This window comes from Rhinopithecus bieti, unplaced genomic scaffold (genome assembly GCF_001698545.2).
Source record: "Rhinopithecus bieti isolate Rb0 unplaced genomic scaffold, ASM169854v2 scaffold_51905, whole genome shotgun sequence".
Taxonomy (NCBI): domain Eukaryota; kingdom Metazoa; phylum Chordata; class Mammalia; order Primates; family Cercopithecidae; genus Rhinopithecus; species Rhinopithecus bieti.
The window spans coordinates 1-58,205 of NW_016821253.1; the positions used below are offsets into that span (position 1 = coordinate 1).

Consider the following 58,205-nt stretch of genomic DNA (forward strand, 5'->3'; position numbering starts at 1 on the left):
GATAAAAAAACCCTTATTTTTTTTCTTTTTTTCGGACCAAGAGAAAAAAATCACATTTCAAACTGTCTCGTGCTAGTCACTGGAAAATTAGAAGTGAACACACTCCCCTCCCAGCCCAATCACAGCTACTAAATAACCAAGATCTCCTGCAGGTGCCTTGGCTATGTGAGCCTGGAGTTGCTGGCTGGTACTGGGCAGCAGGCAGCAGAGCTGGTCCCATTTCTACATGCTTTCCCCATGCTGTGGGGGACACAGGCACATTGAATAACTTGGGTCCTGGCCTGGTGCTGGCTGGGAAGCTATTTGATGTCAGGCTCATAGTGGACTTCTGAGTTGAAAAGAGAGTGTGGGTCACCCAGCCCCACTTACTCATTTTACAAAGAATGAAAATGGGGCTCTATTCCAGACATGAGAGTACACATTGTAAAGCTGTGCAAGCTTGCTGCACTTGTATCCGCTCAGCACACACTTACTGAGTGCCGAGTGTCTCCAGCATGAGAGGGGCTCTAGTCCCCGGGGTCCCACCCTCCACAAATGACAGCAGCACCTCGAGGGACAGAGGTGCAAAGAGCAAGGTGGTGGCCCTTTTGTTGGAGAGGTGGCTTGGGAGGGTCCTTAGAAGAAGTGACAGCTGAGCTGTTCTCTGAAGGGTGAAGCTGAATTACTTGAAGTTTAGGACAAAGGGGTGTCTGGGGAAGTGGAGCCTATGAGCCAAAAGCATAATGACTTGCCCAGAGAAGTGTAACAAGTTCCATATTGTTTCTATGCCAAATCTGAACAGGAATCAACAAAGGAAAGAGCAGGATCCTGGAGCCAGGGCCTTGGATTTCACCCGCTGGCAAAGGGAATGTTCACTGGGAATTTTGGGGGTCAAAACATGAAAGTGTTTTCTCTTAGCTCCAATTCTCTCTGTCTCTCTGTCTCTTTCTGTCCCTCTCTCTCTCCCTTATCTTTAATTTTTGTATTATCCTAAGAAAACACACGTGTCAGACGTGGGGATTAGCAGCCGGCTTCTGGATGACTTCAGGGGAGCACTTTGGCCTCTGTGAGCTTATTTACAATAATTCAAGAATATTGCAAAAAAAAAAAAAAGTCATGATAGCAGAGGTTAGAAAATCCCTAGTGTTTCTTCTGATACTTTGAATTTATGATTAATATGTTTAATCTTCATCTTCTGAAAAGTCATCAGTTGCACAGTGAGACCACAAAGGGATTCTGTTTCTGTGGTTTGTGTCTTCAATAGTCGGTAGTTTTGCAGCAACAGCATTGCATGTGGGTTTTAGGCTGATGATGCTCAACAGTGGACAATTCTCTTCACCTGCCTGGGCCCCACTGCCCACCCTTCCATACAGTGCAGGGTCACAGCTGAGCTCTCCGAGACACCTTGCAGGATGTCCATTTCTGAACTGTCAAGTGTCTTCTAGGTGAAGGCTTAGTCTCATAGCCTTTGTGGCTTCCTCCAGGTAACACTTGGTTTTTTGACCTAACCCTGGTATTTCTGTGACACACATGTGAATGTGCTCCCTGTGGCAGCGCTGAGGAAGGATTCAGTCATCACAGATGCCGAAAGGCAAACGCAGTGTGCTTTTTTCCGACATCTCCAGTCTTGTATTATTTTTACCCGTCAGCCCATTTGAAAAAGAAAACAAAAAAGCCTCCTGTTAGAATTAAATCCCTTCTGGAGATAATGGGTATATTTTAAATCTTTAATTTTGTTTATAGTCACATTTGCTCCCGGTGCCTGCCAGCATCCACTAGAGGGCAGACACACCCGAGTGCATTTGTGTGGCTCTTGCTGAGTGGTAATAAGAACAGTGCCTGCCAGCATCCACTAGGGGGCAGACACACCCGTGTGTATTTGAGTGGCACTTGCCCAGTGGTTATAAAAACAGACACCCTGCCCTACCAGTGCGGGCCAGCCATGCCACTAGAAGGGCAGACACACCCCACCGTGTATTTGTGTGGGCCTCTTGCTGAGTGGAACTAAGAACAAGTGTCTGCCAAGTTTCTAACTAAGAGGGCAGACACCCACCCGGCGGTGTAATTTTTGTGCCGGGGCTTGTTGATGTAATAAGAAGAGTGAATGGCCAGGCATCCACCTAGAGGAGCAGGACACACGCCGCGTGTGTTTGTGGGGCCCATGCTGAGTGGTAATAAGAACAGTAACCCGCCCAGCATCCACTAGTGGGGGAGACACAGCCCGCGCGTGTGTTTGGCGCTTGGCTGGAGTGGTAATAAGAAGCAGTGGCTTTCCAGCATCCCAGCTAGAGCAGACACACCGCTTGTGTATTGTGTGACACTTGTTGAGTAGTAAATAAAAACAGACACCCTGCCCTCCCAGAACCAACCTCCAGTGCCAGGGCCAGCGGCAGCAAGTAAGAAAACCTCTGTTTCCATACCTGCATCAGCTATACAGTGCTCGCACACAGGAGGCATCAGCCAGTCTTCTCAGTTAAAGAGACAGAAACAAAATGTGTCTTCACTACTTTTTGAATTTATCATGTTATCTCATTTTTTAACTTAATTGAATGAATAAATTCTGTATGCATCTGGACACATGCATGGAATATTCACAAACATTTCAAAACAAAATTGAGTATTTTGCCAAAAGATAATTTCTTTGATATGTGAATTTCACTTTTTTCTATCTTTTAGCGATTTTGATGTAATAAAATTGAGAAGTCTGTGCTTCTAAATGACTTTTTAAAGAGCACGGTATTTCTCCACTTTGAAAAAAAACTGGCAAAATATTGTCTACTGTAGATAGAAGTTAATTGGCTGAGAGTAATAAACAGAAGATTAAAAAACGACCTTTATCCCCTGCTATTCTGTCAAGGGCTACAGTGACTTACACACCCTGGCTTGAGTTTGCTCGCCACGTGCTGGAAGCCAGCAGGCCATGCTCTCCCACACTTTGAAAAAAAGCCCATGAGAAAGAGATCCATCAAGTTCACACGCAATGACCTCCAGCAAGACCTGGAAAATGCCCAGTTCCACAAAATACCTGTGTCCAAATACTTTCAGCGCACAGCTCTGGCATCAGGTTCCTGTGAGGACAGACCCTGAGATGAATTTCTGGATGGAGGCTGCTGCTGGAGGAGACAATGTCACTGCAGATGGCTCCGCTGCTCCTCCCGCCTGCCGTGCCATTGGGGAACTGCGGAGATTCACCCCAGCTGGGTGGATTCTGCTGTGTTCCCTGTCAAGAAGCTCCTTGACTTAAGTTGGTTTTTCGTTTTTAAAACTCTCTGGTGTTTTCCTCTCTAGTGGGGGCTGCATGTCACCTCAGAAGAAAAGATTTTCCAACTAGGGGCTGTCTTGGTAGCTGGTCCAGAGGAAGGTCTCCTCTCTCTGGAGTGAGGTCCAGCCAAGTAACTCCAACCACAACTCTCACTGAGTGGGGCTGAATCTGCCCTGTTCTCCTCCCATCCTCGTGTGGATTGTGGAAACCCATCCATGCCCTATGCAAAGTCCTGCATCTCAGACTGTAAAATGGCAAAAGCTGAATTTAAAATAGATGATTATATTGACTCTATGAGGAAAAGAAAGTTCTGAGGTAGACAATTGGTAAGCAAGCAATTATGTGTAACTTGTTAAAACACTAGGGTGTAGTTTATCTGTCTCACTGATTATTTTCTGTTTAACAGGTTTGCTAAGAACCAGAAAGAAAGAAAGTTGGCTGGGAATTGAGAGGCATGAGGTCACCTCAGTCCCAACATTTCCATGTAAACGATGATGCAAGGTGGGCTGGTGGCAGGAGTCCCTGGAAATCCTCACAATCTCAGCTTTTAACTTCTGTAAAATATTATGTAATTTATGATCTCTTTAACAAATAACTTTTTTTCTAATTAAAAAAGTGTATAATCTCTTTGGAGGATCTTTGGTAAATATAAAATGAGTTATAAGAGAAATAAAATTATTCATAATTTTATCACTCAAATTTTGATAATTATATTCCTGCATTTTTAATGAAATGCAGAAAATTTAGATTATACTGTACATAAAATGTTGTTTCTGTTTTTTCATCCAATGTCAGATCATAAACATTTTACATGGCATAAACTATATATGTAAATCAGCTATTTCCACACCTGGATGCTTGATTTAACCCTCCTTATACTGTTAGCCATTTAAATGATTTCTACTTTATCCTATGAATAACACTTCAACCAGTCATTATTCTCATATATAGCTCATTCAGTCACTCATAGTCTTGCTGAGCATTTATTTATAATTTAATTGCATATTACCTGAATGGACTGTGGTTATATGTTTATATGCTTATTCCAAATATAGTGCGAAGATTAGCATTAGAGACAGGAAAATATTCACAGGTTTTGAAACTAGAAGGAGCCAAACACAAATCCATGATCCAACTCTACACACTCTCATCCAGCCTTAGTTTTCTGACGCAGAAAGTGAAGACAATGTGATTTGCCTTGTGGCATCGCTATGAAGTTAAAGGAGACACCGATTGTACATGCAGCAGTGCATGGATAGCAGGAGGCTGGGCCCCTACAAGCTTTAAGGACAATCACCATCGGATGCCCCATGGTCCTACTCTCAGGGTGCTTGTATGCCATATGCCATGTGAGTGTCACTTACTCAGTGAACATATATTTGTTGATTATAAATTACTCCCATGCTCTTTTCTTTGTTTTACATGTTCACAAATCTGTTAAAAAAAAAAAAAAAAAAAAAAGGTACAACTATGAAATTAAGAGTTAACTAAAGGGGGATGTTTTCATTATCTCTGAAATTTAACCCCCCAAATCCAGATTATAAAGCAAGGAAATGTGTTACAGCGCAACACTTGCCATCAATACTTTTTCAATGTTAGTGAGCAGGGGAGGGTATGGAAGTGAAGGAATCAGAGCTCTGATGGGTACACATTGTCTTCCCTGCAAATCCATTTCTTGTCCAGCCTTCCTTCCTCATTGGGGCTGCTGTATTCTTTTCTGCACATTTGAACTGCTCCCCTGTGGGCCATTCTCATTTGCTTTACTTCCTAGTCTGAATTCCATGGGACCTGCATTTAAGAGGAGAAGGGAACCACTTTGGGACTGGAGGAAGTTCACCTTATGAGTTATGCCTGCCTCCTTCCTCTACAGTGAACAGTCTCTGGTGTCCCTGGGTGTTCAGTTTCTTTCCACTCATGTGTTACTGACTGTTCAGGTGGCAAATGGCCCATGACCTTTATGGTACCTAAGGGAAAAGAATTATAAGCTGTGTTTCTTTTATAGTTAACTTTTATTTTAGGTTTGGGGGTACATGGGAGGGTTTGTTATATAGATAAAGGCGTCTCACAGGGGTTTGTCGTACATGTTATTTCATCATCCAGGTGTTAAGCCCAGTACCCAATAGTTATCTTTTCTGCTCCTTGCCCTCCTCCCACCCTCCCCCCTCAAGTAGACTCCAGTGTCTGTTGTTTCCTTCTTTGTGTTCACAAGTTCTTATCATTTAGCTCCCACTTATAAGTGAGACTGTGCGGTATTTGGTTTTCTGTTCCTGCATTAGTTTGCTAAGGATAATACCCTTCAGCTTCGTTCATACTAATGCAAAAGACATAATCTCGTTCTTTTTTATGGCTGCATAGTATTCCATGGTGTATATGTAGCACATTTTCTTTATCCAGTCAGTGATTGATGGGCATTTGGGTTGATTCTATGGCTTTGCTATTGTGCATAGTGCTGCAATGAACATTTGCATGCATGTATCTTCATGGTAGAAGGATTTATATTCCTCTGGGTATATACCCAGTAATGGGATTGCTAGGTCAAATGGTAGTTCTGCTTTTAGCTCTTTGAGGAATCACCATACTGTTTCCACCATGGTTGAACTAACTTACACTCCCACCAACATTGTAGAAGTGTTCACTTTTCCCTGTAACCCTGCCAGCATCTGTTATTTTTTAACTTTTTAGTAATAGCCATTCTGACTGGTGTGAGATGGTGCCTCACTGTGGTTTTGATGAGCATTTCTCTAGTGATCAGTGATCTAGAGCTTTTTTCCATATTCTTGTTTACCATGTTTGTCTTCTTTTGAGAAGTATCTCTTCATGTCCTTGGCCCACTTTTTAATGGGATTTTCTCTTGTAAATTTGTTTAAGTTCCTTATAGATGCTGGATATTAGACCTTTATCAGATGCATAGTTTGTAAATATTTTCTCCCATTCTGTAAGTTGCCTGTTTACTTTGTTGATAGTTTCTTTTGCTGTGCAGAAGCTCTTTAGTTTAATTAGATCCCACTTGTCAATTTTTGCTTTCATTGCAATTGTTTTTGGTGTCTTTGTCATGAAATCTTTGCCTGTTCCTATGTCTAGGATGGTATTGGCTAGGTTGTCTTCCAGGGTTTTTATAGTTTAGGGTTTTACACCAAAACTTTTAGTTTTGGTCTTTAATCCATCCTGAGTTGATTTTTGTGCATGGTGTAAGAAAAAGGTCCGGCTTCAACCTTCAGCACATGGCTAGTCAGCTATCCCAGCACCATTTATTGAATAGGGAATCTTTTCCCCATTGCTTGTTTTTGTCAGAAAAGCTGTGTTTCTAAGTCTTCACCCAACACAGTTGTTGTTGTTGTTGTTGTTGTTGTTGTTGTTGTTGTTGTTGTTTTTGAGACGGAGCCTCGCTCTTTCGCCCAGACTGGAGTGCAGTGGCGCAATCTCGGTTCATTGCAAGCTCCGCCTTCCGGGTTCATGCCATTCTCCTGCCTCAGCCTCCCGAGTAGCTGGGACTACAGGCACCCACCACCACGCCCGGCTGATTTTTTTGTATTTTTTAGTAGAGATGGTGTTTCACCGTGTTAGCCAGGATGGTCTCGATCTCCTGACCTTGCAATTCGCCCGCCTCGGCCTCCCAAAGTGCCAATATACCTTTAACTTTTGACCAGATCTCTCCTCCAGCCAATAGGCTCCAGGAAATGGGACAGGATTCTGGGAAATAAAGAGCTGACCCTGAGACAACGCAGGTGAACACAGACTAGCTGCTGTATCATAAGTAAACAAAATGAGTGTCTTTCATTAAATATTAAACAATGATAGACTGAGCATGTAAGCATGTTACCATCATAAGTATGGAAGTGACTAACTGTGACTTAAATTGTAGAGCCTCAGATTTTAGATCTGGAAGAGCCATGCGTTTTAATCCATGCTTTGAGAGGCTCAAGCTTACTCTGGAGAAACACGTAGTTTGAGGAGGCTGGAGACTGAGGGGCAGGCTCCCATTCCCCAGCTGCTTCAATGAGTCTGATCTATTTTATAAATCAGTTATTGGAAAATGATTTGAACAACTAAACCCAATTCCCTATTATTTGGTCAAAGCCATCAGCACTCAGGCTTCTTGCCGCTGCAGCTGTGGGCTCCCACCCCCCACCTGCTCTCCTGCCCAGGTTGGGGCGACCAAAGTCCTTCTCCTGCTGAGGAGAGAGGTTAGGGAGGGACCCTTTTTTTTTTTATTATTTGAGGGTGTGGTTCAGTTGCAAACAGTGTACGTTTTAGAATTTGTGTTATTGTGATGGCAATGATCAAATGCTAAATATTTCCCACTTGCCTTGTAATAACAAGAGCATATATTTTACACAGTTGACGTTTTTGAATTCTACTTATTTACTTTATTAAGAATAGTGAAATTTGAGCAGAGAAGAGTTCTAATTTTGCATCAGAGTCAAAAGTGAAAATGAAAGGAATGGACCCATGAAGGAACAGGTGTGACCTGTTTACTTCATTCCTTCCAGTCCTGGTTGATGTTGAGCTCTGGCCCTGCATCACACTTTCAAATGTGGTGGATGCCTCACCTAGGAAAGGCCCTCGCAACGCTGGCGCCCTCTGCTCACCCAACTGTACTTACTTCTCTTAATCCCCTATGAACACTGTTTTCTGGGTTGGGTGTGTTTTCTGTAATAAAAAAACTATCGTTGCACCGCTTACTGAGGACTTTTTGGATGCCATGCTAAGCATTTCATAGTCACAAGCTCATTGTACAAACGACTCTTTGTAACACTCTGATGAATTTATATTCCCATATGAATTGGCCTGAGGAAGTGGCGTGCTGGAGAGATTAAGCAATTAAATGACAGCATACAGTTAATTACTGAGGGGATTTGGGTTTGGACCTGGATCTGTGATTGTAACACTCATGTCTATAACCACAAGTGTTGCCATATCATTTGCATCAGGATTTAGAATCCCTGCTGGCAGGCCTGGGAAGGTGCATTGTAACCAGATAAGAGGTAATTACCACATTTACTGAGTTGTGAGAACCACTGCACTGCCTCTCGTAGAATGCCAGGCGCTCCTGTGTTGTCTCAGTGTCTCCAGCTTGAATTGCTTCACCCCTGGCTCTCAGCAATGCTGCTTCTCTCTCCTGCATGGATCACCTGTTCCTGGAATTCATTTCTCCCATTTCTTAGGTTGCCACTTTACTGTAGCTTCCTGATCTAAGGTAAAGCTTTGATGCTGTGCATGTCCCAAAATGCCTGAGCATTATTCTCACGCTGGGTTGGCAGTTTAGTTGGGTTTAAAATATATATATTTCTCTCAGAATGTGAAGGCCAAATTTTGTTTTCTTATTATATCTAGAATTTCGGTGAAAAACCACTGCCATTTTGGTTCTTGATTCTTTGTAGGTGATCATTTTCTTTCACCTCTCTGGAAGCTTTTCAGATCTTTATCTCTGATGTTACCAAATTTCACAATACTGTGCTTTATTGTGGAATAACTTTGAAATTCATTTTGAGGGGAACTCAATAGATCTTTTAAATCTGAAAATTCATAAACTTTATTTCTGGAAAATGTTCTTGATTTTTAAGTTGAGATATAATTCACACACTGCATTTTACTCATGTAAAGTGTACAATTTAGCACTTTCTGGAAGTAGCACAGACTTCATCCCTATTTAACTTTAACACTTTTTCAGCACCCCAGAAAGAAACACTGTGTTTCCCATTTTCCCCTCCTCCAACCCCTCGCAACCATTCCTTTTTCAGGCTGAATAATATTCCATTGTGTGGAAATGCTTCATATTATTTATCCGCTTATCAGTTGGTGGACGTTTGAGTTGTTTCTATTTTTTGGCTATTATGGATAATGCTGCTATGGACATCTGTGTATCAGTTTTTGTGTGGACATATGTTTTTAATTCTCTTCAGTGTGAAGACTTCAGTAGAATTGATGGGTCACAGAGTAATTCTGTATCTTACTTTTTGAGGAACTGCCAGACTGTTTTCCAAAGCAGCTGTACCATTTAATTCCCATTGATTTCTTTTCTGACATTTTTATTCCTTCTGCTTTCATGTTTTTCTTTCTGTGAAATTCCATTTTAAACTCTAAAGATGAATCAGGAAGATCAACGCAGCTTCTTCAACAAATAAATTACAAGAAAATGATATGTAGGAGATATAGGGGAAATGTATCAATTCTATAGGCTTAAAGACACATCAGCTAATCACAATGGATGAATTTTATTTGGGAATGTAGACGGAACAGAATTGCCCATGTGTTTCTCGTTGTTCTGAAGGGTTACAGATATATAGGAGTTTGTTATAGTCATTGTTTATTTATATATATGTTTAAACTTCTCCATATAAGGGTTTTAAAAACTTCACTGGAAGTCTTATATTTTAAAATGTACCCAGAATTTGTTTTAATCAGAGATGTTAAGACCTGCAGACATGGAAGTGACTGTCCCGTTCATACTCACAGATCCCTGGAAATAGGAGGCACAGGGAAGCCCCAGGCAGAGGCAGAAGGAGAGAGAGGAAGGCATGGGCAGGAGCCTCTGCTGTGGTCTCTGTGGGACAGCAAGGGCAGGCAGGGCAGGCAGGCTTAGGCTGGTCAGCGTGAATAACTTCAGCAGGCTCTGGGGCATGGAGCCATCTCTAGTTGCCTAGTACCTGGCCCTGGGTGATTAGGGAAACAGTATCAGAGCCATATAAAGTAGGTGGTTAGGAGTATGGGTTCTGAATTGGTAGTTTAATTGACTGGCCCTGGGAAAGGCAGTCTTTTCCCAGTAAACACCAGATGCTGGAGCATCAAGAAAACAGAAAATAAGAAAATATAATTAATGCATTCCGTGTGCACAGATGGAGTCTTCCTTTGCTTCCCCAGAGGAAGAGTCCACAGGAGCCTGGCACTCCTGGACCTGAAGAAACCCTGAAACTGTTGGTATCTGCAGATCCTCTCCAAAAAGAGGTCGCCGATCTCCTAAGACTGCAAGCCTGACCCCAGCCTTCTGGGAGCCAAGAGGGAGAGAGAGTCTGTGGATCTCCCTGCTCAGTAAATGGGCTTTCACTAAATACTGTCTTTGCATAAGCAGCATTACCCAGTGTCCTGGAGCTTAAAAAAGTTCTATTTCCATCTGAAGAAAATAAATTGTTTCTTTTTCCGATGTCAGGGAGGAGCATTTGACCACCAGTGTGGACTGAGGGATCTTGGGATCACACTCTTTCCAATGTGCCTTGAACTGACCCTCTGTGTCTGCCTCACCATCTCCTCTGCTTACCTAGACACTTGGGAACCCTAATCCAAGCCCTTCTAGGAGTCTGTGGTGCGGCTCAGCTTTCTCTGTAGGCATCTCTTGGGATTAAACATTTTCCACTCTGCTAAGTCAGTGCCATCTATTCTTCTGCTTCATCTTCAAAAGACACTGAGCCCCTCCCCACCCTCCACAACAAGTCCGTGGCAGCCTTGAGACCACAGGGTTGCTGCCATAAGATTTTTGTATTGAGTGCTCTCTTTCAAAGCAACTCTAAGAGATTTCTATGGGCAAGGCCTCCGGGTTCCTGTCAAATTAAATTGTAGTTGAGTGTTGGGTGCTATTCAAGAAGCATCTCCCTTTCTCCTTCCTAACAGAGCCCTGAATTATTCACTCACATGGTTTGAAACATGGGGTGGGTGCTGGTTGACTTAACCTAACCAGCACTGTCTCACCCTATGTCACAGTTACTGGTTCCAAGGTGGTTGCCTAACTGCGGCTCACGCCAGGTGCCACACAGCATTCCCATGGCCCCCTAATGGACTTGAGGATGGGCAAGGGCCTGAGTTGTTCCAATTAGAGTCAAATACAAGTTGTACTAGGGTTGTTAGGAACAAGAGTGTGCTTGTTCATGTTCCCTCTTTGATGAAGAATACAGCCTCAGAAATTGTTCCTGGAGATTTTGCCACACTCAGAATGATTCTGACTTCACTGAAGGCAGAACAGAAAATTGAGAAGAGACTGAGTCCTGGTAGCATCCATGAGCTTCTCTGCTCAGATTCACCCTGAAGCCTGGCCCACTTCTGAACTACCCACCTGAATCAATAAAGTGCCTTCTTATTAAAGTCGAACTGAGCTGGAGTTTTAGTTACTTGCATCTACAGGTATTCTGTGAAGCTGATACTGTGAGTTTGTATCTGAGAATATTTACAGTGTTTCTCTCATGGTTGTCAATCATTTCAAGGATGCTCTGAGGGTAAAAAAAAAGATCAATTGTGAAGCAGTGAATTGTGCTGTCAGGCACAATTCATTGGGCAATAGAAAGCTTCATTTACTGGGCAGCAGAAAGTGTCATTTTAACGGGACATCATAAAAGACAGAATTAATGGGGGTGGTGACCTATAGCAGTAGAGGAAGTCTCCTTCATTCTTCTTGCTGCAGAACCAAAAACTTGTGTGGGAGGCAGCACACAAGAGGGAAGGGGTGCAGGAACAGAGGGCTGGGAAGGAAGGTGAAAGGAAGTGATTGATGCATGAGGACCAGGAAAAGATACCCCATGGCTTGGTGTGGAACTGCCCTGAAGACACAGTGAGTAGAGGATGCCTCAAATTACGGAAGCAAGAGGAATTAAATGACAACTGGAACCATGAGATATTGTGGTGTTCACTGCAGATGCTCTTGGTGAAGTGCTCATGGCTCTAGAAAACCATATGTGAGTAAGTCTCAGGGGTGCTGGAGGAGGAAAGAGGTTTCCTCTACCCTCTTAGATTCTGTGGCTGAACCTGAGGATTAAACTGACATAAAGAAGATTAACAGAAGAAAAGCATGCACATTGTGTTTGATGTTAATATTTTTGTATGTACACAGAGGTATTCTTAAGGAAGAAATGAAGACTCAAAGAAGTGGATAGGGCGGAGAGCTTATATGCCATTTTAACAAAGAATGATGAATTGCAGACATGTCACAAGACAAAAGGAAAAAGAAGTTTGGGCAAACTGTGGTAAAGTGATCAGAAAACTCATGAGGAAACTAGTGGAAGAAGTGGGTCATTTTAGGAGGGCCATCTGTACGGACACATCTCAGCACGGTCTCCCCATCTCTGGTGATGAGAATGGTTTCCTCTTTCTGGTGAAGAGGGGGGCACCTTTCTCAAAGGATTCCACACCCTAATTTTAGGTATACAGAGGGAAGCCAGAGAGGCTTCTGGCATCTGCTGTTTCTCAAGTGCCTTCTGCTCAAAATCATCAATACATCAAAGCAGCATATTTTGGGTGGCATGTTCTGATGGCCCTCACTGTGAGGAGAAGGAAGCTGCAGCACTGACCCAGTGGTGAATGGAATGCTGTGGCAAAGGCGGGTTACAAGGCTGGGAGAGCCAGTGTTGGTTGCTGTCCTTTCTTTCTCTCTCTCTCTCTCTGTCTGATAGTCTGCAAGAGTGCACAGGCAAGAATGTGTCTCCTATGAAGTAACGCAAAGTAATAGTCTGGATGTCTAGATGAGCAGATACAAATTAAATCTATGACAAACCAAAGCAGAATGAAAAGAAGGATAGAAAGATGGAGTCGGGGGAGGGAGAAGTGAGAAAAACAAGGTGATTGCAGGCGCAAAAGAGATAGGAAGAGTTCTGTGGCCAGCACCCAGGAAGCCCTGACAAAATGGTAGATCAGTTGCATTGAGAATAGCTTTTAACCCAAGGCCAGATCAGTTGCCTCCAGAATAGCTTTTAACCCAAGGCCAGATCAGTTGCTTTGAGAATAGCTTTTAACCCAAGGCCAGATTATTTGCCTTGAGAAGAGCTTTTAACCCAAGGCCACGCAAGGTGGCTTACGGCCCAGAATGCATAATGTCCTTTTTCCTTCAGGAATGTGTGGGGAGATGTTTATAGAATGCCAATTCTGCCTGGACTGGGGGCTGAGTTAGGAGGAAACATCACGGTGACCTATGAGTTAGGATAAGAGGAGGGCTTTGCCAGCCAGAAGCGTCTGAAACTGACTCTTGTGCTAAGGTGAGGGCACTCCCAGTGTAATGGCACAGGCCCTATCCCTTGAGTTTACAGCACTTGCATGTGGTTATAAACCTAATTTCCTCCCAAAGCAGCCAGATTCCCTGTGCCTCAGACCACACAGGGAGCCTGTGGTGGTGATGCTGGTTGGGAGGACCTGGCAGAGGAGGATTTGGGAATTGAGTGTGACCCCTGAGCTGTGCTTTTGGAAGGAGAAATCTGGCCCTGCCTCACCTTGAGGATATCTAATGGGAAAAGGTTCACATTTCTTTTTTGTCAGTGTGTCATGGCTGGGCTGAATTAGGTGATCTCCAAGGTCATCTTCAGTCTTCTTATTCTGCATGCTTGGGGAAGGCACTCTTCAGTCAGCCAGGACAGGTGACTGGGAAATGGGGAAGGAGACCCTCCTGTTGGCTTTGTTACAAGAGTGCCATGTTTCACCATAGACAAGAAAGGCTCTCCTTTGAAACTTATGTGTGCCCTTCACACAGGATCACACAGAGGGTTCAGGGGGTTCCCTCCCCAACCACTGTCTCCATGAGCACGGTGCTTTAAAGACGTATGTGATGCTACATGGAGATAATGCAATGAGCATAAGACCTGCAGGTGCACGTTTACCTCACCCACCAAAGGGTACAAATCAGAGGCTACACACCCTGCAGGTTTGGGCAACCCCAAGTCAGAACAGGTCTCGGCCTCTGTCTTCACCACTTTTCTTAGAGTACCACAAACAACTGATAAACGGCCTCATGTTAATATTTTTCAGAGGAAAGAGTGCACAGGTTTACTCCATGAGTAAATTTCAGTCAGGCATTCTCTTGTGAAATCATTTCCCAAGTAAATAATGTGCACTCCACATGTAATTACATATCTGCGTGCCATATGTAAGTAAAAGATTTTGAAACTAGATTAGAAGACAATATTCAGGAAGCTGTGTTGTCTATAGGGAGCTTCCTGAATGTAGAGTTAGGCCTAAAGACCTGCCGGTGAGACCTTGTAGACTGTGTCAGTGGGGCCCATGACATAGACCATGGGGAGAAATGCCATCCCTTATGCAGACCCCTGGGAATAGCCTCTGCAGTTAGAAGGTTCCAGATGCAGGCTCTGGGGCCTCAGGCTTGAAAGGAGCCATGGGCTGCTTCCTGTTGCCTTGCCTTCCGTTGGGTCTGGTGCCAGGAAAGGTGAGACTGCAAGGAAGATGCCATCTCAAGAATGACAGCTGTAGGGATCAAAGGTTGGCACCTGCCAACATAGTGAGGTCAGGGGCACCCTATGCTCTAAGAATGGCTGTGTTCTTCTGGGAGACCAGCCATCCCAAGTTGCTGGAACAACCATACACAAACCAGAGCAGGTGGTTATTTATAACCATCTACCAACAGAAATTTAACCAAATCAGAATGGCCATCGGGTCCATTATACCCAGTACTATACTTGTATTTGTGTATATCAGAGTGCCTCAGCCCCATACAAGTCCAACGGAGACCTTATTGACTGTATCCAACTCAGTAAAGTAGCAAATGTACAAAAAGGGCTGAGAGTCCTTGAAATCCCACCCCCACACAGAACCTGTTTGTACACAGTTGGCTGTCTCCCTGGAAGTGGGAGGCACTAACCCCACGGTCCTGGCTGGAAAACAGTAGATGAAGGAATAACAGGATCACTTGAACTCCTTGATGTCTTCAGGCCCTTTATTACCTAGTTTTCAACCTTCACACGCCCTCCTCGGGAAAATCATAATCCTCTGGATTACCACTGCCAATTGTGTTTATTGCTTAATTATTTTACCTGCCTCTTATTAATTACTTGGATCTAGTCTAGGCTTGTTACAGGCCTGTTCAAAGTGTGTGATTTGCGACAGCCTGAGTGTGGCTTTCCTGATTAAAGATCAATTATTTTCTAATGCTAATAGAGCATGCAAAAAGCTGGAGCTACAGAAAACCCTTGGCACTAGGACCAGGAGTGCTAAGAGCATGGGAAGAGAACTTTGGGTGGAGAGATAGAGCTTATTTTCATTAATCCGGTGATTTCACCTAGGGGTGTGGTGGCTTTTCAGGGCTTTCACAGAGTGTAATGAAGAGACATCTCATTTCTGGATGTTTATCCACAGAAAAATAAAATCGAGATCCCAAAGAAATAGCTGCACTCCCATGTTCATCGCAGTATTACAATAAGCAAGATATGGAGTCTACCTGTGTCCATCAATGAATGAGCTGATAAAGAAAAATGTGTGTGTGTGTGTGTGTGTGTATATATGTATATATCACACAATGAAATACTATTCAGCCTGAATAGAAGAAGGAAATCTTGTCACTTATGGCACATGGATGAATTTGGAGAACATTATGTTAAGTAAAATAAACCAGGCACAGAAAGACAAATACTGCATGATCTCATTTGTATATGGAATCTAGAAAAGTCAGACTCATAAAAACAAAGAGTAGAATGGTGGTTACCAGGGGCTGAGTGGGAGGGGGAGGGGAAATTAGATGCTGGTCCAAAGATACAAGGTTTCAGTTATAAGACGAATACCTTCTGGGGATTTATGGTACAGCATGGTAACTGTAGTTAATAATACTGCACTGTTTACTTGAGATTTGCTAAGACAGTAGATCTTAGGTATCTGCATCTCTCTCTCTCACACAGACACACACATAGTAACTATGTGAGGTGATGTGTTAATTAACTTGATTGTGGTAATTATTTCACTATGTATACATATATGAAGTCATTACATTGCAAACCTTGGATAAACACGATTTCTATTTGTGAATTATTCCCTGATAAAACTAGAAGAAGAAGAAAGCCCTCTCCCCACTTTGCATGTTTATTTTAACTGTTCCTCCTTTGCCTTCAATTAACTAAACATGGGAACGACGGTGGGACAGAGATGTGGAGGAACTAAAGATGAAGTCTTCATCCAGCATTTATTGAACATCTACTGGAAATGATCTGCAGTAGTCCATTTTACAATGCCATAAATTAACATCCCTCAATGGAGGCTGGGGGACTGGATGGGACAAAAAGGCAGATGAAGGACAAATTCTGATGGTCTCTTCTGGAGTTGGGGCACCTTTCTTTTCCTGCCCTTGGATGTCAGAGCTCCAAGTTCTCTGACTTTTGGATTCCAGGACTTGCACCAGTGCTCCAGACCTGTGACTTCCAACCTCCACCCAGGCTTTTTGGCCTTCAGCCTTGAACTGAGAGTTTGCTTAGTCTGCTTCCCTGGATCTGAGGAATTTGGACTTGGACCGAGCCATGCTACTATCTTCCCTGATTCCCCAGCATGCAGATGGCCTGTCGTGGGACTCCTTGGCCTCTCCAAGAAAATGTGCCAGTTCCCCTAATCAATCTCTTCACATGTATCTCTTTCTCTCCCTCTCTCTCTCTCTCGATAGCTAGACAGATATAGATGATATAGATAAATATATAGATATATATCCTATTGGTTCTAACTCTCTGGAAAACCCTGACTAAAACATATGGCAACTTGAAAAATATAAACTGGTTCACAAATTATTTAAACAAACTAGTGAATGGTGTACATTGAATCTATAGGGGGCTAATAAGGTTAGAATAATAATTACTACCATGGATTGGGTGCCTCCTTTGTGCTCAGTGCTTTTAAATAGGTCTCCATCCTCCATTCTTCATGGCCACCTTCTAACGGATGAGAAAATTGAGTGGCATTTAATGTGCTCCAGGTCAACAGCCCCTCAGCATATAACTCTGACCTACTTAGTGATTCCATGATCCTAAAATGTTTGGCTTCTATGAGCCTCAACTTCAGTGTGTACCCACAGTACTTTGTACACAGATACTGACACTCCTTTTCAGAGTTCCAAGTTTAATCTCTGTTGCAAATGCATATTTGGTAGAAAATGTTCTTCCTCGAAGAAGGACCTGTGGCTCTCTAACAATGTTCCTGACACTACATCAGGAACGCTGGCCATAGTGACAACATCGAGGTACCCTGTGACAGGGGTTAGCATTAGGTGTGTAATGCTGAGTAATGCCGGCAGGGAGGCAACAACTTCCTGTGGCCTTCAAGCTAGACTTGCTCACTCAGCCCACAGCCACCAGGAAAAGGTGAGTAACGCTTCCTTCCTGCCTCTGCCTGCACGGTCAAATTGTTGACAGTTGGCTCAGTTTCTCTTCTCACCTGTAAAAGGATAATGTTTGTGTAGCCTTGGAACACATGCAAGAATCTGCAAGTAGATATTTGGAATGTGCATGTCTTGGCCTTTTCTTCCACTGTCGCTGGAAAGAAACCCAAAGAACTTAAGCTGTGCTGAACTTTCCAGTACTTCAAAGTAAATTTAAAGGATTTCCTGTTCTTTTTACAACCTGTGGTCATTTCCCATTTACCTAAAATCGATATTAGCCACAACTGAAATAATCATAGTTCTTCTAGACTTCTCTGAGGTGAGCCAAAAGGTCTTGGACTTTGAATCCAGACTTAGGATTCCATGATACACAAGAGGAGCTTGTACTTTAAATTTACAACTCTGTAGTGGAACTTGTACCCAGCAAATGGGCCGCCAGCCAGTTCAGCAGGTTGCCAGAGTGTGGCCCTAGCCAGCACTGCCCTGAGCTCTCCGGAATAGTTTGCTTTCCCTCAGATTTTCTCTTTATTACTATTCTTAAAACACATATCATCTTATATAAAATTATCAACATAGATTGAACCATGATAGCCTTTCCTGCAACATGAAAATTTACATGCTGCTTTAAAATGTGTGTGCGTGTGTGATGCTGGGGTTGCATTCTTATCATCAAGGCACTTCCATGTCACCTGAGTCATTCAGTGGCCGGTAATGTGGGAACTTCAGGTAATTCTGGAGTGGCATTTTGTATCAGAATCCATGCGTTTGGGTATTTATCTGTTGAATCAGTTATTCCCTTGAGACGTTATGGCATCTTCTTAAGCATTCTGGTTGGCATTAAATTGTCCTCATAAACCAGCACAGACAGAGAATAGAGCAGACTTTGGAGCCAGGCAGATTCAGGTTCACATTCTCACTCTTCTACTTACTAGTTCTTTGACCTAGGCAGGTAATGGATTTCTCCACACCTCTGATCCTTGCAGGTGGTCATGGAATTACACGGAACAACCAACAGAAAGCACTTGTACAGTTCCTATTACTAAAGATGCCTGGGGTGTGCTGGCTCCTTGCTGGCGTGGGCCACTCTCCTCTGCTGTTCTGGAGTATGACAAGTCTCTTCTCGGGGTTCTTTCAGGGAGGTCCTCCCAGGTGCAGAACTGAAGCTTGGCTTCATCCACTTACTGCATGTTAGATAAGCTTTTTTTTTTTTTTTTTTTTTGAGACGGAGTTTTGCTGTTGTCGCCCAGGCTGGAGTACAATGTGTGATCTCAGCTCACTGCAACCTCTGCCTCCCGGGTTCAAGTGATTCTCTTGCCTCAGCCTCCCGAGTAGCTGGGATTACAGGTGCCCACCACCATGTCTGGCGAATTTTTGCATTTTTAGTAGAGATGAGGTTTCACCATATTGGCCAGGCTGGTCTCAGACTCTTGACCTCAGGTGATCCACCCACCTCAGCTTCCCAAAGTGCTGGGATTACAGGCATGAGCCACCGCACCTGGCACATGTCAGAGAAACTTCTAACTGACCTCAATCCTGACCACGTGGTCTTCCCCACCAAGGAGGCAATGTTCTAAGCTGCCCTAATTCAGAGCAAGAATAAAACTGCCAGACCAAGCACTGAAGATGCTCAAGTGCTCACAGTAGTTTTGTCATTAGCTTCCCCAGGAAGTGGGAACTAAAGTGAAGTCAAGAACAGGTCATCCAGACACTTGTTGGTCAAGTCTTCCTCTAGGAACCTGTAGCCTTCCCAGCTAGCTGGGAAAGGAGAGTTTTCCCAGGACTTGGTGTTAAAACTAGAAATTGTCGGGCAAATAGGGAAAGCTGGCCACCCTGCTAATGTTGCCCTACCCAAGGCAGGGCTCCCCTAAATGGACACTGCACAGAGGCAGGAGTCCTCTCCTGGGCCTTGGCACACTGGGCAGCTGTGTGAGTTTTCGGTCTAGGTTCCTCCTAGGAGATGAGGGTTGAATGTCATGATATCTAACATCACTGTTGGCCATAACAGTCTGGTCCTGGCTGAGTCGTACCTGCCCACGTCTCCAGATGCCTACATTGGTCTCTCCTTAGCATCTCAGGCACCTGGAAGGGAAATGGCATGAGAGGACTGGGGGGGCACTTGGCAGACACTCCCCCTTTCTGAACTGTGGAAATGACTTGCCAAGCAGGTTGAGAAAACAGGTTATCGGGTCCTGATAACATCTGCCCAGCCTGAGCCTGCTGTTTGCCTCCAAGGGTGTGTCTGAGAGACAGCTCTCAGAGCCCACTTAGGGAAAACACACCCCTCCACTTCCCAGCTGGCCTGCTGTGGCCTGTGAGTGTCACCATTTATTTGCAATGTTGACTCCTCTTATTCTCTCCCTAAGTTTGAGAAGTGGACTCCTTCTAAAAGCCAAAGGAAGGAATGCAGTCTCTTACCAATGACCATATAACCTGATAAAGGCTACAGGCTGCAGATTCATTTGTGGAGTGTTCTGCTTTTTGTTCGGTTTAGATTTCAAAGCTTTAAGCTTCAGGGTGAAAGACCTCCAGGGACTAAAGCTAACCTCTCAGTGAAAAAAGTGCCATTTACAATTTGCATGTTATCCTTCTCTGTTGCTTGGTTCTCTTTATGTGATTTGGACTTTGGGTTTCATTTATGGTCCGGATAGATCAGCCATCAGATAGAAACCATGAACTAACAGGCTCACATGAATTCATCAATCAGGCTCATGGCACTGCTCATGACATTTCCTCACTTTGCTTTCCCTCCTCCCTCCCTTCCTTGATTTTTATCATCTATCATCCATCTATGTATTATCTGTGTATTATTTCCTTACTGAGTGTCTGCTCCCCTGCTAGAACGTAAGTCATCAACCAATGGCAGGGAGCTTGGTGAACCCCCAGTGCCTTGTGCAGTATTTGGCTCCTCGATACATGCGTGTGAGTGAATTCTGTGTGCTGTCATCAGTGACAGCCTTGATTCAAGCTACTATTGAATAAATAGCACAGTCGTTTTGGTACCACAAGGCGGACAGTAGATTTAGGTTTAGACAATTCTGTTATTTCCTGTTCTCGCACTTGTAATTAAGAGTCCTCCTTAAGCTCAACAGTGAGTAATCAACAGAGTGTACTGAAGCCAGGATCCAGGTCTTTCCACTCTGATCCTGGGGTTCAGATTCTCACTTTCTAAGGAAATTAATATTCAATTTTGACCTAAAGTTAATAGTTATTAGTGATTTAATACAGTCTCCCCTTCAGATCACATGTCAACTTTAATGACAATTTTTAATGAGATAATATAAAGATAACAATTGGCCAGGCATGGTGCCTCACGCCTATAATCCCAGCACTTTGAGGCTGAGGCAGGCAGATCACCTGAGGTTGGGAGTTCGAGACCAGCCTGACCAACATGGAGAAACCCCGTCTCTACTGAAAATACAGAATTAGCCAGGCGTGGGGGTGCATGCCTGTAATCCCAGCTACTCAGGAGGCTGAGACAGGAGAATCGCCTGAACCTGGGAGGTGGAGGTTGCGGTGAGCTTAGATCGCACCATTGCACTCCAGCCTGGGCAACAAGAGTGAAATTCTGTCTCAAAACAACAACAATGACAACAAAAGATGACAATCAATTGTAGAATTTGAGGCATTGTAACAGAGAAAATTAAGTAGCCATTGCTGGACCGGAGCACATGTTCTGGGATTTCTGTGCTGCCTCCTGTCAGCTGCTCCATGCTACTTCCAAGACCAATATTATAAGGTCCTGGTTGAGACACTCAATTTCCTTTGTGTTTAGTATTTGTAACCTGGAACATTTAAATAGAATATAAATCTATTTGATTCATCAATGAAAGTGCAAAGTGTAACCACCTAAGCATTGTGCAAGCCCCCAAGTTTACCTGAAGGGAAAAGGCAGCTGCTGTTGAACTCTGCAACATAAGCCACACCACCCAATGCTTGGGCCATTTCTGAACAGGTACAATAAGAGAGTTTCTACAGCAGCCTGGGTATCTGTCCATATTCTTCACAGAAATAAAGAAGTGATGTGTTTCTTCTCCTCAAGAAAACCCCTCTTGGCTGGGCACAGTGGCTCACACCTGTAATCCCTGCACTTTGGGAGGCTGAGGCAGGTGGATCACTTGAGACCAGGAGTTTGAGATCAGCCTGGCCATCATGGCCAAACCTCGTCTCTACTAAAAATATAAAAATTAATTGGGCATAGTAGCGGGCACCTGTAATCCCAGCTACTCAAGAGGCTGAGGCAGGAGAATCACTTGAACCCAGGAGGTAGAGGTTGCAGTGAGCTGAGGTCGCTCCGTTGTTCTCTAGCCTGGGCGACGCAGTGAGACTCTGACTCCGAAAAAGATAAAAACTAAAAATAAGAATAAAGCAAGCCTATCTTTGGATTCTTACCTAGGGTTAGGCATAGGCCACTGCAAGACTGAGCAAGACGGCAGAGTCTGGCTCAGCCAGGACAGCAAGAAGGACGATCAGGCTTCCATGACTCACCGGCTGCCCAAGCCTCCACACCCTCAGAGTGCCTGGTGCACACTGAGACCAAACCCGACACAAGAAGAGTCTGCCTTCACTTAATTTGCTGATGAGAAAGATTACAAACTGTGCTTTTGTTTGTATCTTTGTGCCCATTTTCAATGACGATGTTAATAAAACACGAAGAAAAATATTTTAAGCAAAAGACTGGTGAAACAATTAAAAACAACTGAAGGAAAGCAAAGTTCAGAATATTCAAAATTGCTTTGACTTCATTTCAAAGCAACTTGAGGAAATTTGATGATTTCAGGTGCCATACAACTCACCCAGGACAAGCATTGGAATGCCTTCCCCTCATTTCTACCGATAATCTGATGAGAGAACACTCAAGAATGGTAGAAAACAGAAGGCAAGGAACTGTAATGAGCAGACTCTCATTTCAAATTTTTGCCACATTATTCAAACTCATAAATTAGTATTAATAAATGATAAAAATACTTTATTTCTTTAATACAGAATATACAATATTGCACTCCAGTTACAAATAGTGTATAGAAAAAAGCTCTGTTTAGAAACTGCCAAAGCAATTGTCAAAGTCTACTAATGTTTTCTGGCGTCACCAATGATAACCACAGTGCTGATCTTTGAACCAACTGAAAAAGGGCAATGTTCAATAAAGCCTCCTTTTTGTCAGTTTCAGTGCCTAGCAGTTCAAAACATTCCATTATGTTTAATTACATTTTTAAAAATTGTCATTCTTTCATGAACAAATAAAAGTACCTTGCAGCTGTCACCATTGCTCATTCTCGTGGAAAGCTGTCACAAGCTTTTCATCCAGACTGAACTAAACAGTCTGATTTTTCTCAAAGTCACTCAGTAAATTGGGGTAATTCAGGTTTGGGTAAGAAGTTCTCTAGTTTTACTTTTTATATATATTTTTAGAGATAGGGTCTTGCTCTGTCACTCAGGCTGGAGTGCAGTGGTGCAATCATGGTTCACTGCAGGCTTGAACCCCTGGGCACAAATGATCCTCCCACCTTGGCCTCCCAAAGCATTGGGATTAAAGGTGTGAGCCACCACCCCTGGCTGAAGAAAGAACTTCTCACCTCTTACACATACTGAAGACATGGAGCCATGGCATGAATCTGAATGGAAGGGAGGGAAAATTAACTCACTTCTTTAGGAGTCTGGTGCCACCCAGTTCCCCTGTTCTTCATGCCCCTTTTCTGATATCTACTTCTAGAATTCACTCCAGCTGAATTCTTCTCTTTTCCTGTACCACCACCAAAGGTGCAAACATCTTTAAAAGATCTTGGTGGTTTTAGTTGAAACCATTTTGTTTTATATTTTCACCTATGATGTGAATGGTGAGTCTGCACCATTTTATCTTAAATAAATCCGCCCCAGGCTGCATCCATCCTGTTCTGACAGTAGAAAGGCATGCACACTTTTACTTAAAGCTTTCATATATAAAATTAATGGGACATCTGAAAATAAGGGAATTGGGTATATGAAAAGATCCTTTAAAAAACTGCTCTCATCTTTGACATTATCTTTTTTTTTTTTTTTAACTAAGTGCAATATAGTGAACAACAAAACAACAGCATTTTTAGAGCAACCTTTGGGGAAAATTCTTAGATCAGGGGACCTGCTGTCCTGACAGAATCTATATTCAGAAAGGTACATCTGGTGGCCAGCAAAGACTCCCTAAATGTGTACCTGGGACTTATTTGAAAACAAGCCACTATAGTACTGAGTACTTAATGGAGTGGCAAACACTCCACTTGCAGTCAATGAAAATCCAATTATACAATATACACAAAGAGATGACCAAGAAAAACATGATTTAAAATTATACTGATAAAAACTAAAATCATCTGAAGTAAAACAAAACTATCTGAAGACGAATAACTGTAAAAATAAATATCTAAGTCACCCAGTGACCTACTCTCATGGTGAAACAGTTCTAGAAATAGAATACAATATTAACCAAGACTTGAATAATTCAAAATGAAATGGCTCACAAAATATCATATCAATGAGAAGCTCATTTCTCTCCCCTCCACATTCTCCTCTCTAATGATTTTCTTCTTGAAAAGATATATTTTGATACTAAGTTTTTGAAGAATTGGCAACAAATTTTCTTTGGGTTATTCCTCAGAAGGTTCTGAATCTGAATCTATTTAAATACTCTGGGTGTCATGAGCAAGTTCAGAATTAGGGACCCAGTAACCCCCATCAACATTCTCATTCCAGCCACCCTCAGGCTGTCCCTTGTTTCAAAATATGTCCTTTGCAGAAAAGAGTGAATTGGTGTCAAATTTGGGTTGGTTATGTCATATGTGGAGGCATGAGTCAGATCAAAGGGCAGTGAAGAGGTCCTGCCTCAGATGCCTGTGGTCCGTGTAAACCAAAGTTTTCTGTTCTTTTTGGAAGCTGGGAACAAGAGAACTATGGAGTACATTCTAAATAGTGCTGCAAAAGTGAAATGTTGTATTCATCTGACCAAAGGAAACTCCAAGATTCTTCTGCCAACTCTCCAGAAACTGTCCAGTTACAATACAAGGTTTTGTTTATCAGTATTTAAACTCTAACTTATCTTTTAATGGGTACTTCCACATGCCTACACCCCAAATGGAGAATGACATTAATAGCATGACCTTGTAGCCCTCAAGTTATTTTAAAAGTGCTTTCTGACTTGTTAAATAAGATAAGCAGTAGTATAGTTGGGAATTAACTATAATTTATAGTGCAGTAATGCTCTGGCAACTGGGGTCAGCGTGTATGAGTGTGTGTGTTTACTCTTTTTTGGTCACAGAATTGAAGCAGAATATGCCTTTTAGTGATTACTTTGATTTAAATGATGCTAGTCAGCCCAGGATGGTCAAAAGGGGTACGTACCATGGCATTCATGCTTGGTTTTCATTTTCCTTGATTAAAAAAAAATCAACTTAGATATTGTTAAAATGCATCACAGTACCTCTTTGTCAGCAAGTCAGTCAAAAAGATTTCCAAACAGCTTTACGGTTTCCAGCTGCCCTCTGGAAGCAACACTAGTTTCACCTCAAACAAGGAAAATGCCTCTTAGAGCTTCAGCTTGTTACAACTCAGCTAAATTTCAAGGTCTGTGTTCCCATATTCTCTGTAGTATTTTAAACCTTCTCAGAGCCCTTAAGCTTTGTCCATGGGATGCTGTATTCCTGGTAAAACAGCAATCATGTGGTCACTTAGGCATGCTGGCCAAATGGTCCTGGGATCCCAAGTCACCCATGAAATCCTTCAAAAAGTCTTCATCACCGGGAAGGTTTGCTTCCTGAGGAGATAAAGAAAAAATAGTGAATCAACTCTAGTCTAGACAAAAGTTAGTATAATGAAAACTAAACACTATACTGGTCTGGTCCCTGTAGTTTTTGTTTTTTGACATTTTCTGCATTTTGAAACATCTTCTTTTGCATTTTAAATTTTGACAAGAGGTCAGTAACTTTATTAAATACAACTATCATCTTGTTTCTCTGGCAGAACAAATTCCATCTCCCTGCAGGCCTTTTCAGGGCTTTAAAATTTCTCTTTGCCTCCAACTACTCATGGGGCAGTAAAGAAAACTTCTTTAAATGTTGGTAAGGCCAGTGCTAACTACTACAGCGTTGGACAACAAAATAGGAAGCAATGCAGGCAGTTGAACTAAATATCTGAGGCCAGACATATTCCTCCCTTTTCAAACACCATTATCTCTTAAAGGCCCAGGTATGGATCACGACAGGGAAGAGTGGCCTTATGGCTACTCAAGCCACTTGTTTACCAAAAATGTGCTCCTAGTTGCATAACTTCCCAGAATAGTCAAAGAAGAAAGGAAAAGAAAGCTGGGATGTCCCAGGTTTATTTCTTCTGCATCTTTGCAAATATGAACACAACTCTGTTTCAGGAGCTTTCGGTGGGCTTCTACAGGTACCTCTTTTTTCTTTGCATCAAGGATAAATGTGAAGATAGCTGTGGAATTGTCTGAACATTTTTGCGTTGAAATTAATCAATGTCTTATCCCTAATTTCCCAAAGAACAAGTTATTTATGCCAGTATTAAAAGCAGCAACTTATATATTCTATGCAAAACAGAAAACCAGAAAGATCTAAATTTTGGCAAGTCCCCAGTTGGATAAATTGAAAGACAGGAAGATGACTAAATCACAGCAGATAAAAGAGATATTTTCATAAACTAAGCTCTGGGAAACAGAATACCACAATGACCCACATACAACCAACTACTACTCATGGGTTCCCAGAGGACTTGTGTGCAGATTATATGAGTCATTGCCCAGTTCTGATAGTCTGTTTTGAAAAGTAATTATCTTTACCCCACAGGGCAAGAAACTTATAAACTTATTTAGTTCTATTATAATTGAGATACTTTTATTATAATTTATAAATCTCTATCTACCAAGGGGACAAAAGCCTCCAGATTAAACATATCTGTTTTCTCTTTCATTTAGAAAACCTGCCTTATTTCATCTCAAGTCTTCTGAATCTTTCATGAAATCCTAAAAGGAATCCTTATAACTTTCAGCAGAAAAAGCACAGCTTATATTCCTGCTTCCACATCTTCCAGAAGTTGCAGAACTGGTCTCAGAACAAGGGACTTCTGCGGGAAGTCAGAAGACCGCCCCACTGACCAGGTGTTCACACTCTGTCCTGGCTTTCTCTGCTGGTCTGCTCCAGTGGGAACACCAGTGCTGGGAGACGGGGAGCTGTGAAGGCGCTGAGGTCATGAGCAGACACTGTTTCAGTGATCTGGAGAAAGCTCAGGCAACTGTGTTCTCCTCATACCCCCAACCCCCGGTAGCCAGGCAGTAAGTCTTTGCATTGCAGTTTCAAAGATACAACACTGTCAAAGATACAACACTGTCTTGGGTCTAGGGAAGTACATTAGTAAAGAAAATCTTTATAGTGCTGGTGACTCCAATTCCATATAAAAACTGGGGCAGCTTCTGTGTGATTGTCCCCCCTGCTCTGAGAAATAATGTGAAACTTCTCAGAAGACAGTTGCTGTTGTCTCCAGCCTGGAACAAATGGGATTCAGGTGGAGGGAGACATGAGGGGAGGAAGAAGCCCATGAGCCTTTTTCCTGCCTCCATCCTTAGTGCCTTCCCAAACCTGCTCTCCCTTTCCCTCTTCCTTCAACTATGTCTCCTTGTCACAAAAGTGAAAGCTCTCACAGGCTAACTAAACTTCTTATATTTTTCATAGGTTCAAGCCTAAAAGGTCTTTAGGATTTAGTCTATGAAGTCAATGAAATTCTCATTCAGGTCACTATTTTGACATTGGCTAATTCGAGATGGGAACCAGCATGGGTGTGGAGGCATCAGAGCAGGCTGCTTTTATTTTTATGCTGTCAGGTTTCATTTTGGTTTCATTTGTATGCCATATTATTACCTCACCACTATTTATACCACCAAGTCTACCTACTGCCTGCACATGCTCTGGCTACCTGGAGGGAGCTTATTCATAAATTTACTTCTCACGTATTTCAATAGACAACTTTTTGTTTGTTTGTTTTCCATTTCTGGGTTTCAATCGTGCAACACAGGTTATTACTACACAGACTAGAAAATGTAGAGGTTGAAAACCATCTGCCTATTTCCTTTCTTTTTATGGACAAAGGAAGCCTCTGGTCTATAGTGCAGGAATCACTTGCTAACATAAGACAGGCCCTTAGTTCTTGTTTAGTGCTCTATCCACCAGACAGTGTCCCTCCAAGGACTGTGGCCACTCTCCAAAGCTCCTGCCCTACATATGGTGCCATCATGGAAATACCCTTGCCAGCATTCATTCATCTCAGATCTAAAAGACAATCTGTGAAAACTACAAATTAATGTTTGTTTGCTTTTTAGAACTTTGCCTATATATATTTGTTGGGGACTTAGGCTAGTGGAAAACACAAATCTTCTATAAATTATAAGGAAGAACTTAAGTCCTGAGCCTTGAGTTCAAAAAAAAGAATGAATTAACTTCTTCTCATTAATTTTCATGTCTATACTAAAGTCATAGCCAGAGAAGTTATTGGAGATTTTTTTAGCTGTCGAGCATAGGTGAGCCCTGTGCAAACATCTCTTGGGCAGCCTCCCCCAAACTCTACAGGCTGCCATGCATCTTCAGTTAGTTTATCACAATGGCAGACAATAACTTCATCTCACGATTTTAAAAATTAGAGCAAGTTGTCATTGAAGGGTAAGAGAGAGAGAAAAAAAAGATGTTGCAATGTTTAAATTCTTGGTTCTCAAAGAGAGCCCTGAAAAGGTACTTTCTCTTCACTAATTTCCAAGATGCCCATAGGGAAGGGCAGGGTAACAGTGAGGACCAGCACTCCTTAGTTTCCCAGTGAAAAGCAAAAAGAGCTCGAGGTCAATCCTGCACTACTCGTTGTCCAAAGGGAAGTTACTTCCTGTAGTATCATCAGGGGCAAATAAACTATGGACTCTAGTTACAATGAAGTCCAATTTCCCCAGTTTAAAAAACTGAAGCTCTCAAAACAATTTAAATAAAATTTAGCCAAATAAAGATCTTTGTTGCTAAGTGAATGCCAAAGTGCTGACAAGATCCTGTAGAGAAGTTCTTACCACTTCAGCACAGGCCTCCAGGAAAGTGCAGGGAGCCTTCCTTTCTGTTCCAGGTAACACAGCAGCGCCTACCTAGGGCTGCAGGTGGACCGGTCAGGTCCAATCAAACATCAGGAACTAGGGCCCACAGCACAGGTCAATGAACTCAGGAACTAGGGCTCTCAAGCTGTTTTCAGCGCGGGAAAGAATACTAGGGGTGTAAAACTGCTTTCTGGCAGCATTTTGGATGCCTCCTGTTTTCACAATAAGTCAAATGGGACATGTTAATTTGCAGAATTGCCTTTCCAGGCAGCCAGATGCAGCAGTCTCCTAAGGGCCTGGACCTGCAGGTACCTAGATTGCTACCTTCTGCTCTTCAGCAGCGGGGGCTCAACTCACAAGCCTCTGCGTCTGACTCTTGGGTCTCTTTCACACTGTAGCTCAAAATCGCACTCAGTTCTAAGCATTAGCTGAAACTGGCCATCGCCCAGCTCGGTCACACTCACCAGGACTCCCAGCCCCGCACACGGCCAGCCCCGCCCCAGCCTTCTGAGCACACACCTCGGGACCTGCTCTGCTCCTGGCTGGGGGTCTCCGTGGCCTTCTTACAGGTGTACAGCCACTTGATGATGCGGGCGTTCCTCTCGATGACCGAAGTGGTGCTGGGCACCTGCTCAATCAGCTCCTCCTCCTGCAGCCCGTCGTCGTTGCCGCCGCTGTGCCGGGAGAAGCCGCTGCCGGAGGTGGCGACGCTCACGCTGCGCACCTTGAGGGTCACATGGTCCGACCCCGCGGTGAAGTTCTCCCTCCCCAGGGCCTCCACCACCTCGGGGTCCAGGCCGCAGTACTGGAAGAAGGTGTCAGACTCGGCCAAGGCAGCGGAGTAGCGGGAGCTGAGGTCCGACTGTGAGCGCTGCAGCCCCCGACGCCTCACCACCCGCGGCTCGGGGCCAGGGGGCGCGGCCGGGACACCGGAGGGCGCCGCAGAGCGCGCGGCTGGGGCTGGGGTCTCGGGGGGCGCGAGGTCCGCTGCAGCGCCAGGCTTGGTCGGGACGGTCTCCGGGTTCCGGGTCTTGCCCTCGTCTCCCGTCCGGGGCACCGGCGCCTTGTCCTTCCCCGGCCCCTGGAAGAGCTTCTTCACCAGGCTCGCCCTGGGGCCGTCGGCGCCCGCTCCTCTCACGAACTCGCATTTCTGCCGGTAGATGATCAGCGAGTCGGGTCTCAACGGCTTCCGCGCAATAACCCTGCGCGCCACCGGGACGGGGGCGCGGGCCGGGGGCCCAGGGTCGTTCCCCGGGCACTTGATCGCCCCGGGGCCGCTGCCCTCGGAAGCGACGCCCCGGCCAGTCCCCGGCCGTCCCCGCACGTACTTGGCGCGATCCGCCGCCAGCCTCTCCACTGCGCTCCTGCGCGCCGGCCGCGCGGCGTCGGGGTCCCGGGGAGCCGCGGGGTCCCGGGGAAGGAGCCGCTCTCTCGGGGACGCGTTCAGGGCCGCCAGGGCGCGCATCCTGGCGGGGAATGGACCGGCCGGGGCTCCGGGTCCAGCGGAGACGCGCTGGAGTGGCAGAACCGGTCAGTCCTCCGGCCGGTTCCGAAGTCCGCGCCGGGTGGCGAACGGCGCCCCAGTGCCCAGCTGCCCAGGCCTGGGGTTGGAGAGAACCGGAGTCCGCACCGATTGGCGAATCTCCCCAGTTCCCGCCCCTCCCGACCTCATCGCCACCTCGACTGGCACCGCCCGCACCCCCGCCCTGGCCGCGTCCCCGCATCCCCGCCCGTCCCCGCCCGTCCCCGCCTCCTCACTCCCGCCCGGGCCCGCCTCCCTCGCCGCTCCCCGGGTGCCAGCGCCCGCCCTCACCTAGCGTCCGGGGTCCCCGCCCTCACCTCCTGCCCGGTGCCGTCCCCGCCCCGCCTCACCTTCTGGCTGCGCTGCCAACCGCCTGGAGGACGCTGGGGCGAGCAGGCTCTAAACCCCCACTCACTCAGCCCCAGGTCCCCGAGGTCACCGCTGGACGCAGGCATTTCCGGGGAGGGGGAGCAGCGGGGACGTCCCCCCACCTCCCCCGGGCAGGTGCATCACATCCTTTGAATTCTTAAAGTGACCTCATCTTGTTTGGAAACTTGACTGTTTAATTTTCTCTACCTGAGGTCATATTCTTATTAACAGAAAGGAATAGAACGTAAGAGGAAAGAACACGCAGCGCACGCCAGGATCAGCCTACGTGGTGGGTGGCAAGAACCGAGGGACTTGGATTGGGTCCGACTGGGTCGCTGGCCGGCAGCGGGCGTGGCCAGGCCCCAGGACCGAGCTGGGACTCGCAGGGGGCCAGGCCGGGGGCCCAGGCTCGGCTCAGTGGATTTGGAAGAAGCCCAGCCAAGTGCCCAGAATCATTGCTATTTTTACTGTAACCGAGGCAACGGGTAAACCACGAGTTCACCAGGCAGTGGATCAGCCTAGGAATGCTAAGAGTCTAAGATAAAATATTTCCCAAATTCCATTATTTCAAAAATTTGGACAGAATACTGAAGATATCTCTCAGACATGCGAAACGCTCATGTTATCGCGTCTGTGAAGACGACTCCGTAACCAGCTGTGCTTTCAACCTGTGGTTGAACGTTCCAAGCAGCAGCAGCCGGGAGGCAGGGAGCGCAGCAGGTGCAGATGGGCGCCCAAAGTGGGCACGAACACCTCACCAACGAAGAGAGAACTGCAGCAGGGTGGTGCTGAGTGGGCCTTGGGGGTCTTTAATCTCCTTGAGCCCCAGCGAAGCAAAATCTCACAGGGATAGTAGCGCAACAATATATCGCCTTCGGAAAGCCAGACCGCCCACACAGCCTCCTTGGAACATGTAAGACTCCTAGGAAAAGGAGTCTAGGCCAATAAAGGAGAGAGTGGGATAAGAGAGGGAAGGATGCGGGGTGGGGAGTGAAAGAGAGGGACAGAAATGGAGAAAGGGGGAGCTCCTGGGTTGCCACAGATGATTTCCTGCAGGATGTGGGAGGATGGGGCCTTGAGGTCCAAAGTCAGCCTGCTTTTTGCTCAGCAAGCCTGTTCTCTATGTCAGAGGCAAAACCTTTTAATTGTTTAGCCCAAAGTGTCTTCTTTTCCTAATTTGCACTACTTCATGGACAACAGCAGCACTTCTGAGAGAGAGAGAACTGCAAAATACTGCACCTCTGGAATTTGAGCCTGGGTCCACAATTTACCTTTGGACAGTTAACAAACGTTCCAGGTTCTTTGTTTTGTCACCTGTAAAAATTTCTGTTTAAAATTTACAAGAAAAAACAATCCCATTAAAAAGTGGGCAAAGGACATGAACAGACGTTTCTCAAAAGAAGACATTTATGTGGCCAACAAACATATGAAAACAAGCTCAACATCATAGATCATTAGAGAGATGCAAATCAAAACCAATGAAATACCATCTCACGCCAGTCAGAATGGCTGTTACAAAAAGTCAAGAAACAACAGATGCTAGCGAGGCTGCAGACAAATAGAAACGCTTTCACACTGTTGATGGGAATATAAATTAGTTCAACCACTGTGGAAGACAGTGTGGCAATTCCTTAAAGACCTAGAACCAGAAATATAATTTGACCCAGCAATACCATTACTGTGTATATACCCTTCTTTCTGCTGAGAGATGCAGAGATGACGGGACCACCTGCCTGCAGAGAGGACCCACCCATTCCAGGGTCTCCTCTCTGCTGAGAACTGAACACTCAGTGAGATAACATGCCTACAAAGAGGAACTACCCCCTGTGGGTCTCTTCTGAGCTGTTTTAATACTCAATAAAGCTTCTCTTCCTCTTGCTCGCCCTCCACTTTTCTGTATACGTCATTCTTCCTGGACACAGGACAAGAACTTGGGCAAAGATGCCACCAGCCACAGAGGTTTCTGGCCAGAAAAAGCAACACCCTAAAGATTCCATAACATGACCACGAGAACAGTACGGGGAAACTGTCCCCATGATTCAATTATCTCCGCCTGGCTCCGCCCTTAACATGTGGGGATTATTACAATTCAAGGTGAGATTTGTATGGTGGGGACTCAGCCAAACCGTATCACCATGGAACCAGAAGTTCCTGCATCTCCTTATCCCTGGGGCCCAGGTGATGACCTTCCAACATCTACCCGAAGGGCTGCAATGTCACCACACCAGCTGGATCTAGCACCGCAGCTGTGACCTCGACACCCAAGCCCACACATTGCCCTACATCTCAAGGAACAGGTGGTTAAGCACAGCAGAGGGAGCCACCATGTATGCTCCCCATGGCCTGGGAGTCACCTGCTCAGGGCTTGTGCTACCCCTGCTGGTGCCCTTGCCCCTCCAGTGGCAAGACTGCCATGTGCTCACTTGCACCATGGAAGGACCCAAGGACTGGCTGCCTGTGGCCTGCCACTACCCCTACCAGTGACTCTGTTCCTTCTAGTGGTGGAGCCATCATGCATCCATACATGATGCCCAAGAGCTCAAAGACCAGCCTGCCTTGCATTCCTGTCCCCAGCAAAGCCATGCCATAGCCTCCAAAAACAACCACAACTTAGGCCACGGAGATGCTCACAGACACTGCTGATGTTGATTACATCAAAATAAATCATACAAAGAGTACACGACTGTGTCCACCCAGAACCAAAGCCAAAGCACCCTAATCAACTGACACCTAAGGATACATCTACAGGAAAATGTCTTTCCATGCGAAAGATACTTCTTAAGATTGGAAGAAGCACCTTCCATCAGATGCACAGAAATCAACATAGGGATGCAGGAAACATGGAAAAGCAAAGAAACGTGACATCCTCAGAAGAACAATAATTATCCAGTAACAGACCACAAAGTAAAGGAAAGCTATGAAATGCCTGAGCAATAATTCAAAATAATGATCTTAAGGGAACTCAGTGAGATGCAGGAAAGCAAAGACAGACAATTCAGGAAAACAAATTCAGGAAATAAAATCAGGAAAACAATTTATAATCTGAATAAGAAATTCAACAGAAGTCAATATCATCAAAAAAACCAGAAATTTTGGGACTGAAGAATTCAATGAATAAAAGAACAGATGCAGTTGAGAGCTTCAACAATAGAGTAGATCAAAACATAAACAATAATTTCTGAGGCCGAGCGCAGTGGCTCACGCCTGTAATCCCAGCACTTTGGGAGACCGAGGTGGGAGGATCATGAGGTCAGGAGATTGAGACCATCCTGGTTAACATGGTGAAACCCCATCTCTATTAAAAATAAAAAAAATTAGCTGGACATGGTGGCGGGCGCCAGTAGTCCCAGCTACTCTGGAGGCTGAGGTGTGAACCTGGGAGGCGGAGCTTGCATTGAGCCAAGATTGCGCCACTGCACTCCAGCCTGGGCGACACAGCGAGACTCTGTCTCAAAAAAAAAAAAAAAAGAAATAATTTCTGAACTTGAAGACAGGCATATTAAAATACAGAAATCGGAGAAAATAAAGAAAAAAGAATTAAAAAGAATGAAATAAGCCTATGTGGCACACATGGGACACCATTAAGTAAAAAAGTTTTTGCATTATGAGAGTTCCAGAAGGAAAAGAGATGGGACAAGAAATAAAATCATTTAATGAAATAATTGAAAACTATGCTAGTTCCATAGGGTCCATAGTGATATGGACACTCAGATTCAGTAAGCTCAAGACACCCAAATACATTTAATCTAAAAAAGTCCTTCCTGAGGCACATTACAGTCAAACTGTCAAAAGTGAAAGACAAAGAGGGAATTCTAGAAACACCACATGATCTCACTCATATTGGTAGCTAAAAAAGCTGATCCTATGGAAGTAGAGAGTAGAACTGCGGTTATTAGGGGCTGGGACAGGTAGTGTGGGAGGATAGAGAGAGGTTGGTTAACAGATATAAAATTATAGCTAGAGAGGAGGAATAAACTCTAATGTTCTGTAGCATTGTAGAGTGACTATAGTTAACAATAATTTATTGTATATATTCAAATAGCTAGAAGAGAGAATTTTTAGTGTTCTCAGTACAAAGAAATGATAAATTGCCAGATGACATGGCTTATGCCTGTAATCCCAGCGTTTTGGAGGGCTGAGGCGGGTGGATTGCTTGAGCTCAGGAGTTAAGAATCCAGCCTGGAAAACATGGCAAAATCCAATCTCTACAAAAAATACAAAAATTAGCTGGGTGTGGTAGCAAGCACCTGTAGTCCCAGCTACTCAGGAGGCTGAGATGGGAGGATTGCTTGAGCCCAGGAGGTAGAGGTTGCAGTGAACCAAGATTATGCCACGGCACTCCAGCCTGGCAACAGAGCCAGATTCTGTCTCAATGAATAAATAAATAAATAAATAAACAAATAAATAAATAAGGTACCAATTACCTTCACTGTATGAATACAGTGAAGAAAGTATTCGAATACATTCATGTTGAAGTTTCAAAGCTGTGTTGGTGGTGACGCTTTCCCGTGTCAACTTAACCCCATCCTCCTCTGTGACGCCTGCTTCCATCCACACTCCCCTGCAGCTCAACTTCACCCTTTCTCCACTTTGCCTGCTCTTTCTTTCCATCTAAAAGTTGTCCAGCAGCCCCACTCACAGGAAACTGATGGCCTGTGTGGTACTATCAGGTGTATTGTTTTTAAAGCTTTATGCAATATTTTTTCCCACCACATATATGTATATAAGTTCCATAAAGCCAGAACCTTTGTTCTTCCTTATTTGAATTCCCAACAACCAGCAGAGTATCTGACATTAGGTAACCCAGAGAAGTTTTTCAGTTGATTTATATTTGTATTTTCTTGGTAAATTATTAACATCTCTGCTTTTCAGCTACTTCTTTAAAGGAAATGTATTAAAATACATTGCCCAGATTTTGATTATAACAATATGTTTTCATGTTTTAGCTTCACTCCATAATCAAAATTTAATCATAGTATTCATATTTTATTTGTGAACTTGACATCTCTTTCCACATACAGATAATGGCAAATCCGTGAACCTAATGTGAAAGCTAAACTAAAAGTTTCTTTCAAAATTATTCCATTCCAATTATTGATGGATGGGTTCTTTGCCTTTTTAAATTTAAGCTGAGGGATTTGAAAATTGACATCTTTATTTAATTGCCTNTTCAGCTACTTCTTTAAAGGAAATGTATTAAAATACATTGCCCAGATTTTGATTATAACAATATGTTTTCATGTTTTAGCTTCACTCCATAATCAAAAATTTAATCATAGTATTCATATTTTTATTTGTGAACTTGACATCTCTTTCCACATACAGATAATGGCAAATCCGTGAACCTAATGTGAAAGCTAAACTAAAAGTTTCTTTCAAAATTATTCCATTCCAATTATTGATGGATGGGTTCTTTGCCTTTTTAAATTTAAGCTGAGGGATTTGAAAATTGACATCTTTATTTAATTGCCTTGTTTTGTTCTAGTTATGTTAATGCAAAACATCAGTTTGCAAATGAAGAATGGATTCTAGACTTATTACAGTAAATTGCATGAACACTAAAACATTTTGTAAGCTGTGAACTGTAATAAAATTATTTTCCATCAAAAGCCATTTTCATTTTAATACCCATCATTGTACAAAAGTACTTATAACTATTTCTACTAATTGGTGTTAAGGTAGGCTGACTCTAAGATGCAGAAGTTCTTATTAGAGTTAGGAGGATGACATATCCTTGTTTGCCTGGGGCAGTCCCAGTTTACATCTGTTATCCTGGCGTGAGTTTTTCTTTTTTTTCTTTTTTTTTTTTTGAGAGAGGGTCTTACTCTGTCACCCAGGCTGGAGTGCAGTGGCATGATCTCGGTTCACTGCAACCTCTGCCTCCCGGGTTCAAGGGATTCTCATGACTCAGCACCCCGAGTAGCTGGGATTACCAGCATTCGCCACCACGTCCGGCTAATGTTTGTATTTTCGAAATGGGTTTCACCATTTTGGCCAGGCTGGTCTCAAACTCCTGACCTCAGGTGATCAGCCAGCCTCGGCATCCCAAAGTGCTGGGATTACAGGCGTGAGCCACCACACCTGGCCTTGGCATGATTATTAACTCTGACCTTCACTCTCAAAAGTGTCCTAGTTTGGATGATGATCTGTATGGCCACCCTAGTTATATTGCCAGTTCTAACCAACTGTGTGGCTTTGTGTAGGTTAGTTAACTTTTACGGGGCTCAGTTTCCCCATTTTTAAATTGAGGAGGTTGACCTATGTAGGACCTCAGGTCTGTTTGGCTCTATTTTTATGACTTGTGAAGAAAGCATTGGCAGGTTTGAGAGTTGATGTGTCTTATAGCTCTCTAATACTCAGGAAAAAACAAATTCGTTTGCTAAAGAAATTTACAGAAAAGCTTTCTTAAAACAAAAATCCCAGTGCAGCTTTCTGACCAGACTCTGATGTGCTGGTATTTGCTAAGCTCTGTGTGATTCACCCCCTCTTGTAAGGGTGGCAGAGCCTCTAAACAATCAACTGTGTCCGACGCAGGCCTTTAAGTTACATGAACTTTACATCTGTGGATAGAAGTGGGGGAAAGAGGAAGACAGCGGGGGAGGAGCACAAAGAAGCAGCATGAACCCACTGCAAACCTGGTAAAGGAGAGCTGCACCACCAACAGCGAGGCAAAGAGCTTGTGAGGTCACTGTGGGAGGAGGCTGAGGGCTGCTTCTGTGAGTCCGTTTGTGAAGAATAGCACACCTACTAAAAGAGGGACCTTCCACCTGAGTTTCCAGGATATTTGGGATTCTCAAAAGTAATATCAGAAATCTATTAATTATTTTCCATATTTTGAAATTCCAGGTGGAAATTGCTCATCTGCAGCACTTGCCTTCCTAGGTTATCGAGAGCATTAGATCCCTGTGCTTTCAGACAGAATTATGTGACTGCATTTGGAGAATGATAGAACATGAAACATAAGCTGACACAAGTAAACCTGGTAAAGACAATCCACTGATCACTGAAGATCCGCTGAGCTTATTCAATTCATTCTTTGAGACAGTTTTAACTACAGCAGTGTCTACGACGGTCCAGGTGCTATGTAGAGCACCCTGCAAGTTGTTTCTTTAGCTTAGAGGCTTTATAAGGAGAATGAAGGCTGTGTTGAGACTATCAGAAAGCGCCTGCAGTGAGAGAGACTCAGACTGCTGTGGTATAGAAAACACACCAAGATGACATGAGGTAGAAACCAGCATCAGACAGGAGTCCCTTCTGTGTGCTGGGTTCTCCAGCTGCTCCTCCCAGGATGAGTGAGGGCATTGTTTTTGTTTGGATGCCATTGCATCCAAGAAACAGAAATTCCCTGGAGTGTACCGTGGGCCTTGCCCTGTGCAGTCTCCTCTGTAACACTTGGTTCTTGCTTCAGGGTTTTCTCTACTCATTACAGAGAGTTCTCGGGTTTTGTTAAGGCATTTTCTCAAGGTGCAGTCACTATATACAAATTCTTTTTCTGTTGTTTTTCACACTATGTGCTCTGAAATTTGCTGAATGCCTGCTTTGCTAGGTGCAGAAGTGAGTGTTTCTTGTAGAGCAAATCTGGCAAAGTAGACAGAGGTCCCTAGGGCACCGAGTCCCTAGGCGCACACAGCAGGGGGCCCTAGACCCGGCCCAGGAAACCATTTTTCCTTCCTAGGCCTCCTAGGAAGAGTTATGGAGGTAATAACATCTGAAGGTGCAGAGCAAGGTCAGATCGGGCCTTGGGGGCCTGGTGAGGTTGAAGTTGGAAATTAGAGGAAACAGGGTATACCAAAGATACTTAATTCAAAGAGTGACAAAATAACTGGGCGCCAAATTAAATAGGCGTAGAATTATTGAGTCTTAAATAAAAGTGATATTTAAAGCTCTTAATGGGACTTATACTAAAAACCCGGACTGCAGGGAGAGGGATGTTTTCCCAAGTGGTCTGCAGGACTCTGTTGTGGGAGATATTGAGGATCCAGGAAATAGGTCCTGCCTGGAGATAATCTTGGGAAACTTCTTCTTAAAATGCCCTCTTTGTGATTAAAATCACATTTTGGTGTTCTGAAGAAAGAAGATTTTCTACACTAAAGAAATCCGTTTAATTTGGTTTGCAACATAACCTCTTAAGCTTATTACAGAGCAAAACTCCCGCTCACCCGTGTGTCACACACGGAACACCAGTGAACGTCCTGCAATACTCCTGTGTGTCACACACGTAGCACCAGTGAACGTCCTGCAACACTCCCGCTTACCTGTGTGTCACACACCAATGAACGTCCTGCAAAACTCTGACTCAGAGGATCTTGTCCAAAAAAAAAAACAACGTAATTCAGCGAAAATGCCTTTTTTAAAAAAGTTGAAAAGAGATGAAATATTTATTAAATTTTTATTAATATATATGAATGGTGGCTACATTTTCTGTATTTTATCTCTGCACTCCTCACAACAGAGAGAAACATCATTGTAACTCATCTTAATGCTGAAAAGATCAGCATTCCTTTCTCTAGTTGACCAAAATATCTCTGTTTTAATTTAAGCCTGATTCTTCTGGTTAATTTTCACAAACTTATGGAAAACTGATCAATTTCCCCTTTATAAAATATATTTAATAATAAAAAACTTCCTTTTAATAATTTCCTTTAACTTTTTTTTTGTTTTATTATTTACTTATCACTTTGAATCACTCCCATCATCTGTTTTTGAACTTTCACTAGCTTTCTCTTCTCTTCCTTATAATTACCCCAAGGCAGCTTTGAAGTCCATCAGACAAAGGGAAAAGAGACTTCCTGGTACAAAGAAGCTGCTGAGTCATTTTCCCTGGAACAGAAAACACCAGGATTGTGTGGAAGTCGAGGCTCGGGAGGCACCTGCCCTCAGCAGGGCCAGGGCCAGGAGAGGGGGGATCCCACACACCTGCCCGAGGTTGCTTTGGGCCCTCTGAGGGGTAGTCCAAGAAGCTCCTTGTGTGGAAACATTATCTCATGGCTACCCAGTGGGCGCCGAAGCCAAATCTTTGGTCCACACACAAAGACTCTTTAGGAATATTATGGGAAGTTGGTCAAAATGATAAAGTAGCACAATTGTTCTTTCTTCACAAGAACCCTGTGTTCTTAACCTTAACACTTCAAATGGTGACATTTTAACCCAGGCGGAGGAAAACATTGGTGTCAAGCTGCAGTCACATGTTTGTAATTCTCTCTATAAAGCTTTAAAGGCATTGTGTGCATGTTAATCTTCAATAAATATGATTTACATAAGCAGTTGGCAGTCATACACTACCTGAACTTGTTCTGACAGGACACATGAGGTTTATGGAGCCTAAGGACCTACATCAGCAAACCTAATTGTTTTGCCCATGGCTTTTTCAATAAATGAAGGCACTTTTGGGAAAAGGGCGAAGGCTTGGCAGGTGGTCGAGTGGCACGCAGCCGGTGTGACTCAGCGGGAGCTTAACAGTGTCACATGGGAGAAACACTGCAGCCCCCTCTGAATCAAAAGGACTGGAAAGTTTCCAAAACCAATTACTAAGAACTGGTTATTAATTAAACAGGAACCTAATTAATAAATTACCTATAAAAGGTGCATTTTTAAAAATAATTACAATGTAATAATTTATTTTGTACTTTAGAAGAAAGTTTATTGACTTTGAGCTGATTTTTTCTGAGCGATCTAGACATTGATAGACCATGGAGAAATGGCCATATGGATGCATTGGCTGGAATTTCTGACCACATATAGCAGGCCCTGATTATGAATTAATGCAAAGTTTGGGAAAAGACAATGGTTTTAAAGCCTGTGGTCTCGGGCTAAATCCTGGCTCTGTTGCTTACTTGTTAAACGGTCTGATGAAACTTTATAACTCTTCGTCAGTACCGTTCAGATGACTGGACCTTCCCCACATGGTTCTGTAGGGATTGACAAGGACCATATGTGGAAAAGTTTCTGATACAGTTGGTAGTCTCTTTGCTTTCTCCCTTTATTTTCAGCTATCTTCTTTCCCTCAATTTTGACACCTTGGGGTTCCTAAGCTAGCAAGTGTGTTTGAAAGCAGCTAAAGGTGTAGGCAGCACATTTCTGGCCATCTCCACAGAAGTATTTAGGAGAGAACTTTACCTGTGTAGTAGCTTGGGGTCCTTGAACTCCACTACTCACCAACTATGTTGTTTTCCAAGAAAGTCTACAGGAAAATTTTCTAAAGTAATCAATTGATATTCCAGTTATGTAGATGGGCACTTACTTTTGTCCTTAAAACTCCATCTCTTGTGCTCTGGGGTTCCCTTGGGCTCCAGTGGTGGGAAACTCACATCCATGCATTGTGAAAGAGACACAGCAACCAGTGAGAATTTTTCGCTTACTAGAGAAGACAAGAGTTAAATAATGCATGAGGAAACTCCTTGCCAGCCATTTTAATTTCTAGAGAAACTAAGAATGTGTACTGTGGAGGAACGTCTGCATCCGTGGTGCAGCCCTGCACGTCTCACTGCACCTGTGCCCATTGCCCTGTGGTTTTGCAATTCCTCTCATTTAAGAGTCGAAGGCCCCTTCCCTACCCTGAAGCTCAGCTTGGTCATGAGACTCATGGTGGCCAGAAGGACGTTAGCAGACCTGGATAAAGCAGAGGCCTGAGGAAGACCTCGTAGGTTTTTGTTGCCTCTCTTGCTTCTCTGCAATCCTGAGAACATGCCCAGACTAACTTAATCAAGGGATGGGAGAGGCATGTGCATGTGAGCACCACATGGAGCACAGCCAGCTGTCTTAGCCAAGAGCATAGCAGATAAGTCTGCAGACAGCTGACCCCCAACCAAGGAGTGAACCCAGCAGGATCGCAGAGCTTCCACCCAATCTGAGGCTGACCACAGACACCTGAGTGAGCCTATCACTAGCTGAACCAGAGAGTAGAGTGCAATCTTAAATTATAATTGTTTTAAGCCACTGGGTTTTGAGGTAGTCTATTTTGCAGCATGATTGGGTCAATAGATAGCTGATACATGTATTTTAGCAATATAAAAACATAAAGAATCCAAAATAGACTAGTGGACAATTATCCTGAGATGATTCATCGTAGGATGAATCATAAAAACCATAAGCTCCTCTGAGGTCTGCAAATCCTTCCACAGAATGTTCTTTGCAGAGAGGGGCATACCTGTGCAGTAGCTTCAGGTATACTCTTTAGAATTCTTTCTATTGTAGGAGCTAGAAAGACTGCCAAATGACCATCTTAGAACATCCTACTTCTCAATCATAGATATTTGAGGTAAGGATAACGTATCCTGACACGCTGTGGTTAAGACCTTGTCTACGTAGAACTGCCCTTAAGAAGTCACCACTTGTTTTTTTTTCTTCACCATTATTGTAGGCAGAATAATAACCCCTCAAAGGTGCTCCCATCCTATTTTCTGGATCTTAAGAATATGTCACCTCATATGGAAAAAGGGACTTGCAGATGTGATGAAGAATCTTGAGATGGGAGATCACCCTGGGTTGTTGGGTGGGCTCAACATCATCACATGGGTCCTCACAAGAGGATGGCAGGAGGGTCAGAGTCAGAAGGAGATGTGAGGATAAAAGTGGAGGTCAGAGAAGAGAAAGGATACCATGCTAGTGGCTTTGATGATGGAGGAGGGGCTGTGAGCCAGGAAATTTGCATAGCCTCTACAAGCTGGAAGAGGCCCACTGGGAGATTCTCCCCAGAGCCTCAGAAAGAATGCAGTTCTATGGACCCTTTTGGACTTATGACCTCCAGAGCTCTAAGATAATACATTTGTGTTCCTTTAAGTGACAAATTATGTGGTAATTTATTACAGAAACAGTAGAAAACTAATACAGCCTGCATCTATATAATCTGGTATTTGTAACATGAACTCTGAACTTCCTTGAAGAGCCAAGGGTTTGCCTGAACACTGCTGAGAGATTTGACCGTACCTCAGCCATGCTTCCAGAACTGTTCTCAGCTGTGTTCCCTAAGTGACCCTGCCATGATGAGTCCACTCAAGAAATCCAATGCTGTGAAACTGCAAAATGTACTCAATCCCAACCCACAATCATAAATGTTTTTAATAATTTTCCATTCACTCCCTTGGTCATTTTCTATTTCCACATAGCCCTCACTTTTGGTTCCCCGTTGTACCCCAGCCCCATTTTGTTCCCCCTTTTTCACTTCCTCATGGTCCCTTATTGGTTCCTCTCTGTTGTCCATTTAGAAACCTCAGTTACCTTAGTCTTAGTTGGGGTTGAGCTCAGGGTTTACTGGAGTCGCTCTCCCCCTTTGCAGTAGTCTGAATAAAATCTGTCTTGCTACCTTTTACAAGTGTCTGGTGTTGTTTCTCTTTGACAGTAAACAATTTTATTAAAAGGATACTCCATCTAATTCTCCTACATGGTAATAGAATAACACCAAACTAATGCCTGAAGTTTTCACAAATCCTCCCTGAAAATACATTTATTATCCTAGATGTGTCACTAAAGTATAATGCAGTGAAGGCAGGGCAAATAATCTATGCTCTTTTCCATTCTGGGCATTCACCTGTGTGGGGCAGCAGAATGAGTGCTGTGCAAGACCAAGAGGGGAAAGTGCTTTGCCTGAGACTGACAAGTAAGCCCCAGAAGGTTCCTGTGGCTCTGAGCTCCCCAAGGCAACTCTGGCAAGCAGGTGAGCTGCCCTTAGCATGCAGCTGTCAACAGTACCCTGAGAAATGCTTCAGAGGTCCTTGGCAGGAGTCATGAAGAGAGGCTGAGCCATGGCAAGTCGAAGAGAACTTAGGGAAGATGGCATTTCTGTTCTCAGTGAGAGTAGCTTGAAAGGTGAGTGAAGGGAGAAGGGCACCTGTGGTGTTAAGGACAAAGGAGGCCCACTGCAGACTTCGGAAGGGAGTGTTGCCTTAGGGCTTGCTGATGGAAATCACAAACTGTCTCTGGGATATTTATGTTGACTATATACACTATCTTTTACATCTTCCCTCCTTGTCTCTCTCCCTTGTACTATTTTCCCTCGTACTATTTTCCTATTAACATTAGAGTTACAATGGAAATAATTTTGTTTGTTTGAGACAGGGTCTGGCTCTGTCACCCAGGCTGGAGTGCAGTGGCATGACCTCAGCTCACTGAAACCTCTACCCCCAAACCCCACCACCCCTGCCTCCAGAGACTCTCCCAACTCAGCCTCCAGAGCAGCTGGGATCACAGGCATGTGCCACCATGCCCGGCTATTTTTCTGTATTTTTAGTAGAGATGAGGTCTCACCCTGTTGCCCAGGCTGGTCTCAAACTCCTGAGCTCAAGCAGCCTGCCTGCCTTGGCCTCCCAAAATGCTGGAATTACAGGCATAAGCCATACACCCAGGTGGAAGTATGTTTAAAACAACAGTGAAAAGACTCCACACTGCCTGAAGTCTGCTACTAGAAGAAGGGATTGCAGAGAAGCAAGAACGGCAACACAAACCCATGGGGGCTTCCTCAGGCCTCTGCTTGCTCCAGGTCTGTTAACATTCTTGTGGCCACTATGAGTCTCACATTCAAGCTGAATTTCAGGGTAGGGAAGGGGCCTCCACCTCTTGAACAAGAGGAATTGCAAAATTGCAGAGCAACGGGCACAGGTACAGTGAGATGTGCAGGGCTGCACCACAGATGCAGACGTTCCCCCCTGGTACACATTCCTAGTTTCTCTAGAAATTAAAATGGCTGGCAAGGGGTTTCCTCACACATTATTTAATTCTTGTCTTCTTTGAAAACTAAAGTAATTCTAAAAGTTGACTGATGTAGCTCTTTCACATTTGTGAGGAGAGTGAAATGAAAGTCTGTGCGACAGCACCAGCATTGGCCTCAGTGATTACATTGTGCTGTCTTCTGCCTGCAAGCTCAGTGACTAAGCCAATTGGAAAATGTACAAAAGCAATAAATTATTAAAGGCCTCAGTATGTTTATGTGTGTGAGTATAAATGTGTGAGAGGGAAATATCTGGGGCCCCTGAGATCACTAAGCTAAGGGGACAAGTCAAGCTGGGAACTGCTTAGGGCAAACTGTCTCTCATTCTATTCAAAGTCACTCCTCTGTTCACTGAGATAAATGCATATCTGACTGCCTCCTTTGGAGAGGCTCATCAGAAACTCAGAAGAATTGTCTCTCACCTACCTGTGATCTGGAAGTCCCCTCCCCACTTCAATTTGCCCCGCCTTCACCTCAAGTTGTCCCTCCTTTTTGGACTGAACCAATGCTCATTTTACATATATTGACTGATTTCTCATGTCTCCCTAAAATGCATAAAACCAAACTGTGCTCTGGCCACCTTGGACACATGTTTTCAGGACCTCCCGAGCCTGTGTCAAGGATACATGTCCTCAACCTCGGTAAAATAAACTTTCTAAATTAACTGAGACCTATCTCAAATTTTGGAGGTTCACAAATGTAACTGTAAAGGATACATTATTTTTGGGTTCCATCAAAGAAATAATTTTGCATTCAAGTCTCTTCTGTATAAAGCTGTAAGCATTCCGGCTGGCTGCCCAATAGTAAGGCAATGACTTACCCAAAAGAAACAGATGTGCCTGCACACATCTTACTCATGACACAGGCACCCTGGGAGCCAGGAGATGCGAGGTGAGTCTGAACCCCCATAGCACACGCTGTACTGATGCTGTGGAGAAGGAGCAAGTTCGAGTCACAGGCGTAGGCTCTGGGTCACAGTTCTGGACAGGCCCATGGAGTCGAAAAAGCCAACGTCAGTCAGAAACAAACCGCTGGGCCCTAGAAACCTGAAGATTGTCAGGGGACTGTGCAGTTGAAAGTAGCATAAGAGGGGGCAATTTTTATGGGTCCTTAAGGCTTTTACACTTTCCACATAGCAATGAGTGCTTAGCACATGCTGGAACCAACAGCAGGAGGCAATCACGATGCCTCTTTTCAAGTGTCTATTTACCCAGAAATTCAAATTTCTTTAAACATTTTCCTTTTGGTGAATGTTTCAGACAGCAAATTCAGGACAAGCAGATACCATCAGCTCAACTCGCTTCAGCAATTAACCTCATTACACGTGAACATTTTACTTCCACAAACACAATTTAAAGCATTACTCCAAGACAATTTTTGACATAATTCCTGGTCCTGGAAGAATACAAATAAGGAACCCATTAACTGGAAAAGTTACTCAAGTTTTACCAGGGATAAACCAGCTCACTAAAAGGCTTTTAGTTTTGCCGCAGGTGTGTAAGCAAAGGTGAGTGTGGCAGTTGAAGACCACATCTCCAGGAAAACCTTCATTCATCTGTGGATCATCCAGCACCAGACAACAGGCTACAGAGCAATGGCAGCTGAGTGAAGGTCATCACCGGCACCAGACAATAGGCTGCGAAGCGATGGCAGCCAAGTGAAGGTCGTCACCAGCCCATGGGGAGATAACGAAAACTGAACACCTCAACACACATGGGACTACAGGTGCATTTTATGATGAGAGAGTCACTGGCCCACCCATTTCTAATGGGATAAAGTAACACAAAGCTTGGAAAATTCATATCTTTCTAAAGAAGGCAGAGGGCAGATCAGTGGTTACTCAGGGAGAATATGGGCCTTCCAAGGCCTGCAGGAAGCCTCTATCATCTTATCATGAATTTAAACATTGTAAGGTTCCTCTCCATCTCCTCTTCTACCTCTTCTCTACCGTGCAAGTTTTCTCACACTGACAATAAAAACATACCTAAGACTGGGCAATTTATAAAGAAAAAAGAGGTTGAATGTACTCACAGTTCCATATGGCTGGGGAGGCCTCACAATCATGGCAGAGGGTGAAGGAGGAGCAAAGCCACGTCTTACATGGTGGCAGGCAAGAGAGTGTGTGCAGGAGAACTGGCCTTTATAAAACTATCAGATTTTGTGACACTTCCTCACTATCACAAGAACAGCATGAGAAAAACCTGCGCCCATGATTCAATTACCTCCCACTAGTTCCCTTCCATGAAAAGTGGAGATTACAGGAGCTACAATTCAAGATGAGATTTGAGTGGGAACATAGCCAAACAATCATTCTTCCTTGGTCCCTCTTAAATCTCACACCCTCACATTTCAAAATTGATCATGCCCTCCTAACAGTCTCCCAAAGTCTCAACTCATTTCACCATTAATTCAAAAGTCCGTAGTCCCGAGTCTCATCTGAGACAAGGCAAGTCCCTTCCACTGATGAGCCTGTAAAATTGAAAGCAAGTTAGTTACTTCCTAGACACAATATGGATACAGGCATTGAGTAAATATACTCATTCCAAATGGGAAAAATTGGCCAAAACAAAGGGGCTACAGGCCCCACACAAGTCCAAAATCCAATATGGCAGTCATTAAAACTTAAAGTTCCAAAATGAGCTCCCTTGACTCCATGTCTCACATCCAGGTCACACTGATGCAACAAGTGGGCTCTCACAGTCTTGGGCAGCTCTATCTCTGTGGTTTTGCAGGGTACAGCCTCTCTCCAAGCTGCTTTCATGGGCTGGCATTGAGTGTCTGTGGCTTTTCCAGGTGTGCAATGCAAGCTGTTGCTTGATCTACCTCTCTGAGGTCCGGAGGACGGTGGCCCTCTTCTCATAGCTGCACTAGGCAGTGTCCCAGTGGGGACTCTGTGTGGGGGCTCCAACCCCACATTCCCCTTCCACACTGCACTAGCAAAGGTCCTCCATGAGGGCCCCGCCCCTGCAGCAAACTTCTGCCTGTATATCCAGGCATTTCCACACATCATCTGAAATCTACGTAGAGGTTCCCAAACCTCAATTCTTGACTTCTGTGTACCTGCAGGTTCAACACCACATGGAAGCTGCCAAGGCTTGGGGCTTGCACCCTCTGAAACCACAGCCTGAGCTGTACCTTGGCCCCTTTTAGCCACAGCTAGAGTGACTCAGATGCAGGGCACCAAGTCCCTAGGCTGCACACAGCAGGGGGGCCCTAGACCTGGCCCAGGAAAACTTTTTTCCTTCCTAGGCCTCCACATCTGTGACTGGAGGGGCTGCTGTGAAGGTCTCTGACGTGCCCTAGAGACATTTTTCCCATGTTCTTGGTGATGAACATTTGGCTTCTCATTATTTGTGCAAATTTCTGCAGTCAGCTTTAGTTTCTCTTCAGAAAATGGGTTTTTCTTTTCTGTTGCACCATCAGGCTGCAAGTTTTCCAAACTTTTATGCTCTGCTTCCTCTTGAACGTTTTACCACTTAAAAATTTCTTCTGCCAGATACCCTAAATCACCTCTCTCAAGTTTAAAGTTCCACAGATCTCTAAGATAGGGACAAAATGCCACCAGTCTCTTTGCATAGCAAGAGTGACCTTTACTCCAGTTCCCAACAAGTTCCTTATCTCCATCTGAAACCACTTCAGCCTGGACTTTATTATCCATATCACTATCAACATTTTTGTCAAAGCCATTCAACAAGTCTCCAGGAAGTTCCAAACTTTCTCACATTTTCTGGTCTTCTTTTGTGCCCTCCAAAGTGTTCCAACCTGTCTGTGACCCAGTTCCAAATTCACTTCCACATTTTCAGGTATCTTTACAGCAGTGCCCCACTCTTTGTGGTACCAATTTACTGTATTAGTCTGTTTGCGTGCTGCTAATAAAGACATACCTGACACTGTGTAATTTCATTGTGAAATATTACACATATTTTAAGAAAGTATGAAAAACATAAATATATGCTTTAATGAATTATTACATGAACACTAATGGAACTACTATCTAGATCTAGAAATAAAATGTTGTCAGTATGTCTTCTGTCTAACCTTGTCCTGATGTTAATGTCTCCCAGGTAAACATCACCAAGGCCACGAGTTGGGTTTACTATTTGAAAAGGAGAGAACAAAGACCAGGTGGAATGGCAGAACTTGTGCTTGGTAATTTGGAGTGGGGGATCTAAGGAAGTAGGACTGTCTTTGGATTGGATCTTCTCAGGAAACAAGAGTAATTTTTAAATTTGATACCTCAGTAAATCTTACCTAGAAAAAGGAATGACTAGATCTAGACTGAACCTGTAGCTGATAAAGATGCAGCCATCACTCACATTATCCAGGAGAGGGGGATATTTGCAATTCCGTGGCTTGGAAAATTTTCGTATTTTGTCTGTGTTCAGATGTGATTGTTGGGGAATCTTGCTTTTGCCTTACTCCATGACTGATGTTGTCTGATGCTAATGTTCTCTGACTTGTTTGTCTTCAACAGGAGAGCACCAAGGGCTTACTCAAGGTACAAGGCCAGCCCCTGACCATGAGGGCAGAAGAGGGTACTATATCCCCTTCCCATGCCCCCTCTTCCCGAGAGGAGGGATGGACTAGCAGCCACTGTGTCATTTAAATGTACCTTTTGTAATGACAAGAATTAAGGTATTGAAATTGTCTACTTGATAGGGATAGGTAAGTTTTTTCAATCTCATGTTCACATTGAGGTTGTTTTTCCCTCCAGATCAACATCAAAACAATTCTTCTTTTTCCTCGATTGTTTAATTAACTTCTGAAGAAAGCATTTAAGGATTAAATAATTAGATGACCATTGCAACCTCTCTGGGGCATATGTTTTTATTTTCTTAATAATTATTTATCTATAACTTTAAAAAGGCCTGACTATGACTTGTGTCGTTATGTTGTAGTCTTTAATCTTTCTCCACCCTCAACTCCATGCCAAGTGTATCTAACCTGCAATGAAGTAAGGGGAAATGGTGTGTGGTGTACAGTTTCAGTAATCAGCTAATGACTAGCAGCAGGAAATCTGCATCAAAAACATATAAAACATGTCTTCTTTATTTCACCACATAGCTCCCAGGGTTGAGAGACTTGCAACATTCCCCTGACTTTAGCGTAACTTGCTGTGGAACACTGGGTTTGATCCTAGCATCTGTAATATGGGGGTAAGAGGATTTCTGGGGATAAATGAAGCAACACAGATAACATGCTCTGAGTTCTTAAAAAACTGCTTAATGTTTTACAAAGTTTTTCTAACTTACATCTACACATTTTATCCATACCATAGCCTTATTATTTAAAAAAAGATGACAATATTCAACCACACAGAGGTTTGCAATAGGCACATGTAGCTTATCTTAGAGTCAGAATTTTTTCACTTGAAACATTTATATTCTTACCATTCTGCAACTGAATTTTTCAACATGGCTCTTCAGGGCTGTTCTCTTTAAGAAAATTTTGCTAATTTTTCTTTAAGAGTCTCATTTGCATGCAATCAAAGCACTACGCTCAGAAAGCAAGAAAAACAAAAGCCTCTACTCCTGTTGGAATTAAGGCTGTGGCTTTCAGTTCAAGAATTACTGCAGTGTCGAAAATGAGCTCATGGATGAACAGCTCTGTATGGATTCAAATGTGACTGTTTCCTGGCACCTGCTTCCCAAGTCATTGCATGCTGTAATTAGTAATTACTAAGCACCATGTGGGCATTACCACCATTTCCGATGTGCAGTGCCACCTGCTTTTCTGTTAGTAGTTACTAGCATTTTGGGACAGTCCAAGGAAATCTGAAGTGGTAAATCAGTGGGCACTCATCAATAAAAGAGAAAAATGTGCATATATTCCAACTACTGCCCTTAGAAAACATACATTGTCTACAGACTCCCTGAGCCTGCTCCAGGCTCTTATGCAAAGTAGACTGTATTTTTTACTCTTTCTATTTTATCTAGAGGTAGATATTATCAGATATATTATAGAAATATGGAAAAAAAGGCAAAACAACAGGTAACAATAGATGCATGACAGCCATTATTCAGGAATAAAGAGAACTATTGGCAAGGGTAAAAGTAACTGACAAGGGTAAGTTTCTTGACTTAAAAAAATCAATGACACAAGAAAGAACACGAGGTCTTACAGCCAAAGAGTTGAGCTTAAGAACCACCCTGTGCTCATTAGATGAGACATGGGCTGATTGTCTCACTCCTCAAAGTGCCCTTTTCTCATCTGTAGAATGGTGATTCAAACACCTCCCCTACCAACTTTCTTGGGACCCCTTTAATATTTTGTCTAGTTGCCCCTTACCAACATTAGTAATACAGTTTATCTGTGAAATGAAAGAACTAAATTAAATAATTGCTAAGTCTTCTTCCTAACTCTAGAATTGAAAAAAAATATGACTTTCTGCCTTCCCCATTCTCTGAGTACCTAGTTCACATCATAAGATCACATAAAGCACTGACAATCACCAGGGATGGAACAGCTAGTATGTTCCAGGCCCTTCATGATGTTATCACCGTCTTCATTTTATCCCCTTTCCCAGAAAACACACATACTTTATTAGTTTAAGAGTATTTACATATCAAACACTAATTGGTGTGTACTAGGCACTATGTATTAAATACAAATAATATGTACTAGGCACTATGTATTAAATACGAATATTCTAGATTTACAAATGAGGAAGCTTACACTAAATAGCAAGAGATTAAATAACTAGTTAGTTCCTGAAGCAGGAATCAAACCGAGGTCTGTTGTTCCAAAGGTTATATTCTACCATGATGCTGTTTCTCCGAAGACTTCATCTGAGAAAAATGAAATGTCTTTAAATTTTCAAATGTTTCTTGTTTGGTATAATAACAACTGAACAGAATCTTGGGGGAATACACTTTGTCTGGTCATGAGTACCACGGCCTAAAAAGGTTTTTGCTGACGAGTGAGGAATATGAAGAACATCTCTTCTGATCCATAACATCTAAGTTGCAGGTGTCCTGCACTGCTACTGTCGCCAGAAGACACAACAACCTGGGCAGCTATGGTTTAACGGAAAGATCGAGGCTTGAAGTAAAAATTAGGGCCCTGATCCTTACTGTGTCCAATACTAGCTTATTCCTTTAAACAAACTTTTTAACTTCTCAGAATTTGGTTCTACTATGTTTAGAACAGATGGCAAACTGTTGTACGCCTGCCTCACAAAGACATGTAAAGCACATTGTCAAACGTGATGCTCTGTGAGTAGAGCTACTGATCGCAGTGGAAGACGGCATTTCAAGTACTGATTAACTAAAGTTGAGCTTGATATTATGACTTGAAGCCTCGAAGCAAGAAAGATTGCTCAGTGAGTGGGCAGAAAAAGAATGTTACAGAGTTCCCATCATCTGGGTTTGGATGCCCAAGGAAGGAGCCCGGTAGTAGAGCAGAAAGTACTAGATGTACCAGAAGATACCGGACAAGGCTAATGGTTAGGTTCATGAATAGAATTAGCCTGAGGAAGGGGATAGTAGCTCACAGGCCAAGTGCCCGGGCAATCATTGACAAAGTACCAACCCCAAACTGTAACTTGAGAAACAGTCAGGTTACCAAAGCCAAGGCCCAGCAGAGGGAAATTGTTGTGAGGAAACCCAACAGGCACAGGTGCCAAAGTAGCCCATGTGTGAGGTGAAACATAGTATTGGAGTGCAGCGGCCCAGGACAGTTCCAGTGGGGAGTGCCTGGGTTCCAGCCTATAGCTCTATTGCACATTCCCTGGGTCATTTGCCTTTGTATTGTATTCAGTTTCAGCCGCTTTGCTCACAAATTGCTCGATGAGAGGCAGGGCTAAGGGCCACGCTGAGAAAATGAATGAGCAGAGCAATGTGAAATGAGTGTGCTCATCTGAGAAAGATTTTCAAGTAGAGAGACCTTGAAATCCAAGGCTACTTGGATTTAAGGGAGCCAAGAAGCAAGAAAAATTACATACTTAATTGTGATTAAATGTATTCTTTTAGAAGCTGGGGAACCTTAAACCACAAAATAGCAATTAACATTCTTTATCTGACACCAAAACAATTTGAAAATTCTTGTGTCTTAAAATGCTGCTGGCAGCTGCTGGCTTTTGGAAAAGGTGAGCAGGCATATGTGTTTTCTATCTTCTTCACCCCTTTTATTAGTGATAATAAACGGTTTCTTACTGAAGTCAAATGATTTATTTTATATTTGTGTTAGTTATAGAGCAGAAACCCTAAATTCTGCAGGATATTTCCTATGTGTACAGGATGAAGACATCTCTATATGAACATCTGTGGCTACATATTGCATCTTCAGATGAAAATTCTACAGTTGTATGAAAAGAAAGAATTTAAACATTTTATGAAGTTAAAATACTTATTAAACATGCATATATTTTCAGGCTATTTTCTATTCTAAAATAAAATTCAGCTGGGCACAGTGGCTCATGCCTGTAATCCCAGAACTTTGGGAGGCTGAAGAGGGAAGATCGCTTGAATGCAGGAGTTCAAGACTCTCCTGAGGAACATAAGGAGACCCCGTTTCCATAATTTTTTAAAAATTAGCTGGGCATAGTGGTATGTGCCTGTGGTACCAGCTACCTGAGAGGTTGAGGTGGGAGGATCGCCTGATCCCATGAGGTCAAGGCTGCAGTGAGCTGTGATCGTACTACTGCACTCCAGCCTAGGAGAGAGAGTGAGGCTTTGTCTCAAAAAAAAAATAGAGAAAATAAAATAAAATCCCCAATACATTACTTTAGTAAACACCTGTATTCAGTTGGAATATGTTTGCTTATATATAGTGACTAAATAAAGTAGATGTGCATTCTTACATTCAAGAATTTCAAACTTCCCTTGTTTTTTTAATATAACAATGACAGTTTTGAAGATTACAAGCCAATTATTTTGTAGCACACCCCTCAATTTGGATTTATCTTATGTTTCTTCCTAATTCGGTTTTAGGCTGTATATCTCTAGCAAGGATGTCATAGAAGCAATGCTGTGTTCTTCTCGATGTATCGTATTTTATGTTAACTTATGTATTATGTTAACTTATGTATTATGTTAAGTTGCTTGTGCTTGTTGAAGGTAATATCTACTAGGCTTCTGTAAAAAATAGTAACTACAATTTTTTTCTTTAAATAAAATAAGCATTTCTAATACTTTACAGGTATAAACATCTCATTACTCATCAAATCCTTCAGTTTATTTTCCTAGTCATCTATGTAAATATGAAGTCATGGTTTCCTACGTTATTCAATAGATTACAATCTGTTACCATCATTATTTATTTTTCAACTCAAATTACCCCAGGTTTGGCCAGTAGGAGACCTTTTAATCTGCCTCTGGCATCTTTTTGATGTGTCTCCATCATTTTTTGAATAATAATTTGCTCTCTGGCATGATCAAGAATCTCAGGCTCATTTTTTCCCCCTGGCTCTGCCCTGAAGTTAGTCATTACTTCAAGGTGCTCCGGTAACTCTCACTCTAGGTGGATATTTAGAAACCAAGAGCCGGGCCGGGTGTGGGGGCTCGTGCCTGTAATCCCAGCACCTCGGGAGGCAGAGGCGAGCCGGGGCTGGGTGCAGGGACTCAGGTCAGGCCTGTAATCCCAGCACTTTGGGAGGCAGAGGCAAGGGAATTGCTTGAATCCAGGAGTTTGACACCAGCCTGGGTAACACAATGAAACCTTATCTCTACAACAAATCTAAAAAAATTAGCTGGGTGTAGTGGCATACACCTGTGGTCCCAGCTACTCCGGAGGTTGAGGCAGGAGGATTGCTTGAACCCAGGAGATTGGGGCTGCAGGAAGCTGTATTTGCACCACTGCACCCAAAGAGTGAGACCTCGGCAAACAGTGGGCAAAGAGTGAGACCTCGTCTCCAGAGCTGGGTGTTAGATGTGCTCAGTGCTGTGGTGGTGTGGCTGCTCACTGGTCCTCTCCATGTACAGAGCTAGGGAAGACACACACACACGCGCACACACATATACACCCCTATATTTATTTCTAGGTCTATATGTTTTGAAAACTGTGAGTTCACGCTGATACCTCCAATTCCAATTCAACAACACAGACCTCATTCTGACTTTCTCCATTTCTATCTTTGTAAACCACTCTTTTCGTTGAGAGAAAGCAGACTCCCATTATTCTTAATGTATATACATATTCTAATATTCACATGTAAGTAAACAATCCTCCTTCACTACTACTCACCTCCGATTGCCCTAAATTTGACTCTGACATTGCACACCAGCTGGTGGACCCTGACTATATAAACACATGTAGAATGAAGGCTAGTAATGGAGATCAGAAAGCAGCTTCACATGAAATGGCCTCATACCATGAAAATGTAGATACAATGAGAGAATCAGAATTGAGGGAAGAAATAGAATAGTACATGGGAAGAAGAATAACTTTGTCATTTATCTTCTGACTATTAGGTGACATTTAAAGGCTATTACTTCAAAATAGTAGCTAAGGGAGAGACAAAGAGAAGTTGTTGCTACCTAATTTTAAGAGAGCTCAAAATAGATAACCATTGACTGCATCTACCCACAAAAAGAGGTAACTGAAATATTGTATTGAGGTATTAGTGTAAAGTTGGAATTCAAATATTCCTATGTATAAAAATGTTAATAAAAGAGAGAAAAAATAGAACACAAATGAAAGATTAAATAGTGTATAATATACAGATATATTTACTATATATCAATATGTATCTTTATAATTATGTGCTTTATGTATGTATACATATATACATACACATATAAATTTATATAAAACAAAATATGAATGTGGAATAAAAGAATTGGAATATATCAATCACATCAATGATAGAAAAAATTAAAATAAAATATTTTCAAATTTGCTAAAAACACGAATATATGAAACATACCTAAAATAAAAGTAATCAGACAGCTTTTAAATGAAAAGAGAAAAAATATGAACATAATGAAATGAAGGGTTGAGATCTAGATATCTGCCAAGGTAGAATTTAGGCCAAAAAACATTAAAAGAGTCAAAAGAAGGAAATTTTCAAATGAAAATGTAACAATTATTCTGTTACCACTCAATAATAATGATTTTCATTATACAAGAGATACATAGATAAATAGAAACATAATAAAACAACTACAGAAACATCATACTAAACCTCTTTTGGTTTAAGACAGATTAAGATCAAGTCAATATAATTAATAATGTAGATTCTTTAAATATATATTAAGTTCAGGCCTCTGATGATGTAAACTACACTCTCAAATACAATGAAATACTTATGCAAACTGATTTAGTATAGGACACACCACCTCAATAAATTAAAAAGGCAAATGCAAATATTAGCATTCTCTGATACTAATGTACTAAAACTAGAAATTAATAATAAAATTAGTGTGTCAAAAGGTCTATTCACTGGATATGGCAAAAAGTATTAAAAAACAGAAAGTGAATATTTTCTTGAAAGTAACAATAACATTCTATAAATTTGAGAGCTGTAGAATCAACTGAAACAGTTATCAGAAGAAATTTTGTAGCAATAAATACTTACATCAATAAAATATATTAAATAATCAATTTAAAAAACTATAAAGAGAGCAGAAGACAAATCAAAAGAAAGCAAAAGGAAGATATTAATAAAGACAAGAGAAGAAATTAATGATTGGAGAAAATGAAGAACAAAGTAAACCTAAAAGGAGTATATTTAATGTGAATGGTCGATGTGTACAGTCAAAAGAGAGATACTATCAGAGTGGATTTTTTAAAAAAACACAATTATATGTTGCTTACCAGAAAGCCAGAAAAAACAATTATTTTAAAAGATGATGAAAATATGTCATACTAACAGTAACCAAAAGAAAGTTGGAGTGGTTATACTAATTTCAGGTAAAGGAGACTTCTGAGCAAGGAAAATTGCTAGGGATAAAGAGTGGCTTTATATAATAATAATTCTCAAAGAAGACTTACAAGTTCTTAATGTGTATGCATCTAACAACATAAGGTCAAAATACATTAGGCGAAGGCTTACCAAGATGGCCGGACAGGAACGGTTTCCACCTGCAGCTCCCAGCTAGACCAACGCGGAAGGCGGGTGACGTCTGCATTTCCAACTGAGGTACCCAACTCATCTCACTGGGACTAGTTAGAGAGTGGGTGCGGCCCACGGAGAGCGAGCCAAAGTAGCTCGGGTGTCACCTCACTTGGGAAACACAAGGGCTCGGGGTTCTCCCTTCCTCAGCCAAGGGAAGCTGCGAGGATTGTGCCATGAGGAGTAGTGCACTCCGGCCCAGATACGATGATTTTCCCATAGTCTTCGCAACTCACAGAGCAGGAGATTTCCTTGGATACCTAAGCTACCAGGGCCCTGGGTTTCAAGCACAAAACTGGGTGGCCATTTGGGCTGACACCAAGCTAGCTGCAGGGGGCTTTTTTGTTCATACCCCAATGACACCTGGAATGCCAGTGAGACAGAACTGTTCACTCCCCTGGAAAGGGGGCTGAAGCCAGGGAGCCAAGTGGTCTAGCTCAGTGGATCCCACCCCCACAGAGCCCAGTAAGCTAAGATCTGCTGGCTTGAAATTCTCATGAGCAGCACAGCAGTCTGAAGTCCACCTGGGACACTAGAGCTTGGTGGGCAGAGGGACATCTGCCATTACTGAGGCTTGAGTAGGTGGTTTTCCCCTCACAGTGTAAATAAAACTGTGGGAAATTCCAACTAAGCAGAGCTCTCTGCAGCTCTGCAAAGCCACTTAGCCAGACTGCCTCTCTAGATTCCTCCTATCTGGGCAGGGCATCTTTGAAAAAAAAGCAGCAGCCCTAATCAGGAACTTATAGATAAAACACCCATCTCCCTGGGACAGAGCACCTAGGGGAAGGGGCGGCTGTGGGCACAGCTTCAGCAGACGTAAACATTCCTGCCTGTTGGCTATGGAGAGAGCAGCAGTTCTCCTAGCACAGCACTCGACTTCTGCTAAAGGACAGACTGCCTCCTCAAGGGAGTACCTGACCCCCTTGCCTCCTGACGGGGAGACACTTCCCAGCAGGGGTCGACAGACACTCATGCAAGAGAGCTCTGGCGGGCATCTGGTAAGTGCCCCTCTGGGATGAAGCTTCCAGAGGAAGGAAGAGGCAGCAATCTTTGCTGTTCTGCAGCCTCTGCTGGTGATACCCAGGCAAACAGGGTCTGGAGTGGACCTCCAGCAAACTCCAACAGATCTGCAGCAGAGGGACCTGTGAGAAGGAAAGCTAACAAATAGAAAGGAAAAGCACCAACATCAACAAAAAGGATGTCCACACAGAAACCCCATCTGAAGGCCACCGACATCAAAGACTAAAGGTAGACAGATCCATGAAGATGAGGAGAAACCAGTGCAAAAAGGCTGAAAATTCCAAAAACCAGAATGCCTCTTCTCCTCCAAAGGATCACAACTCCTCACCAGCAAGGAAACAAAATTGGATGGAGAATGAGTTTCACGAATTGACTGAAGTCGGCTTCAGAAAGTGGGTAATAATAAACTCCTCTGAGCTAAAGGAGCATATTCTAACCCAACACAAGGAAGCTAAGAACCTTGAGAAAAGGTTGGACGAATTGCTAACTAGAATAACCAGTTTAGAGAAGAACATAAATGACATGATGGAGCTGAAAAACACAGCACGAGAACTTCATGAAGCATACACAAGTATCAATAGCTGGATCGATCAAGTAGAAGAAAGGATATCAGAGATTGAAGATCAACTTAATGAAATAGAGCATGAAGACAAGATTAGAGAAAAAAGAATGAAAAGGAACAAACAAAGCCTCCAAGAAATATGGGACTATGAGAAAAGACCAAATCTATGTTTGATTAATGTACCTGAAAGTGACAGGGAGAATGGAACCAAGTTGGAAAACACTCTTCGGGATGTTATCCAGGAGAACTTCCCCAACCTAGCAAGGCAGACCAACATTCAAATTCAGGAAGTAACAGAGAATACCACAAAGATACTCCTGGAGAAGAGTACACCAAGACACATAATCGTCAGATTCACCAAGGTTGAAAGAAAGGTAAAAATGTTAAGGGCAGCCAGAGAGAAAGTTTGGGTTACCCACAAAGGGAAGCCCATCAGACTAACCGGATCTCTCTGCAGAAACCCTACAAGCCAGAAGAGAGTGGGGCCAATATTCAACATTCTTGAAGAGAAGAATTTTCAACCCAGAATTTCATATCCAGCCAAACTAAGCTTCATAAGTGAAGGAGAAATAAAATCCTTTACAGACAA

At 43.2% G+C, this 58,205-nt stretch overlaps 1 protein-coding gene and 1 long non-coding RNA gene across 3 annotated transcripts; one reads left to right on the top strand and one right to left on the bottom strand.

The window, feature by feature from the left end:
* The first annotated feature begins 2,705 nt into the window (after positions 1-2,705).
* Positions 2,706-16,900, top strand: LOC108520811 (uncharacterized). Its single transcript, XR_001883027.1, has 3 exons — positions 2,706-3,742; positions 4,397-4,590; positions 16,077-16,900. It is a non-coding gene; the product is annotated as an uncharacterized LOC108520811 (long non-coding RNA).
* A 5,339-nt stretch (positions 16,901-22,239) lies between these two features.
* On the bottom strand, positions 22,240-30,057 carry FAM110C (family with sequence similarity 110 member C). 2 transcript variants are annotated; one of them, XM_017860341.1, is made up of 2 exons: positions 28,909-30,057; positions 22,240-25,074 (listed from the first exon to the last, which is right to left on the bottom strand). In XM_017860341.1, the coding sequence occupies exons 1-2, from the start codon at positions 29,852-29,854 to the stop codon at positions 25,055-25,057; spliced, it is 966 nt and encodes a 321-aa protein (XP_017715830.1). In that variant the 5' UTR covers positions 29,855-30,057; the 3' UTR covers positions 22,240-25,054. The 2 variants fall into 2 exon arrangements, with proteins under 2 accessions (XP_017715830.1, XP_017715829.1); XM_017860340.1 differs by having other exon boundaries at positions 28,854-30,051.
* Between the last annotated feature and the right edge of the window lie 28,148 nt (positions 30,058-58,205).

Coding starts and splice junctions, on each gene's coding strand:
- FAM110C (XM_017860340.1), bottom strand. CDS start 29,854: ATGCGCGCCCTGGCGGCCCTGAACGCGTCCCCGAGAGAGCGGCTCCTT. Junction 25,075..28,853: donor GTGCGGGGCTGGGAGTCCTG/GTGAGTGTGACC, acceptor TTATCTCCTCAG/GAAGCAAACCTTCCCGGTGA.